Source organism: Parambassis ranga, chromosome 8 (genome assembly GCF_900634625.1).
Source record: "Parambassis ranga chromosome 8, fParRan2.1, whole genome shotgun sequence".
Classification (NCBI taxonomy): Eukaryota; Metazoa; Chordata; class Actinopteri; family Ambassidae; genus Parambassis; species Parambassis ranga.
Window position 1 is genome coordinate 18,530,948 of NC_041029.1, and position 70,623 is coordinate 18,601,570.

The window sequence follows — 70,623 nt, forward strand, 5'->3', positions numbered from 1 at the left end:
ACAAGCTCATTTCTCCACAGTAACAGCGGATGGACTGACTGGGCTGAGTGGTGGGGATGTGACAGTAAAGGCCAGCTAATGATGTTGAGCGGCAAGAGGCAAGGAAGCCAGGTCTCTTAGCAACAGTTTCTCCTCTCTGCCGACGCTCTGATATCGGCTGGAATAAAAAAAGAGTTTGGTGTGCGTCTGTGTGAATATCTGTGTCCTCATAATCGTAGCAGGTGTCATGTTTGACACTACAAACAGCTTAGCATAATGTCATATTATTTTCCTGTTAATCCAATTAGAGATGTTTCTGGCATTATCCCGTGGTAACAGAGCAAACACTGCCTGCCTGTGTGCCTTCATGAAGTGATTATGTGTGTGCATACTTCCCTGCTGTGTCTGTATATATAATGAATTTATTTGGAGCTGAGTGCACAGAAGAGGTTTCTCATTCAAGAGGAGGCACCATGTGAAAACTGTTCGGCTCTTATGAGTGTGTGAGAATTTGAATTCTCTTTATAACAGCCAACATATGTCATCTTTACATGTGATTTCAGAGTTTGTATGTATGTGTTTTTTTGTCTGTTTCTGTGTTTTTGCACACGTTACAAGGCTTTGTCTTTGTCTTTGTTTAACTCTTAGTGCATGTGTGTGCTGCTGAGCTTTATTCACCATTAACATGCAAACTGCAGCTGGAAATGAACCAGTCAGGCTACGTCTGATAAAAAAAATGCAGAATGAATATAATGCAATTATTGTCAGGTCATTTTTTTCCACCACTGTTTGGAACGTGCACGCTCACACCGCCTGTTTAAGCACTGTGCACATGAGTGCATGTGCTGCTCCATGCCTTCTACACAAAGCAAAAGCAGCAGGTGTGAGTGTGCAGCGCCCTCTTGAGGTCAGATACAAGAACATGTCAAAGCGTGTGTAAAACTTCTGTCATTTCTAGATTTTTAGATTTAAAAAAATGTTAGAAGTAGAAACTTTACATGTGCTTCATCAATGCAGCCGGATGTATATTCAATCTGCTGGTTCACTTCAGTTTCCAGGTCATGCTCAAACATTTAATAAATTATAGGTACATTGTTAAAGATTTCTTCTAGGACCTTGAAGAAAACAGAAAGCCCTGTTTTGTATGTGATTTCCTTAAAATAAATGAATAAAATGAATGAATAAAATGAACCGGTGCCACCACAGCTCACCGAAAGAATATATGTAGTGACATCTTCTGGGAATAAAGGGGTAGTGCATGCAGTAGAGGTTTTAGTGCAAAGCTGCAAAAATGGTAGCGGCTATTGTATTGTGTGTGGGGGGGGGGGGGGACATGACACCTATATTCTGGGTCTTACTTAAAGAAGGGACAGGGGGCATGTCAACAATAAGTAAAATAAGAATTATAAGCGACCTTTCTTCAGTCCCTGACAGTTTTAATCCAGTCCAGGTGATTTGAGCTGACATCTTTCAGATTAAGCTCGTTGTCTGCAGGTTGACGGAAAAATGTTCGGACTTCCGGTTTCAAAATAAGATAGGATTTTACAACACCGCCTATAAATCAGCATCAACAATCAACCGCATCAGTGAACACGGTAACAACAGCGTGGACGTGTGGTGCAGCAGCTCGGTTCTTGCAGTGTCTTTCACACTGACGCCGCTTCCTGTGCAGCTCCTCTGCCGCTGGCTTCACACGGCGGCTCCGCACGGAACACCGGAGGAGACGCAGCGCAGAGAGGCGACGTGAAGAGTGGTGATGTGTGAGAAGTCCGTTTCTCCTCGGGGGTCTGGTGGATGAGAAGCCGCCTGCAGCCGCAGCTGTGGTTTGGAAGCGACTTGTTTTGGAGTTTGCGGTGATTTTTGCACCACAGCAGAAGACGTGATGCAGTTGGAGTAGTTTTGGTGATTGTTCCTTTTTTTCTCCAGAGACAAATATTCCCTGGAAGAACATTTTGTATGATAACACCTGCTGTGTGTCGCCCCGAAGTGAGGCAGGATTTTCTGGATCTCGCAGACGACAAATAGTTTTTTTTCGCATCGACCTCCAGGACTGATCCTACATCTTCCTCCGTGTGGGCACCATCACTGTGCAGGGACCATGCTGATGAAGGAGTACCGCATCTGCATGCCCCTCACAGTGGAGGAGGTGGGTGAAGTTTCACACGCTGCTGCTGTAACTGTCCGCACACCCGGGCAGAGTTGTTGAGTTGCATCACGTTGTCTTGATGTATTCTGTGTAGTTTTTATTGCAGACAAAGTGCGACAAAGTTGGCACTGATGCGCTCGTAGTGTCCGTTTTGCACCAAAAGCCGTACAGAGAACCACCGCAGGGTGGCGCTGCTGCTGTCTCTGCTTCCCCCTGCTGAGAGATGGTGTGAAGCAGCAGAGGGAGTCATGTGGTTGTTATGGACCGTGGTGATAGATCTGCTTCACTCTGTGTTTGGACTGTGATTTCCCAGCACCGCCGTGCAGCCTAACTGCTCAGATATGACAGGAACGTGCTGCTTATTGTGATGCAGAGGTTGATGGTTGTACAGCTGTAGTTTATTGCACATGATTGATTGCTAACGCTACCTTATAATGGAGAGACTTGTATAACTGGACTTCCTGTCTGTGCTGTCACACAGTGTCCGGGCTGGATCTACTGGGTGGCATAGAAGGCCGTGCAGTTAAAGACCATCAGCTGAGTTTTAGGGCACCTGCTGCACCAGGTGAACCTCCTGGTGCCCCATGCACATATTTTCTTTACACAGATGATTTCCAAGAGTTTAAATCGAGGAAACTGGACTCAGGGATTGTTTTTTGAAGACGAAGAAGCCACTCCCCCAAGTGGCTTCTTCAGTTCAGCTCTCACCCTTCATCCCTTCCTAGCAGACTTCACTCCCATTCAAACTCTAACGATGGGCCGTCAACTAGTCCTGCACATGGCCCAGACACAGTTTCTGGTCGTTAACTGACCATTAACCAACTAGAAGGATCTTAGTCATGTGAACACATAAAACTCAGATTCCCAATCAGAATAGCAGCAGAACTGAAGAAGCCACTTGGGGGAGGTGAAAAACAATCCTTGAGTCCAGTTGCCTCGATTTGATCTCTTGGAAATGACTGTGAGCTGGATGAATGAGAGATCCACAGATTTATTTACACAGAAGTTCTCTTTAGATATTTGACTGACTGGTTGAAGTCACCTTGTACACAGACAGACAGTTTGTCCAGACGACAAACATAAAAATTGTGCGACTACACGAGACACATGCCTACAGTGTTACGCTCTGGATCTGCCACTGTTTGTGTTGTTAGTAAGCGGTTTGTGTTTGAGGTTTTATAAGTCCCTGCCTACACAGCAGATGTTCTACTAAAGGTTTTTATTGAGTTTAAAGGTTTTATGATGCTTCATACGTGTGTTACCACAGCGCTGAGTTCACTGCAGTCAGGCAAAGCCCTTCGTTTTGTCAAGTGAAGTCAAAACTGTTGTGCTGCTTGTGTGTTGCTTTTACACCCCCCCCCCCATCACTGAACTTTCTTGATCTTCAGAAACATAGTTTCATGTTTGTGATTACTGTTATGCTGGATTCTAGGGTTGATTTCGTCTTCTGCTTTGCTTCACTTCAACGTTGATGAAAGATAGAGCTGTCTACTGTGGCCAGGCTAAGGGCTATCACATCTGCTGTTGAAAGGGCAACAATGAGGTGCAGCCTGATCTATTGATCTGTCAGCGACTTGGTAAATGAACATCTGTATCGAATCATTTCTGCAGCTTGCAAAGATCAGTAGATGTCTCCCCTCTGAAATGATTTCTCGTTCAGTGCAAACACAACCAGGGAAATTCAACAGTAGTTGCCATGGTTCAGTTGGCGTCATCTGGAATGGTGCAAATTGCATAATGCAGCGCTATGTGCTCAAGTGAGAATTGAATGCACGATAGAACACATCTTCATCTGACTCGTACTGACTCCTGCAGATGGAAGGTTTCCCTTAGATTTGTGATGAGTAACAATTTCAAATTCATTGTATGCAACACAAGAGTGAAAATACAAATGTCCTCACATGGCTTCGCAGCATCAGGAGATTCTCTTCAGAGAAAGAAATGACTGGACGGTTGAAGAATTTCATCTGAGACAGACGTCAAGAAGCTTCTCTGAGACACAGAGAATTAAACTGCGAGTTTGATGGATTTTATTTCGAAAACATACTTTTAGTGTCACTGTTTTTCAGCCAAGCGTGTGTGAAGGTGCACGCCTGTGTGCAGAGTCAGGGCACGTACTTTACATTGTGTTCTGTTGGTCAGAAAACATTTAATCATATCAGTCATTTTGTAGCCATGGAAACTACTCATCCACCCATGTCACAGATTCTAATGTCACTGGAGGTCTTTGTATGTCAAAATGTGAACTGAGCAATTCAAAAAGGATGAAAACATCCTAAATAAATGCAGCTTCAGCGCATGTGTCATTAGAGGTATGAACCCATTACACCTGGTTTGATTGTGGTGACATCATTCAGTCAGTGTGAGGTCACTCTATGGGGAGGGTGTCCATGTGGACCAGAACTGCCCCGCATCACGTCTAGGCCCAGAACCAAGATCTTGTTTACATCCCCAGAGAGGAAGGCTCTGTGCTCTCGCTAACTAAGAGCCTGTCTCATTGCTGCTCCCTGAGGAGCTCCTCGCTCCTGGCTCATACTCGCCAGATGGAGAAAGCACGCTCACTCAGACAATCTGCCAGACGTCAAAGGATGAACCAAGGAGAGAGAGGGAGGATGTGTGTGGAGGAGGTGATGGATGGTGACTGCCTGACTGTAGGTTAATGATCTTGTAAACAGACTTTACAGTTATAAAAAGATTGCAAACAAAGATGACTCCATCCAGGATGGCTACTTCTTAAATATCTACTACAGACTGGCTCCAACAGCTCCAGAGGCAAAGCACTGCCCTGTAATTTTACCACAGAGGTTTCAGTGTTGTTTCTACGCTTCTTGCATCATGCTGTACACTGTTTTCACCACCAATGAAATGCTTTCAAGTTTCATGTCTTTTTTAAAGAGCAACAGTTTGTTCCTGCAATCCGCTCTCCAAGGCTCCTTACTCTGAGGCTGATCGTGAACGTGATTCAGTGGCTGCTCAGGTGCAGCTCACTGGTACAACACTCAAAAGTTAATTCATTACAACAGAGATGGTAATTGATTTGGGCTATAGTTTGAAAGTATGTCATAATTATTCTGATATATAACAGTAATATATCCCTATGAAGAGACGAGGTTAATAAGCCTTTAATCTATCCTGAACAGGATGAACATACTCAAACATAAACTCTAGAAATCCTGGCTGTATAGGTGTATGGACCTGTGTAGACTGCAGTGCTGCAGGCTTATCTGTAATATGGGATTAGTGTGGGCAGGTTGACCTAAATTACATTTTGGGGCAAATGTGCTTCAGTTTTAGAGGTCAAAGGTCAAGTATGGCATCTCCGCTAATACAGTTTTTGCCACAATTCAGATGCTAAATATGATAGAATTTCACATACTATATAATGAAATATAGTACAAAGTATATGTGTTAACATATAATGTGAGCTTCTCTGAGGTATGATGCAAAGCGTTCTCACACTTTAGTCTTTTCTACATGTATCTGTCTACACAGGCATGGGTGTAAACTGCAGATTGATTTGCTAGTGAAGGTCAATCTAATCTGAACTGTGTAGATCTATGAATAAAATTTAAAAAAGACATAACAATAATGTGTGTAGGGTAGGTGCAGTGACATTATATTCTGAATTCTTGGCTATGTGTATACGGCTTTAGGCCCCGTTCACACTGCAGAAAGTCAGTCCAGCTAGAGTAGGGTTGAATCCAGATAGTCTTTAAGCTGGATATGTTCAGACCTGTTTTCAAATCTGGCTATCACACGCACGTGTCCGCACTCAATCTGGCTTGTTTGTTGTCCTCCAAACCACTAGGTGGCGCCTCGTAATATACAGAGTCCGTTCAGGCCGTAGTAGGACCGCGTGTGCGCATGCGTCGTGCATTTTTTATTTTTTTTGTCCTGTGTCGCTCGTTCATTTATTTTTTTCAGTTTAAAAAGCAGTTTATTGCTTTGTACCCTGCGGAAAAAACTCGGGGCAAAGCTGTCGTAGTTCGCCGGTTGTTTACATACGGCTTTTGTACGCAACTTGGACACTGTCCCTGTGAACCGGAAGTATCACGTCGCTAGCCGGATTCAATAGCTGCATTTGCGTTCAGACCTGAGCCAGATGTAAACCAATCCAGCTAGATCCACCTCAAAGAGGTGGATTAAAATCAATCCGGATAAATCCAGATACGGCCCGAATCCTAATGTTCACTTCAGTGTATGTGTAACAGTGTAACACACTCACACTGAGCACAAACACTTTCTGTGAGAGTTGGAAGGTCCCAAAGCCGGCAGAGGAGCTGACTTATTTAGTGACATGTTTTGAATTGGATTGAGCCACACTGCAGCTCCCTGCTTCTTTTTACAGGCCCTCACAGGTCTATGACCCTCTAAAATCAGAGGAATCCATGTCCAAGCACTTCACATTGTAGTGAGTGTAGACATGCTGGAAATATCCATAGAGCAAAGGGCAGGTATGGCCAGCAAGGGTCTTGAAGGTGGGCCAAGGTTACAAACTGGAAAACACCAGCAGGCAGAAACGGTGCACTATGTAGCAACAATTCTCCTGTAGTGTCTATTTATAGTGTAAAAGCTGAGGACTAAATACAGAGCAGTTGAGTAGGAACAGCTGCTCAGGTGACTGGAGGTTGTGGGAACAGGGGTGACGAACAGACAGGTGAGAAATCCAGAAATGAGTGCTGAAGAACGCGGGAGGCGGCGTCTGCGCATGGGTCACCATGGCACAAAACATTCAGACATGTGATCGGTAACCTTTAGTATTGACTGGAACTCCAGACAGAGAGAGCATGTTTATTAATTTAAAGACATACGGTCGATGAAGGACAGACACAGACGGAGAGAGGGAAGAAGGGACGACTGAGAGTAAAACTCACAGAGCTCTCTCACACAGAGTTTAGAGTTAGACAGAGTGAGGCTGCTGCAGACAAACCCACCCTTCACAGGACTAATAAGGGGATGGACCCAGCTAATGATGTTATATTATGCTTGTCTGACATATTATCTCTGCCCTCCCCACAGACACCGCAGCAGCACACGGCGCGTGTCATCCTGAAGCTTGACATCTGTAACAGTTATGCTTTCTCGCTGCTGCCTCTGGTCATGTGTTTGAAACTCACAGCTTCAAACGGCCGTCCTGTGGGGGTTATAGAGAGCGGCGACAGATTTTTAAATGGCTTCCTGCACACACACACACACACACACACACTGTGCCGACACGCCCTAATTCCAAGAAATAGCAGACATACTGATACATACATAGACATACTGATTGTTTCCTGTGAAGAGGTGCACCTGCAGAGTGCTGCTGAACACAGAGGCAAAGTAAGGATGTTTTATTTTAGCTGACGATCATATGTTCCGTGTCGCATGTCTGAAAATACATCCATATGTGTCGTTAGCAGAAAGGAATCGGCCAAATGTGGCACTTTTTTGTGGGGTCGAAGGTGATTTTTGGGACCACAGGGGACGTGAAGCACATCCTCCTGGGTAACAGCGGATCACTTCCCTGGTTACACCATCAGAACCATAACAGGAGGTTTTAACAGCAGCAGCTAACCTACCACCGATCTGAAACAGTTGGCAACCCTCCCACCAGTTCAGCATCCACCTTATTAGAAGAGGAAACGCTTCATCACTCGTCCTGCCATCCCGGCCCTCAGCCCAGCTCTCTGCTGTCCCTGTCCTCTGAACCTCACTCGCTGTCAACATCCTGTCTAAACAAAGAGAAACAATGGCTGCTGAGAATAGAGGCCGAGCTGACACCCTGTGAATGTGTCTGTAGAGTTATGGGACAGGTGGTGGAGGAGAGATGCAGCGTGAGAGGGGAGCAGCTGGGCGTGATCACCATATATCAGATCTGTTATTCTTATGATCACGTCAAGTCATTAAAAGACACACTCGGAGAACATGCGTCCACCGGCCTTTGTGCTAAAAACAGGACCTGAGCCCTCAGCTCTACATTTACACTTTAACCTTTCTATTCTAGTAGAGGGTGTGTGCGTGACATCACGGGATGCAGAAGTCACTGCGGAGACACCCACTGAGTAGTAAACAGCTGCTGTAGGCTGGAGCCTATTCCAGCTGGGGGGAACACAGAGAGCCAGCAACCATGCACCCACTCACACCGAGTCCCTGGAGAACAACAACACAACAAATCTACACACAGAAAGGCCCCGAACTGGAACCTTCTACACAAGATATGTGCTCTTAGTAATGATGGAACAAATATTGAATATTCATTACTAGTCACATCGTGTTTGTTTCAGGAAACTACCCCCTACACCCTGAAACATGTCCTGGTGTCAATATCAGGTACACATAAATGTCAGGAAACACTACTGCTTCCTTTGAGAAGTCCAACTGCTAAAGATCTAAGCAGATAATCAGCTGTTTTCACAGCTCGCTGAGGGTAGCCATACTGCTAGGTGTTTTGCAGTTTAAGTGGGAGAGGGACATCTGCACAAAATCTCTATTTACACTGCAGCACAGCAAATCAATATGATTTCTTTTAAGACCAGCTCAGTAAGAAAATGAGCTGCGTAAGAATGATCGTGTCAAATAATGTTTGTAAAGGCGAAGGAGACACTCTCCATCAGCACGAACCTGACCGCCGCTACCACCATAATAATAAACAGGTTTCTTGAAACACACCTATAGACGTAGAACTACATCCAGCCATGTGGGTGGTTGCACAGATACATGATGTGCATACCAGAATAACAGGTACAAGTGTCCCTGGTTGCTATAGGAACATCAGCGGCTCACAACTGATTAGAAATCTCTTTGATGATGAAGTGTGTGCAGTGAGCGCACAGGAATCAAGGTTAGTGCCAGTACATTTGGAATCTAACAGACAGGAGAGGCGTCCGCAAAATGAAACATATAACTGCCACTTCACATTCACATGCGTTAATTAAAAATATTTCCACTTCCAGTGGGTTTTACTGTGTTGGAAAGACCCTGGAAATCTGGCGAACAGCTGTTTAAAGCGAGGCAGTGACTGTGTGGCTGTAAGTTCAGCAGTGACAGCGGAAACCTCGTCCAACACACCAGATGGTCCAACTGTGTACTAATGTGCGTGTGTTCCATGACTTTGTGAGTCCTGGTGAGTGTCTGTGTGAGTGTGTGTCGTATGACTTTATGTATATAAATATATATATACACCCACATCAGAGATGAGCCTTACTGCTGATTTCTGATGTGGGTGGAGAGACAGGTTTTTGCAATTCTAGAATGTTATTTACAACTAGACCACAAACACAACATGTGTTTTTTAAGGTGCACCTTTTCCTGGTCGGTCTGATTTAGTGGTTCTAGTCTGCTATAGCTTGGTGAACAGGTGCAGGGGGCCCCCAGCATGGATCCTCACCTCTCTCCATCTCACGTCTGTTGCTTTTGTCCAGTGATGCAAAGATACTCTGCCATCTACAAATCTGCAGTAACAAAACTATCCTGAGAGCTGAACATGTCTGCTCTTTGTCTGCCAGAGTTTTAAATCTGGTGTCTGTGGCGACACTCCAGTGCTGGCGAATCGGTAGTAAAGCTGATGAGGAGAGAAGGCGAAGCCAAGGACACAAGAAACTTGGAATAAGCCTGAGCCTCGGCCGAAAAACCAAGTGTCCAAGAAAAGTTTCTAATCCTCTGAGGACGCATGTGACATAACACTACTACAGTGTTATGTCAGCATCACATTACAGCTGGACAGGTGGATGGAATTCATTCATCCTTCACTGAGAACACAAACAGAGCACATTCACAGGAATCAATAAATCACATGTATTAGGAATTCCCAGGAATGTTCAGCATGCATTGGGATTTTCCAGAATTCTCCAACACATACCAACAGTCCAACAACAATAACCCACTTCTGCTTTGGACAGAGGAGAGATAACTTCCAGTGAAGCTCTGCCTCGCTCACGCTGACTTCGAACTTCCGTCTCATTTCAGCCGCTGCCCTCTGGTCCGTTTGACAGCTCAAACGCTGAAGTCACGACACTGTGCTGCCACAGTAGCTGTGAGCTGTCTGTCAAGGCTGTTTCAGACATGCATTCATTCTCTCGGGGGCTGACGTGGAGAGGAAAAAACCTTTCAATATCTAGTTTGATCTTCATGACACTGCTCTGATCTGCTCATCTGTGACTCAAAGGAACAACCTTATCTAAACCCAAACTCTCAACATCATATTTGTCTGTGGCTGTGACCAGCATCACTAAATACATGTGTATACAAGACATTCTGTAATCTTTTTTTGTCAGCATCAACTGGGCCCAGACAGTAAATAGACACTGACTGAGTGATAATGTCTGTTCTGGAGACAGCAGCCTGAACATTCCTTCATATCATAAAACCATTTAACCAACAACCAATAAGCATGAATCCAGGGAAAAGCATGAAACAACCAACTTTTCTTTGTTCACAAAATTCTTCCTTACATGCCAACTGTGTGTTGGTGGTTCCCCAAAGCCCAGAAGCACCAAGTAAAGCGTTCCAGCTGGCAAACTGTTACCACCGGATAATATACTACAAGTTTCAAAGCCCAGAAAATGATCAAGCTGAGGGTTAATGCAAACTCCGACCTCTTCCTGAATAAAGTCTCACCTACAACATCCGAAAATCAAATGAATCATCAGGTAAGTGACTAAACATCAGCTACAGGTCCAAAAACTCCCATTCAACAGTGATACAGTGAGAGATTTTAGTTATTGTTGGAGAATGTTGAGAAAGTCACGGCTGCAGTCTGAAGCCTGATGTCGTACACTCACAGTCTCTGTCTGCGTTTTTCCTTCCTCGCTTCTTCTATCTCAGCAGCGCCATGAGAAGTATACAGCACTGTGCTTCCTCTATGCATAATAAATGATCTGGTTTTCCCCAAGCAATCTGAAATTCAAGTTGTACCAAAACACTCCAGACTAGAACAGGGTGGGGACAAAGGGTTATGTAACAAGCGGGGAAACGTGTTTATCAAACTAAGTGAATGGAAGTAAATCACCGGGTTCTTGCTCAAAGCGCGGGACTCGGATCGACGTCTGCGGCACATCAGTGCATCTCCAAAACCAAATCAATCAGAAATCAGTGTCAGTGCTGATGCAAGGCACACTTCAACATGCACCTGTGGGCGCCGCTTCATCTGCTTTGTTCTCCGCAGGGGGGTGATTGATCCCTCTTGGCTTCTGCTTTATACTGACTGAATCTAATGAGTCATATTAAACAGCCTGTCTGGATGCTGGAGTGAAACATATTTATTTATATGATCGCTTCTATCCAAGCTGATTAACAACATGCGCTCAGTGCTTCCAACCCATGAATGCTGTGACTGCTCTGGTGCTGTCTGTGCTGTCATTTCAAGTTCCAGTGTTTAAAGGTCGGAGATTTCACTCTGATGCACTTTTTGTTAAATCAGTGTAACTTCTGTTTACAATCCGATAGCAACCGATTAGTTCGGCAGTTTCTCATTAAAACGAAGAATATGAATCATCTGAAGCTATAAAACATAAAAACATCATCAGTCCTCCGGGTGGACCCTGTAGGAGTATTGGCTGGTTGTCACTCTCTTCCTGCTCTGTGCACCAGAGAGGTACGTGCATGATGGCCGAAGTCACAGACCGCAGCTCGTCTTCAGGTGATGCGTCCATGTGATTGGAGGCGTGGCTTCAGGGTGAGCTCCGAGAGAAAGGGGCGTGTGTTTTCTAAATCTCCTACCCTGCCTTTAACCCTTCACGCTAACATCATTTAGCTCAAAGTTCATTTCACACAGATTAAAATGAACTATTTCACATGTTCCTAAAATTCAATTCTAAGCTTGCTTGGAACCAAATAATTGCATCTTGTTCACATTTTGTGTGTAATCATAACAAACTGCTAAATTAACACAATAAACATTTCAATAGCTTCTAAAAACAGTTCTGTGAACATTAATATTTACATGTGCTAAGTTTACAATTCCAGCTTCAAAGGCTGCTGCTGCATTGGTCCCATTCCAACATGTAGTGGGGGTGCACAGCATGCTGCTATATTTACCTAAATTAAAAGCACTTATGCACATTAAAAATAGGAAGATGTGGAGACGTTTGGTTGGAAATGGCAGCTCTCTGCAACAATTAGCTCTGAGCGCTTATTTGCTAATTAAACACAATAAAAAAAGAATAATTCTGGGTGTTTGGTCACAAAGTGAAACGTCAGTGAGGTAGATTCATCCTCTGGGCACCATTAAAGTCGACGCTAGAACACTGATGATATTCTTTTGACAGTAATCTCTTCACACATGAATGCACATAAACACAGGTCTGACCTGTGAGGAGCGAATCATTGTGCTCAACTTCAACTGCATTTAATTACACCACAGTCCAATAAAAAAAAATTGTCGTACATCAGCCACTTCTTAAAGCATCATTAAGGCCAAGTGTGGGTCAAAAAGTTGGAAAACAGTCGGGCTGTTTTTTCACTGACAGCAACACGGCCGACATAATGATCCTGTCAAAGCCAGCACACGAAGACAAGGACAGAGCGGAGGAAATGAGAAAAACCCCGAACAGGGAGAAGAGCCAGTAATGCGGAGAAAATGAATGTCGACAGAGAAAGGTTGAAGGAGAAGGAGATAAGCATCAAGGAGAGTACAAATGAGGAGCAGGGAGGGCAGGAGACAGCCGTCCTCAATCAAGGGTTCCCATACAGAGTCTCAACATATCTTCCTCCAGCAGCACCGTCTTCTTTCTCATCATCCCCTCGCTCCACCCGCGTTCCCTCTTCTGCATGCATACAAACACATCACTCCGCTCGTCCACTGGCACCAGCGGGGGGTAAAGATGCACAGTGGAGTGATCCGGAGTGAGTGATCTTGACATTATGTAATCTTTGGTTCGGTGACCTCAGACACTGCAGAGATGCAGGATGAGAAGACGAGTGTGGAGGAAAGGCAGGGAGGAAACGGGCGGAGAGGGAGGCACGACAGGAGAGTGCTCTCAACCACCTGCAGCCATCAGTTTTAATAAGTCACACCCCACCACACGCCGACATCCTTTACATAACCTGCTCCTTTGCTTTTAGCAGACCTCTGCTCACTGCTGAGGATTATTCCTAATAGCTGTTGAGTGATATATGTGTTACTACACTATTCAGCCAGTGGAGTCTGCTTTTAAAACCACAAAGCCACATAAATAACCCGTGTTTACAATGTGGGCCATTGGTACAAAACATGGCAGGAAGCAGGAGTCAGAAAACCTGCAAATATCTCAACATCTCATTCCTCGTGTCCCTTTGCTCTTTGAACGGGTTTGTGGTTCAACCCTGGAAATGAGATGTGAAGTCATCTTTTACATCTTATAAAGCCTGCTCTGCTTACAAGGGCTACATGAAGCTACATGAAGCTAACAGCAGCTAACAGTAGCTAACGTTATCACAAAGTTACAAATTGCACATACAATAATTCATATATTTATTCAATAGTTGCATCCTCCTTAATCATTTTTATTGACATCGATTCTAATTGAATATGTTAACATGAGACCGTGGTGGCACTTAGTATAAGGTATATGATGCCTTTTCAGCCAGGCTGACTGATGTTGATGCCAAGCTGATCATAGACCATAGTATGACTGTTTGAAGGACAGTCGGATGTGTGGCTCATCCTGCACTCCACACAGGGAGAGTTGTTCTTCCATTTTAAGCCTCTGGTACAATCATTCAATATTTCCCTTTTAGTAACACTGTGTTGCAGCAGCACAGACCCACAGCTCAGGAACACCCTCCATGAATGAGGCCATGGAACACAGAGAGCGGGCTGCTCGTGTGGCACAGAATACAAACACGTTGCTTCCCACCTGCCATCCTTCTATCGCCTACGTGACCTTTATGTGCAAGTGAATTTATCAAATCTTTACAGGGAGTTAACACTCACCTTCACTTTGTACTGAATCAGCACAAGCACAGTCAGTCAGGCGCTCACTCTCTACAGTAAGGCCAGATTTCTGCTGAAACTGCAGAGCTGTGTGTGGTGTTATAGTACTTTATGTCTTTAAGTCACAGCTTAAGAGCTGCTGTGAGGAAACCATTTATTTGGCCGATTCCTCCTGTTTAAATATCGCCGTAAAAAACCAACAGCAGAACTTCTCCACACCCTCACACAGCGTCACCTTCGACAGATACGCAGATCTGCAGCAGGCCTGCAGGTCTTAGATATGCTCTCTGCTCGGCACAAATATAGTTGGTGGAAGTAGTTTTTCTCCCACACCGCCTAAAGGCACATGGACTCTGTCTCTCTGCTCCATCTGCTTTGTGGTTTTGTGGCATTATTTCTTCCTGGTGGTATTTTTCAGTCATTTGAAGTGAAGCTATAAAACTGTGGAGATGTTTGTTGTGGATGGAAGACGTTGTGCTTGCAACCTGTTCAAAGGTGTCTGGTTAAACCTAATCAAGTCTTAGTGCATAGAAAAGAACAGCCATGAGTTCAGTGTTGCTACAGAGAATAAGATGTATATTTATGGAAATCATTTTCTGTATTTGTGCTCCAACTGTTGGAATGTATTTGTTAGCAGATGGTTCGGTAAATTAGCGTTAGCCTTTGCCAGCATAAATAAACATGTCTCCATCTACGTTTTGGCCACTGTGTGTGTGTGTGTGTATCTGCTGTTAGCGGCTGGGTGTTTGTATCTTTTTCTGCCCTCTGATGGTAAAATAATTCATCCGCCATATGGGCCCATGAGATAAAGACAACAGGGATGGATTCCACCGAGATTTAAACAGACGATGCTGCTTGGTAAGGAGCAACTCTGGCCTGTGTGTTTGATCATACCGTGCAGGGAATTCAAATAATGTGAGCTGTGAGTGGATGTACGGCTGATGATTGGAGCGTCTCACATAAAAAATGATTACATGATGATTGCTGTATGAAGTGGGATGGTGAGTAATAAAATGTGAGACTCCATTGATTTACTTGTGTGATTTAGATAAAGGATGATCTATATGGCATGTGTGAGCATGCTCTGTGTCTCTCATCACACACACACACAGACACACACACACAGAGACACACACACACACAGACACACAGACTAAAATGGACATCTAAACACAGCAGCTATTTATCTCCACAGGAGCCGCTCATTAATGCAAGAATACTGAACGCTCACAGCAGTAATTACTGTCTGTGGTTGAATTTTAATTATATCTTAGCATTGTGCCTGGTGCTCGACTTCTGTGTGTAAGTGTGTGCGTCTCTGTCAGGATTCTTATCTTACACTCACAGTAACGCACTCCGTGGCTGTAACACAATGACCACAGCTCCTCGCCACCTGCTGCTGTGTTAGAAGAGAGAGCCAGAGAAGCAGAGACACAGCGAAGGCTTTCATCCTGAAAGGCTGCTGAGGTTGCATGTAAAGCCTTAATGAGCGTACGAGTAACAAACATGTTTGTGTTCTTGTCGTTGTTTCCAGATGTAGCATTGGTTAAAACACCGCATGCTAATTAACATAAAGATTCTGACGAGTTTAATGAGACCACTCGGCCCAAAGGTGACACCAGAACATTTTGACATTACATCTAATTTGAAATAATGTGGTATAAGAAATAAAATGATCATACTGCCGATATCGTTGAACTATTCCTTTAACATTTATCGTCCATCCAGCTCATCCTTGGGAACAAAATATCTTAAGAACACCTTGAGGGACTTTCTTGAGATATGGCGAAATTCTAAACTGAAGGTCAAAGGTCGCAGTGACCCCAGATGAGCTGGCAATTTCAGGTGCATACATGTCAAGAACCTTGTGATGAAATAGGCTCTGAGTTGGCGCTCACTATAAGTTAGGCTCAGTGGTTTTCAGTTGATAATCTGAGGTCAAAGGTGACTAAATTATAGAGCATGTTTTTGTTTAGAAGTCAACATGGAGGCATAAACAGCAGGGCGGACATTCATGTTTAGAGTATTAAAGCTTTTAATGTGAAATTGTTTCTGCAGAACAGAACAGAATAAAACTTTGTTGAGCAGCAGTTCCCTGCATGATAATCCAGGGTTCTGCTCTTATTCAGTGCAGTAGTGCAGATCAGGACGAAGTAAAGAAAGAAAGGCAGGTACATCTAAATGAGAGAAAGACTGAGCTTAGCAGGCAGCAGAGTTCCTGCTGCAGGCCCTCGATCCTCAGTGCCTCTACTCTTTCTAGTGAGAAAGGGAATATGCAGAGCCACTCTATCCCCGCGCAGGAGCCACTTCTCCCTGCTCGTCATTAGAAGGAGATTTCCAAAGACAACAATGAAAGCAGCTCGTCATTCATCAGCTGCAGCTTGCAGCCAGCAGACAGGAGCTAAACACAATAGCAGGTAGGACGAACCGTGCCACGGCCGGCCTGTTTACACAATATGTCTGAACCCTGCATTAATCAAAGGAAATATTCTGCTTAATGTTAATAGAGTGTTGCTAGCCATCAGAGGCCCTCTCGAGTGGGCACTCATGCATTGATGCTTTTGATCCAGCAGGGACATTTATCTGTGCTCTTCAGCTAGCTCTCATTACGTGTTTCAGGCCAGACACGAATCTCTCAGTCTGTGCAACAACATTCTCTTTCTTTCTCCAGCTTTCTGACAGGTCAGTACCATGGTGGTGTAGTGCTTTATCCTTGGCTGCTGTTCAACATGTATTACACATAAAGAAGGGAACCAAACACTGACTGCAGTTCGCTTCATCAAAAGATGGATAATCCATCTACAAAAATAAATCACCGCAAAGCAGGATGAAAATACTTACAATTTAATTTAGAAATGTCCAAATATGTATAGTGGAGGTCTGATGGTAGCTGGCATTAGCTAACCCACAGTGACAGTTTTGACAAGGACTACCCAGCAGGAAGTGATGCACAGGTGTTTACCTTTGTGTTGGAACTGGACACAGAGAAACATAGTTTGTTGGAGCTTAAATGAGAGAACCCTCCTGTTAGCCGTAATGCTAGCGTTTGTTGTGACCACCTTGTAAAGAGCGGATTTCTCTACTTCTATTTCTCTATTGGGATGATAACATCGACCCCTTTAGCCCAATTTTTTAGTTAAAATTTCGCAGATTCTCACTTTCGATGAGCTTGAACTAGGAAGCGTGAACTGATCGCAGTGGTAACGATGTTCTAAATTCGAGCAGGCATCTGTGTTTGTGTGCATCTAAATGCAGGTTCCTCTTCCATTAGGCCTGGACTGTGACTGTGTCACTGCAGCCGGACACTAACAGCTGCTCAGTCAGAAACACACCGCCATCAACATTCCAGCTGGAATTCTCTGTCACAGTTTATTGCCTTCCTCTCATGTTCAGCAGATGGAAAACATTTACCATTGTACCACTCTGCTTTTGCTGACTGGTATACATGGGCTCTGTTTGTTTCCACTATCACATTTCTCGTCTCTTCATTCCTTCCTTTTTGTGGCTGGATGTAAAGTCACAAGTCAACCTCCCATGCTGCGTGTGTCCTTTTTTCCATTAGCTTAACACAGCTATCCTGGGTTGAAGCATTGTGTGTGTGTGTGTGTGTGTGTGTGTGTGCGCGTATACATGACCCCTTTGGCATTTTAACAGAGAGTAACTATCATTGGTTTCCCTGGCTCAAAAATAGTCCTACAAGCAGTTGGAAACCTCCACGCCTCAGTCCAGCGCTTCAGGTTTTCCAAATGTATGGAAAATAGTTGCGGTGTGACGGCGCTGCCGGCCTGTCAGAGCCGCCAAAAGTGACATTGTCACTGGGCCAAGTGGGTCATTTGGCGATGAGTGAAAGATTGTGGGTGCTGACTGATGTGTCACAAGGGACCATGGGATAGGGTCACCTAACTGTCTGTTTCGGCTGTTACTATTGTTACACTGCGTGGTCCTGACCCGATACAGTCCGTTGTCACCATGCTGCAGACAGCAGCTAATCCAGCAGCTCTCTGTCACTACAGCCACTGTCCCCAGGTGTCAGGACCATATAGCAGTGATAATACCCTTCTACATTTATTTTTATAGTTGCTATAGAATTATACTGTTGAGTCAGTTGCTGGACGTTAACCAAGGTCAATTCAAAGTAGCGCCCTCAGATGGATACTGATATACGACATCTACATTTCGTATCAATGCTGCATCACTAGATGCAATAAAATCATGTCAAACTTTTGTGTTTGTGTTTCAGTACCAGATCGGCCAGCTGTACATGATTAGCAAACACAGTCATGAACAGAGTGAACGTGGAGAAGGTGTAGAGGTGGTGCAGAACGAACCGTATGACGACCCTGAGCACGGATCCGGCCAGTTCACAGAGAAACGAATCTACCTCAACAGGTGAGTGTCCTGCACCACCAGCACTTAACATACAGGGGGCCACAGAGGGGGAAACAGCTCTCACTTCACACAGACAGAAGTTGTCCCTTCAGAAATATAGATCAATAAATCAACGGCAAAGTAATCAGACTCTGTTTGCTTTAGGCTAGACTAAAACTGCAGAAATACACTTTCATGCATTTTGGTGAGGTAAGATGTGTGTGTGTGTGTGGGAAGGAAAGATGAGGTCAGTGATGGATAATGTGAGCAGTCACTGTCGGACGTGGAGCCTGCCTTTCTCCACCCACAAACCACCTGTTACTGTGTTATAGCCGCAGTCTGTGTGTGTGTGTGTGTGTGTGGCTTGTAAATAAGGCGGGTAAGGACATGTGAGCAGTTGGCTGTGTCTGGACACTCCCTGGCTGTTTGACAGGCCTCTGGAGAGGGACTGGAGGGAACCGTCTGTCTCACGTCCCAGTCAAACTTGTACAATTTCCACAGACAAGGAGTGATCATGTGGGACTTAATAAGTGGCCTGTTTAAAAGAGGATGGAAGTGTAACCTGGTCAGACCTAATGATGGCTCTCTGTCTGAATGCCTGATAATCTCTGTGTGATCAGGGCGATCATTGTTTCTGAAGCGGCTCAGCTGACTGTGTGCTGCATTTACTGGCAATCAGGGCTCTCTGTAAAAAGTAAATCTGCTCTATTCACCTGTGATTCCATGCAGCTCTCAAATCTGTGGCGATTTGCCTCTACCTAACACCCAAGCTTCAGACCCCATGTTCCCTCAGTCATGGTTTGCATCGTGATTGGATGCCCAATAAGGCGCTCCACCACTTGGCTGCGACTGTCAGCGCTTGGAATCCATCTGTGCTGAGTAATGGCTGAATGTCCCTTTGTATTTGCCCTCCATGCACCTCTCTGTATATCACTGGGTGTAACGTCCCTGCAGGGCGCTGGGTGTAATCAGTGTAATCAACTTCCCCCGTGGCCATCATGGCAACACTGTACAGCCTCCATTATGGCCACACACAGCTGGATGCTCCTCATCGCCTTCTCTGGCAAGAGGGAATGAGCAGAGCAAACTTCAGCAGAGGACCGCTTAGACTCTACAGCCGCTGGTAATCATCTGGTTCTTCTTCCTGGCTTTTCTAACCTGCCCGCTGTTCTCTGTGTGTTTCAGCAAGCTGCCCAGTTGGGCCAGAGCTGTAGTCCCTAAAATCTTCTACGTCACAGAAAAGGCTTGGAACTATTACCCATACACCATCACAGGTGAGGCTTTCACTGCACATCCTACGGTTCTGCACATTCAAACAGTGGAGTGAAAACACAATAGAACCCATCTCTCATAATAGTAACGACGGCTCCTGCTGACATTCCAACGGCAATAATCTCATTTTACTGCAGCTCTATGAACACATGCTGCTGGCAGCCATCACATGTGAACGTTAGAGCAAAGATATGGAATCAAAAACAAAAGGAGTGAAACAGGCTGGAGAGGGCTGGCTGTGCATTTCAGTGTTTGCTGTTTTTGCTTTGCAAAGCAAATCGCTGTTTTATAAAATTGCACAAATAATAATTGCACCTGTTATCGGGGCGTTTAGCCTCCCAAGAAGCATACGAGTGCTCTACTCCGGCCAGGGACCTGATCCCACGCGGAGAGGTGTGGAGTATGTTGTGTATCTTACATCTGTTTTACTGTACGTGGTATTAGTGAGGCTTAATGCTTCCGTCTCCATTTTGATCTAAATGATTTTTTTCTTCTTCTCTGCTCTGGTCTTTTCTCACTCACCATGTTTCATTTCTATGTTCTCCTTTACCTGTCCGCCCCCCCGCTCCCCTCCACAACACACACGTCCATTTCTGTCCATTAAACTGATGCTGGCTCTGCAACATGATCAGAGTACACGGTGAGTAGTTCAATGTGTCTGCAACTGAACACACACACACACATACAGAGACACACACAGACACACACAGAAAGACAGACAGACACACAGACACACAGACACACAGACACACAGACACACAAACACAAACACACAAACACAGACACACACACATTAAAGAAAAGAAGGACTTTGATCCAGCAGCTGTGTGTAGTTTTACTGTTTAAGGGTGAGAGTAGCCACACAGTAGAGTACGAGTGTGTTTTCCATGTTGTCATGCTGTCTGAATGTGTCCCTGTATATATCCTAAAAATGCTTCATTAAAGTAGTGTACAGGCGGTGGTCCATATATGTCCTCATGCACTGCACAGTATTTATTAGGCTGAGGCCTGTTTTAACTCTGCGACAGCAAGGACGCTAATTAATGCTGATGAGCTCACTATAGAGTCCCCTACCACAAACTCCCCATGTAATGACAGATAGTCACATGTTGATGAAGATTCTCAGTCATCCAGGTCATAATACGTAGAGAAGAGAGATAACACTGGCAGTCCAGATACAAGCTGATGCTGTCGTTACACTGGTGTGCATATGATAATTCATCAGAGCTGTTCCTAAACATTTGTTGGAGTGATGTGAAGATGCTCACTTTAACTCAAGTGTGTCCTTGAAGTCTCACGCTCGCAGTCTTCACAGGCACAGGGACAATATGGAAATACAGTGTGTACAAGTCACATATTATGTGTCTATTGTATGTCCTCAGGCTTTTTCCGTGTAAAGTGCCATGTGTGTCTGTAATAGATCATATATATATATATACACCTTCCTTATCGTGAGTGCCTGTATGAACTTACATATATGTGTGCAGAGAAGATAGAGTTATGAACATGTATGTATGTAAGTTGTACTAACAGCAACTGAAGCCTAATCCTAAGATATATTAACAGACGGACTTTCATTGCAGTGGCATTTACCTTCAACCACTGAAGGTCACTTTTTATCAAATATCCACAGAGGTGCTGAACTTTGATTAAAATCCAAAACTGGTTATTTTCCAGTTTATTACATCACTGTAATAAAGACCTTAGAATTATTTATCAAAATAACTTCAAGGAGAATTTAAATTCTAAAGTAATGTGGTGAAGTTAGATCCTTTTCTCGTTTTATCTCGCAGCACTACCTGATCACTGGAAGTAAACTGCACGTTTATCCAACCACCACCAGGTCCTCCCTCAGTCCTTCAAACCATGGTTAATGTACTTTTTCTCCTCTGGGACTGATCCTAGTTCCTATCCCTGCATTCACATATTGCCTTTTTATGACTTCAATTTGAAGGCCCATGTCTGTGCTTCAGCAACACCTGCATCCCTGCCGCATAAATATTTACTGGTCAGGCTGCCGCCTCCCGCCTCAGCTCTCAGCTGTGTAACGGGTTAATTGACAGTGGCTGACAAAAAGCACTAATGATTTGCTCTGGGACATTAGGGGGACATGCCCCAGGACATGATCTCTCTCTCTCTCTCTCACTCTCTCTCTCTCTCTCTCACTCTCTCACTCTCACACACACACACACACACACACACACACACACACACACACACACACACACACACACACACACACACACACACACACACACACACACACACACTTCTTTGGGAATATGACGACCAGCTCCACTGTGACCGTGAACAGAGCTTCTTATAAAACACAGGTGTTGATTGGGCTTGTGTGGTCACACTGACTCACAGGATAATGATCAGTTGTGGCAATGACAACGACTCTTCTATTAAAAGTAGCTATTACTGTTACAAGCTCACATTGTGATGGCAGGGTAGTCCTATACTTAGCTGTCAGTGGAGGGAGGCATCAGTCATTCAGACTAAAAACACACACACACATCGTGTGCCACCATTTGCTTCAGTCAGCTTTAAGATAACACACACACACACATACGTGTACACACGTTTCTTGTGGTCTCCTTCTTACATCACTCGGGCCAGTGTGCTTGATTTATTGAACTGTGTGATAAATTACAGTGAGAAGACACACTCACTGTCTTTTTCACACACACACACTGAGCTCTGATTCTTGTCTATGCTGCAGGAATTGATCTGTCTTACAGTCTCTGTCCTGCTGTGCCACACACACACACACACACACACTAGCTTGTACATCAACGCCTTATGTAACCAGTATTTTGGTTGTATAATTACTGGGAGTGTTAAGCTTTAATCGAATTAAACTGTCGTGTTTAAGAGCTGATGCAGGCAATGTGGCCGAAGGCAATACAAATGAGTGTGCATGTGTAGTGCAGGGATTACTCATGTTGTGGGGACCTCAGTATTTATACCATCACATCACGGGGGACGTGCGTTCCTTATGGGGACGAAGAGGAAGTCTCCAGGACATATTGTAAGATGAAGATTGTTTTAAGGGTAGGATTAGATTGAGGCAAACAGGTACACATAATTTACTTAATCCTGATGATGTAACGCATGGATTAATGCAGGAAACATGCTGCTTTATATTTGACTACATTAGATGGATTTCATCTTGTACAAATAACACGTAATTTCAGGAGGATCTATGAATTAGTGTCTGGCCTGACCTGACACACTCTGTGGTCAGAGCTAACAGCACACTGGAGCTAGATACCATAGATTTACAATCAACATGCTGATGGTGGAATGAAGTCTGCTGCACAAACCATTGTTCAACTGAAAGACGGGTGGAGAGGAGAGCAGAAACTACACACATTGAACAGCATCACACACGGTGAGAGGACACCAGGCTGAGATTCCACTTACATAAACCTTTGCTCCCCCTCTCCGAACAGCACAGTGTGAACAACAGTGTTTGATGGCATATTAATTTGTGTAAAACATAACATGCATTAACATACAGTGCAGATCACATGAGACTGGTTATTAATAGTAATCAACAAGAGTGCATGCATCCATCAGCTGCATCAGGTGTTACTGGCAACAAGTATGGTTCAGGTTCGAATAAATCAAACATCAACATCATGGACAGCGTGTGTGTGTTAAGACAAGAAGCCAGTGTAACACATAGGGCTCGACTGTTTAGTCTTTCTTTCTGTCGTCTCCAGTGCTCCTTCCTGCCCAAGTTTTCCATCCACATAGAGACCAAATACGAGGACAACAACGGGAGCAACGATAGTGTGAGTACAGAGCTCAGAGGATGGGATGAATGTGTGGGGAGGTCTCTGTGATAGATTCTAGGGTTGGTTGTTTTCTGTCAGTCCCTCATTGTGTTCCTGTCTGTCTGATGTTTTGCTTCATCTTATGTGTCTCATGCTTTGTTGCTGACGTACAGCAACCTGTTACTGTTCTATAAATGAATTAGCCTTATTGAAACCTCGTCATGCAACACAGTTATTGGAAAAAATACCTTTTTTTAAATCATAGCTTTCTGTGACAAAGTGAGATCTTTTTGGAAAGTTATAGCTAAAGATCTAGAATCACACTGCTAACAGCCACAGGGCCACAGCACCAGACGGTCTCCACAGCAACACAACAAGCTCTCGGTGTTGTCGAGTCTTTTATCACAGTTAAAAGCACTGTGCTCTGCTCTCTACTTCTCCTTCACTTTAAACTCTGACTGGCAGTGACAGTTATGCAATATTGGCCGAGAGGTCCTCCAGCTACAAACAAAAGGCTGCGGCGCCCCTCGGTGGTGTGTCCTGGGAGCTGCAGGCACATGTTGGTTTCACAGATGGTCATAATTTCACATTTGAAACTGATTGTAACAAATGGGGTGTGTGGCCAAATTGAATAGAAGGTTTTGCTCCTTCCGCTCTGGAGTTAACACCTGCACTGCCCCGCAGTTTGTCCAGTCACTGCTGTTCTTTCTTATGTCCCTCGTTTCTCTTAATAATCTCTCGCTGACCTTTTCTCGCCCTCACTGCACCTGCGTAAAAGTTTCTGATCAACAGTCTGTGACGCATTAGGGTTAAAAATGTGGAAAACATAGCAGAGATTGCTTTGCTGTGGCTGTGTGAGTCACGCTGGAGGAAATCATAGGCCACAAGGTGTGAGTCAGATTCAGCCTTGCAGTTTGTTCTGTGGATTGTCTGAGAGTAACGGCAGGACAGAAGGTGCTCATCACGTTATCAGTGTTGTAAACCAGCAGCCTATTATCTAACTGTCAGCTCCTACCCTATTAAACCTCTGCAGTGTTGCATGGTATTTTATGTCTACTACCCTGAGCACTTCCTGTCAGACCATGTGACAGGGAAACACACCTAAAGCACAGCATTGACTTGTCCTCACACGCTCTTCCTCAGATCTTTGCCAACGAGCCCAGAGAGGAGGAAACGGAGGTGTGTGTTGTGGACATCGCCTATGATGAGATCGCAGAGCGCCACTACAAGGAGTCAGAGGTGAGAGAGGGTGAAGCCGCTGACCTCGGGAGGTGGTGTTTAAATCTACATACTGGAGTGAGTTAATGCACACACGTGGCAGAAGAACAGGGCAGGACATCAACAAACCAAGACAAGGGACGGCGTATGAGCAGACAAACAGAACAGTGTGTTATCTTTCCTTCGCAGCGCCAGCTCAGATTTTGACCACCAGCTGGCCATCTGCCTCGTCTGAGTGATGGAAGGGAGGCAAATGCATGTTTGTGTGTGGGGGAGGTGATGGGCATTAGCTCGCTGATTTGACATTTGTATGCATGTGTGTGTGTGTGTGCTCATCTATCAGGGAGCGACGGTCATAAAAGGCTGTGCTATTAATAATCAAGAGGGGTCATGACAGCACTGCAGTGGTGTTTTATTATCGACAGTCTCACACACACACACACACACCTCCCACTGGGCTTTATGGTCTTCTGCTTTAATACACTCAGAGCTAAGAATAGCACAGAAATGTCGTCCAGTAGAGTCGATGTCAGATCAGAAAATCATTAGATGTTTAAAGCTCTGTGTACAGGCCATTAGTCCCTATTTTAAATAAAAGATATTAAAAAACTAATCGTTACCTCCGTGAATCGAACAGCCAGGCACTACACAGGGCCATCTAGTGGTTAGAGAGTGATTTCAGACACAGCTAATGTGTTAGCATTATAACGTGCTGCATATGATTCAAAGCGTAAAACTACACCAAGCAACCATCCTTAAAGTAGTTCTAGTCATACAAAGCAGAAACATGAGCCTCAGACATGACCCATCACCCCACCAGTGATTAGAAATAAATACAAACTAGCTCAGAGTGGTAAACACAGCAGGCACTGGTCCTACCGTACAAAACGAGGAACGTGTCCAAAACTCGGTCGCTGAGCCACGTTTCTGTGAAAACAAAGGCAGCTTTTAGGCACCCAGCACATACATCTCTGAATATGGTCTAGTTTATTGTCCAGTTGGCTATAATTTACTTTTAGCCTGGCACAAATACCAGGCTTATTGTTCAGACTTCCTTGAATTAAAGAAGCATCATTAAACCAGAAGTGACAGCACAGCACTTGCTAGTTAGCATGATAACATCTGTTGATATCTCTGAGCACAACACATCTTTCTTTTTGCTCTATGGATAACTCAAATTATAACTTAAACTCGATGACACAGATTGCAACATTAAGTGAGGACTGAACTGAACTGAAGAAGCCACTTGGAGGAGTGGCGAAACATCTTCAAAAAACAATCCCTGAGTCCAGTTGCCTTGATTTAAACTCTTGGAAAAGGGGAGTGCTGGACACTCTGAGGAATCTGATGAGTAAAAGTACACAATGTTTGTATATGTTTATTTCCCGAATGAGAAGTGCAATTTGCTGAACCTAATGTCTCACGCTCTTGCAGGACCTTCGATATTTTAAGTCGAAGAAGACCAACCGAGGGATTCTGCAGGAAGGATGGATTAAGACCCAAGACCCCGTCATGTGCTCCTACAAACTGGTCACTGTCAAATTTGAGGTCTGGGGCCTGCAGACACGTGTGGAACACTTCGTACACAAGGTCAGGGTGAAAAAAAGTCAAACTTTTTGACCCGTGTAAATTGTTGTCAGTGCCAGAGGCGTCCCATTTGCGGCTCTGAGAGCATGTGATACCCAGCCGTGAACCAAATCAGATGTTCCATTATCACCTTCTACGATATCTGCCCTGCTTCTGTGTCACAGTGTACCTTGCACCTCCACACCTGCTCTTGCCTGCAAAGTTCTTCTAATTCCCAAATCCATTCCGTTTGGCCCTCCACAGCATCTGTCCTTGGGTGAACTGTCCCTGTCCTCTCCTTGCCTGAAGCAACTCAGCAGCTCTCTCTCTCTCTCTCTCTCTCTCTCACACACAGCCAGAGCCATTACTCACTCGGTATCACCAGGAGTGACTCATAGTAATGGGGTGAAAAGAAACATTTGGAGCTTTAAAGTGTTTTAAACTCTGTACCCTTCAGAAGTAACTCATTCTGATTCACTTCCTGATGCCTCTTTTCTGTGAATCTACTCAGGTGATTCGGGATGTTCTGCTGCTAGGACACAGGCAGGCGTTCGCCTGGGTGGACGAGTGGATTGGTAAGTTCGATGGAGACATTTATCCAAAAATGTAGACACTGACTTAGCTCAGACTAAGTCAGTGACACCACAAGCAACGTGCTATGATGCTCCAGCATATTGGCAAGAACACATACTTCCACTGCCACTATCTCCAAAACAATCTATGGATGTATAAATGGTATGATATTAATAATTTAATTTAGGGTGAACTCCCCCTTTAAATTTGATTAATACCACAGAAAGATCAACAGCTTCACCATCTTTCTTCTTTCGGTCTTCTTTTAATCTCTGCTGATCCATTATTATTTAATAAGCCCTCCAACCACAGCTGTGTTGCAGCCATCCTATCATAAATGTTTTGACAGTTCACTCACAAAGGTATCGGCTTTTGACAGTCTCCTTCTGATCTCACGGCTGCTTAGTGTTCTGCTGCTGTTTGAAGAAACCCATCGACCTGCGTAGTATTTTTTGAGCCATCACAAAAAAATCAATGCAAACCCAGAGGAGTGGGCAGACTTAGCATCACTGCAATCCTGTTTCAAAGTAGTCCAAATATTTCAAATGAGAATATTTTATAAGCCGCAGACAGTGGAGACACGGGTGGATGTTTCTTTCATGAGAAAATAATACTGTACGTTCACAAGTTACTCATGTGTGTTGAAGACATCTTTAACATCCAGTTTCTAGATGTGTGTCTCCCACTGATTTGTTTTCCAGCAATGACCACATGTCCTTTATAACTTTTTCTTCTGCACAGTAGATGTACACTGGCTTACACCTCGCTAGAAATCCACTAACACAACATTGCTATGCAGAGTTGTGTCTCTGTACCGTGACATTTCCTCTGTGGAAAGACACTAGTAAGAACAGGGACACCAGTCCTCACAAACCAATGTGTTTCTCTTTCTGTAACGCTTCTTCCCGGGCAGACATGACCATGGAGGAAGTAAGAGAGTACGAACGTGCCACACAGGAAGCCACCAACCTAAAGATCGGCACCTTCCCCCCTGTCATCTCCATCTCAGAGACACCGCTGCCTTCCAGCGCCCGCAGTGGACCCAGCAGCGCCCCATCGACTCCGCTCTCCACCGAAGCCCCAGAATTCCTGTCAGTGCCCAAGGAGCGACCCAGGAAGAAGTCGGCCCCGGAGACCTTGACCCTCCCAGACACAAGCCGCAGGGATTCAATCTTTAAGCTCCCCAGCTTTTTCTCCTGGAACTCCAGTCCACAGCCAGAATGAGAGCGGGGCTGCATCACTGCTGAACGCCCAGAACAAACGCCTGTGAATCAGTGGAGGAAGTATGCCAACGCCCCTCTCAACCAGTTACAGTGAAGGGAGACCTTTCACTCTACTGGTGATCCCCACCCCTCAGCAGACAGTGTTCCAGTAAAGCCAACCGCTCTCAGACTGCCTCTACCGCAAGGTGTGAAGGTTCAGTACGTCCCAGTGAGAGTCAAACTAAAGCAGGTTACTCATTCTTCTTCTTTGAACAGAGGCAGTCTGCATCATTATGGAGTCCAATTAGCCAGGCTGAGTGTAGCATACATTCCTGAAGAGATTTCATCCCACATCACCTTGTTTTCATCCAAGCTCAGGGTGTGTTGACAAGATGTAGACGCAGTCACTGCACTTAAACTGTACATATTCAGATTGTCCTGCTTCACCTTTAACCCTCCGATCTAACTGGAGTTTGTGGTTTGATGTATCCGTTATGTGGTTGGGACTTTTGACAAATCCTTGTCGGCTACTTCAACAGTTGATTTTTCTGGTTTTCACAGTCTGTGTAAAAGTGAATGTGTATTCTTGTACATAGTATTTGAATATTATTTATCCGATAAAATGTTAATACTAAAAATAGAGAAGCAGCTGTGAACATGTATTTTAACAGACATGAAGTGTTTGTTTATTGTGTTTTTTCTCTCAGAAATTCACTTTGAAATATTTGTAAACTGAATGTTTTGTTATCTCAGCTTCATATTTGATGTTGTGTTCTGAGTTTCTACAGTCACAGTCATGTGGTGTTGTTTTGCTGATATGTTGTTTGAGCTGTGTTGATTTTCTTCATGATGAGTTTTGTATTGGGGCAAATTAAAGTCCTAGTGCAGCAATTTACGTGTGATGACGTCTTTGTAAGTAGCATTTATCTGAATAAACTTATACACCTAATTGCATCGAGTAAGTCTAAGGCATGAACTATTTCAGCAAATATGATGCAAAGGTTGCACACACATTTATTCAAAACAGGAATTTAAAAATAAAAAAATAATAAAATAAAGCTTGATAGCACACATACTCCAAACACATGCACATATAGAAATGTGCCAGGCAGCGCCCCCAGAGGACACACAGAACAGTGATCAACAGGTTAAGGAATCATGTGATTGAATAATTTCCAACATCGCTTACAAGTTACAGACTTCAAAAGTCACAAGTAACTGACAGCTGAGTCTGTAAGAAGTCTCACTCTCTAGTTCTAGGTCAGTAAGTCCCAAGACATAAACTTAGTCACTCCACATGTACGGAGACATGCACAAAAGCATTCTTTTTAGAAACCATGTGTAGCCTTTGGTCAATGGACAACAAATAACTCAAGTGTTTAGAAAAGTGTACAAATTTTATTAAGAAAATAATGACCTGAATGTTACATGATGGACAGACACATCGGCACGAGTAGGATCACTTGTAAGAGGTCGAACTTACTCCTTATTTCTAGAGTGCTGCGTTCTCCAACATGAACTACATATTAATAAATATTGACTTTCTGCCTTAGAACAGTATCCATGTACAACACCACCACAAAGTTTAAAGCTAATATTTTCTAAATGCTCCAGTCCTATTGTAATGTCATATGTAAGTTAATATTTTTGACACAACTGACAACAGTCAGTTCAAAATGTGCAAAGTTCAAAATATAAAAACCCAATAAAGTTTGAAAACACAAAACAAACGTCATGTAACGAATTTAAATAAATTAAAAGAGATTATGTTTCCCATATTCAACCCACAGACAGACGCTGCCTGACCCAGCTGATAAATTTGTTCATTGCTAGCAAATAAGGCATAATGTGCGTGATTTTTTCCTGGTCTGTCTTTCTACTTTGGTGAGGTATTTGTCGTCTGTCTCTCTTTTATATTGTGCAGAACATTGACAAAAAATTCATACCAGAAAAAGGTGAAGCCTGTTGACAGTGCAGCCTTCAGGAGGCTGGGCGAGAGGCCTTTGAAGAAGCCTTTACCACCCTCTTCTTTGGCTATTTGAACCACACAGTCCATCAAGCCTTGGTAGTTCCGCACCTATACATGAGGAAAGAAAAGAAAACTGTCACAGATCAGGGCTCGATTACGTGGTCCACATGTTGGTGAGTAACTCACCTGGCCAAACTGCATTCGGGCTGCCTCAAAGCCCCCCACCTGCAGTCTCTTCTTGAAGAGGTCAAAGGGGTATGTAAGTGTTTTGCTGATCATACCAGCTCCACTGCCACAAACCAGGCTTCTCAGGTTTCCTTGAAGGACAGACAATATTTTAAACTGAGTAATGCATGTGTATGTGTTTATGGAACGTTGATCCTGTGAGCCTGAGCACCTCTCCTCTGAACTTGATTTCCACTGACCTCCTGATTTTCCTGCTTTGGGTGGTGGTGCCAGCACCTTCTTAAAGACATTGTAGAAGAAGAACTGCAATCCTGCGTAAGGGAATACTGCCATCAGTGTTGGAGACAGGCCGCGGTAAAATGTCAGCGTTCCCTCCGAGCGCCACATGGTGGACACAGCATGACGCAGGTTCCTGTAAACCTAAAAAGACAGGTTAAGCACTCGTTTTAATCATTTCATTATAAGCTACACGGATAAACTGATTAGATGAGCGTGCTGCAGGTCTGACTTTACTGAAGGAAATCTCACAACCCAACAGAGAAGCAGGGGTGTTGCTGGGAGAAAAAAATCTCCTGACTTGAAAGTTGACTTAACAAAACCTTTCTACAACTTAACTGAGTGCAGAGCTGCAGTGCTGTGGCCCAGCCTCACCTTGGGTTCTCCCTGAGCTGCAAAGCGTGTGCGTAGTGTGTCCAGGGGCTGGCAAACCACTGTAGCAGAACAGGCTGCCAAGCCGCCACAGATGAAGTGCACTCCTGCTGTCTGACTGTCATACGGCGTAGACTTATGGACAACCTCGGTCAGACACTCAAAGCTGGCAAACTGCAAATTACACACACAATCTGGTAAATTTTGCAAATAAATGTTGAATGTAAGTCAGTTAAAAGGCTCTACCTGGACTGCTCCATAGCAGATAGAGAGGAGCTGTGCTGGGACGTGGCCCTTCCAGAACGCACATATCCCCTCCTCTGAATGAATGCAGCGAGCTGCCTGAAGGACTCCCCAGTACTTCCCCTCTGGCCTGCGTGACGACAGGCGCTCGATCTGGAGCTGTGAGGAGAGAAACACATGCTAACAATATATCTAACAGAGCATCTCCTGTTTCACTAGCTGCATGTCGTAGCAGTGACACATCACACAGTAGGTTACATCATTACCTGAAATCGGATTTTCAGAACATCAAATGGACTGATGAGAGCTCTGGTGACCATCCCAGCAGCTGAACCAGCCAGAGCTGCCGCCTCTGGGGAGAGAGCTGGACTTTGCGAACTAGGGTCATAACCCACCATGTCTCCACAGCCTCAGGTTCCTATTAACACTAAAGACAGAACAAAATATGAATATTTTTGTCTTGACAGCACCGTGAATGTGACGTCAGATATATTATGTGATGTACAGTGTTGTTAACATCAGCATAAAAGTCAATGAAGAACAGATCAAACAGAAACATGTGGAGGACATGCAGTGGGACCTTGGGACAAGCTAAGCTAAGCTAATAACAGAGCAGGTGTTCACGATGGTTGTAGCGGTGACAAATGTCGAAAAACTTTACCTTGTAAAAAACGTCCTTCATAAATGTAATGTCAGATTCAGCAATGAATTCCAACACGAGAAAGTCTGCATTAAGACGACGTGAACAGCCTGTCACTCACCCGCTCCAAAACACGAACATTACTTCCGGGGTTCTTCTTCTTCTGCTGCTGCTGCTGCTTGATTTCCGGCTGACTAGCTCCGCCCTTCAAAGCGGAAACATCGCGATAAGTCTCGTTACAGGGCTAATACATTATGAGACCGATGCGGAAGTGGTTTAAAAGAGCAGTACCCCCGGTGGTAGGCGGTTATACTATACACCAAAAGTTATTTTTAATACTTTTTATCTTTTGGTGTGGGAAGCAGATTTCCATCTAAACATGTAAGTAAAAGTGCATCATCTGTGTCAAAAAGGGTGATTATTAAGTGATCATCTTAAATTCCCATCCTGATTATTGCTTCTGCAGTAATAGTGACAATGTGGACGGAGATGTTTTTCATGACTGTTCTTGTCTCTGAAGATGTTTAAAGGTCTCTGTGTCGTCCCTAAGGATGTGTATCTTAGGCTGCCACAATGGACCTGGCTTCCACGTGGGTGGGCCCCCTTGGACACCCATGGCCAAAACCCAAACATTACTACAATTTTAACTCAGAGACGCATGAACAGTACTGAACAATATTTTATTCTGTACTTTTTCAGAACTTCTGTACAATAACAACATGTTCAAGACCTGGAAACGATCACATCTGTCAGTAATCCAGGCTTTAAAGAGCCACAGAAGAACCCTGCATCAAGCACAGCACAACAAAACCAAACTGGGATATAATCTCTTCTGTAACACTTCAGTGTTGCAATCAACATTTTCAGCAATCACATATATTTGCTAGAAGCTGCTTCTCATAACCATTCCATAAAGAAATCAAAGAAATTAAGAGGAATGCCCTATATCAGTAATCCCACGTCAACCTTCAGCAACCAAACTGCTGATGAGATGTTGCCAAATGCTGACAGCTTCTCCCCTTCTCTTCATCAACACAGCTGCAGAAGCCTAAAGCCTGACCCCGGGAGACAGTGGAAGGCAGGAAGGAATCAGAAAGGACAACAGCCATTTCATTTGTCTGACACTTTCTCTCCTGCATTCAAAAGCTTTGAGGAAACAGCATGAGAAGGGCAGATGGATTTGATGTCTGCGCTCGGATTTGTTGGGAAACTTCTTACTTTTTTTGTTAGTATGTTAACTATGAAGCTATGGTTAGCAGTTAGCATGGCTTAGCACAAAGGTGGACGGCCAGCCCCTTTCCATCTAAAAGTAAAGACAAAAGAACAAAAAAGCACTTTGTGGCAGCTCACTGATTATTAATATCCACAGAATACAGGAGGTTGACCTGCTTGCATGTTTCTGGGCTGAGAGCAGATACTTTTTGGAGTGTACTCAACAACTCACCAGCAGACACAATAGTCTAGGAAATAGTTTTTATGTCTGTGGATTAAAAATAACAAAATAAAGCAGGTTATTTTTTGAGCTGTTAGCTCTTGGTACAGCTGAACAGTCATGTTTGCTGTCCCCCAGGTTTAATACTCTTACTGTACTTTCACCTGATCTGTACAGTGGTTCCTCCTCTAACTCACAGAATTAATTTAGATCCATGCTCTGAAGGCTTGGTTTAGACTTTTATAGTTCCAATTCATCACTCACATGCTGCATGCACACCGATGGGGGACTGGCCATTATTTTAGCCATGAAGAGATTTGGTTTTTTCCCCAGGGGAAAACCCCTCACTGTGGTCAGACTGCAAGCAAGACAGCCTGCCGACAGCATTACAGCCTGCATCAGTGTACATGAACAAACATCAAGTGTGCACTTCACAGGCCTAGTCCAAGCATTAATCATGTTACGTATTTTTATAGATTTGACATCTTGTGAGTTTTTAAGAGAACTGCCTCTACACTGAGTCCCCCTACTGGTGAAAAGCAGACATCTGAAATACACAAAAAAAAGATTAATTAACTACAACTGAACCAGATGTTTATTTTTAAGCTACCAAATAAAAAAAATGCCATATTTAAGTGTTAAATTATCCAGAAACCATTATCAAAGCAGTAGAATCTGTGACTCCGTTACCTCCGGTATGAACATATTTAGAGTTCCTATTGTTTTCCTGCCATAATTTCCCCCAAACTTAAAGTAGACCCTAAAGCACAGGAGGGTTTGGTTTGATACTTGACATGTTAATCACAAGAGCCAGCAACCTAAAAACAGCAGGGTTTACAAATAAACAATGCACCCTACACACCACAAATTACCATTAGTTTTCAGTACGACAATGAGAAAACAGCATAACAAAAGGGTATACAAAGGTCGATGTCAATGAAACTGACATTTCTCTTACAGCTTCTCATCTGATGAACAGATTTACAGTAAGATCAACAGCACAATTAGAACCAAAAGCTAAGCAGAACGTTTTTTTTGTACTACACTGACATTTGTAGAGATGCTGATGTTTGTATGAGGCCTGGTTTCACAGACAACTGAGGTCCAGTCTGAGGAGGTGTGTCGTGGCATCACACTGGCCAGAGGAGACAAGGCACATGACAGTCACTTTCTCCAACTCATTTCAAAGCGTCTCTCTGTCCACCACTCTTGAATGCAAAGAAAGTGAGGGTCCTCTGTAGAAGAGCAAGTTTTGATGAACACCATCAAATACCACTCCTCCATCAAACTCAGGCCAATCCCCCTCACACAGGGTCCCCCTTCAGTCCTGCCCAAACCTGCCTCATGTGCAGGCGTCCTCCTCACAGAAACCTTACAGATAGGTCCTTCCTTGGAAAAATAATATAAAACATGTTTGGGCTTGCTGACCATAGAAGATCAACGGTGTCAGATTTCTTTTGTCCTACCGTATATTCAAGGGCTCAAGCCATGAAACTAACCTCTCATATCCACAAGCATCAATGGCTGGTTAATCTCAATAATCTATCCGGCCTCCGAGCAGCAACGTTTTAGAGTCAAATAGATCATGAGAAATGATATCTGGTCAGCTACAATAGTAGCACAAATGCACTGCTATGGGTCAAATTTACCAGCATTTGACCAGCAGGTGATGTTTTTCATCATCAGGGGAGTGCAACATCCACTTCTACCACTCTGCAAGACCCACAACAGAAGCTCTATTCCAATCTTCATGTTCTCTTTTGTGTTGTTGTTCCTCCACTTCATAAGAAAACAAAACAAAAATCTCAGTCCCTTTGTCTCTCCTGTCCCGCACTGTCCAGAGAATCAGGGCTGGGAGCTGCCCTGGCTATCAGGGTCCGTCCCTGAGGAACTGGTGTCTGAGTCTGAGTCGTCATCGTTATGGTCATCCTCTGCCAGGGTTTTCTCCCGTATTCTCCTATGGGTGGCGCCTAGCCTTGCCAACAGGCCCTGGTAGTCAAAACGACCCCGCTTCTCACCAAATGGGTCCTGCGCAGACGCAACATTGTTAGAGCGGAGATAAGACAACACATGTACGGTGTCTTTCACTGTTATTACATTCTATCCCAGCAGTTAGCATCCTTGTCTCCTATTTAGTGCTTCAGAATACATGCACACAAAGAATCATAAAGATTTAATATCATAAATAAATACCTGCATGTTCTGTCCTTGCAGGTGCAGTCTCTCTTTGCAAACTCCTTCGTAGAAATCATAGTATTCTAGGAAGGACTTTTCCATCACACTCCTAAAAAACAGACAGAGATGCTCCAATCAGACAGAAGAAGGAGTGAAAAGGTGACAAGGACGAGAACTGAACAAAGCTAAACTCACCACAGAGCTTCAGGACAGGGAACCTTTCCTTCCAGCATGTCACACACAGCCACCCTCATTGTCTCATGGCGGATACACTCATTGTAATTCTTACTGTCCCCTGGGTGACGCTCCTGAAAGAGAAATACAAAACATAGTTACGAAGCGAACAAACAGAGAGGCGGTGGCTACATGTGCATTAATACTCAGCTCCCATAGTGTCATTATGGTGATACAGAGGTTGTTGAGCAGTACCTGTTCAAAGCCAGGTTCATTGTGGTAAGGGTTCTCTGTCATCAGAGACTGGATGGAGATTAGGACAGATGAAATACTCTGAGCTGGACTCCATGCCGGGCCTGTCCATGTTCTGAACACACAGATTATGGCAGACTGTGATAACTTGTTTGATTTAAATGAATACACTAATCCCAGAGTTATTCTTCTTGAAGAGAAATAAAAAAATCCCCTGACTCACCCAAGGATGCTGAGGCACACTTTGCCGTTGCGGTAAAAGTTGGGGTTGAAACGGACAGTGTTGTGTCCGGTGGTGATGAGCTTGACTCTTGGAGGGTGGATGGGGTAGTCAGGGGGGCAGCGGAACAGGAAGAGGAAGAAGCCACCCTCATATGGTGTGTCAAACGGCCCTGTGATCAGGGCATGGATCTGAGGGAGGGGAGAGGGTCAGGAGGGAGAGGAACACAGGGAGGAAGAATGTGAGATGGAGGTCAAGAGAGGTCTACACAGGGGGAGCGTGATGCTGGGGACAAACGGCCCACAGAGCAGAAAATCTGACCTAGAAAACAACTCAACACCCAAATGAGAACTTGCTGTGAGGAAGATAACGTTTCTAGGATCCCGTTTGTGATTGGGGTTTTGATCTCCCAACATGTACACGATAATTGTCAAGTTTGAACTTCAGGAAGAACAGGTCGCTGAACAAGTCAGTGTTGTAACCTGGTTTACAGATTGATCAATGAGGCACCTGAAACATAGAGTGAAATGAGTACGGCCTTTTACCTTGGTCATATCTTGAGGATCAGGGACTACAAACATTCCTGGAGGGGGTTCCTTGTAGATGGACATGATATCCCTAAAGACACACATAGGGGAAAAGATAGGGTTTGAGAAATTAAGAAAGACATAATCTTGCTGTGCCTAATCCCAAACGGGACTATTTTTGGTAGAAAGTTTAGAAATAAAACTCTATCTGCCTAACTTGAAGAGTTCGGCAGCTACAATAAAATCAGTCATCAGGAAGCAACTGTTAAAACCAATGATGATTTTCACAAATGGAACCAAAGAGGTGATCCAGTCCACTGAGTGTGATGTGTGGCGTACCTGGTGCTTTACAGTGATTGGAAGAACTTGCTGAAAAGCTTTCACTTTCGATTTTCGATTGACTTCATTGAGTTTTAAGCTTCACCTTGTCTAAAAACACAAATCTGTGACACGATCATACAACAGTCAGAAGCATCTGTGGTGTTTCACTCACCTCTTTATCCTCAGGATGCACTGCTGGGAAGCCTTCTCGTTGTCCCAATCCGTGCTGAGAGTCGGGTCCCAGGAAGTGGCGTGGATTTGGGACAGGAGGCCCGCTCCTGCAACCCCGGCTACCCCTAGCCCAACACCGGGGAGAGGCGATGATGTGTGTACGGTCGGAGACACGGCCACGACGGGTGGTGAGGAGGAGCCGGGAGTGAAAGTGTTCCCAAAACCGAGCGGTGTAGCAGTGACAGCGGACAGAGGGGCCACCACCGCGGTTAGGCCACTCTGCGCGGCTGCTGCTGGAGGAGGAGAGGCCGGGCTGGAGCTAGAGTGAGCGCCGATGGCTCCCGACTGTGTTCCTGGCAGAGAGTTGGACAAAGTCGGCAGCAGCGGGGCACCGTTGCCCTGTCCCGTAACGCCTAAGCCAAGGGCACCGCCGCTGGACTGCTCTCCAAAGCTGTCCGCCATGGCTCGCAAGCTAGCAAGCTAGAGTAAACCGTCGGCTGCTAATTTATGAAGCTAACTGTTAGCTGCATTGACAGTTCAGCGCGACGTTACCTCTGCTTGTTTGTCGCCCGGAGGGATCAGAGAGCAGGCGAGCGGAGCAGAGGCGAGGCCAGAAAACAAGGCAATTCTTCCCACGACATGGTGGCTAGCTCTCGTTAGCTCAACTGTGTTTTCCTCCAGGCCTCCACAAAAGTATTCAGTCTTCAGCAGAATTGTGACACCCACCTTGCTGCGGCTTCCGAATCAGGTCCCGCCCGGTTGTTACTTGGTTTAAATGAGAATGGTGTCAGAATATTTGGTCTAATTCCGACCACATCCTCACTCGTGCATTAACATATCGCAACTTCAGGATCTGATTTCTGCGCAAACTGGGAGATCACAAAACATCCGGTAAGAACTTTCAAAGTAAAAGCCGCGGACCTCACCGCGCAGGCTGCTGCTAAAAAATCAAAAGGAGAAATGTGCAAATGTGGACTATTCGTTTGAAATGATGACAGATCTAAATGAAAAAATTAAAAATCATTTTATATCACAACCCACACAGATCTGGACAGTATTTCTGCAGTTGTGTTGTGGGCGGAAACATACACCGGAAGTGGGTTCACATACGCAAGTCAAAAAATAAAGCTCAACTTAATCGAAATACAGAAATATTTAGTTTCAGTAATTACTGAACACATGAAGGCCTTTGGAGTAATTGAATAATCTAAATAACATGGGCAAATAGAATCAGAATCACTTTATTTATTCCCGAGGGGAAATTCTGTTTTGTTACAGACAATAGAAATTAAAGATAAATTGAAGTATGAAGTTGAAATCTATAAATATCTAAATACCTAGACAACATTTAAATCCCTTAGTTGTGTCTAAAGAAGAACATATTTACTGCTGTATAAAAACCTTTAGAGCAGGAATGAATGTTCCAGTGTCTGAGTGCAGCATAAAGCTGAAACATAACATACAATAAGTAACCTCTGAATCCCTGGGTTTCACACCTTTACATAGTAAAGAGCATGATATAAAGAACACGCAGGTGTGTATTACCCATGTACAGTGTCTGAGTGACTGTTACAGTTCAGAGTTCAGTAGTTTGATTGAGACAGGAATATTTTATTATTCAGTCACTGTCCATAACAATCACATTAAAGTGATTTCTTCCTGCTAGTCTTTGGGTATGTATATGGACCCTTCAATCATATTTTGTGACAGACGCAGAGTGTTGTGAAGGACGTACACTGGGAAAGAAAAACAAACACTATAGCCTGTTTAGTTATCCCAACCATTTATTTTGGACAGAGTATTTCAACCGAAGTGAGGTCTTACATAAAACTTCAGAAAAACAAAAATAAGTGTAGGAACATAAAAATGAAGGATTGGAGGTTTGTTAACCTCAGATGTAAATATTTTCCTTTAATATATTTTCTGTTGATTGGAATGGCCTATCGGCTTGCTCCGAGTTCCCGTTCTGGAAACCCTCCCACCAAATGGAAGGGAGGGAGGGAGAAGGGAGCAAGAAAGGACAGGTAAGGGAGAAACGGGGGTGTAAGTGTGAGAGGGAGTTGTGGTCGTGTTTCCACGTTTACATGGCGAACAGGATGAGGAACGCCACCATCAGACAGAACAGACCCATAGCCTCAGACAAAGCAAAGCCCAGAATGGCGTAGGAGAAGAGCTGCTGCTTCAGAGAGGGGTTCCTGTGGAGGGAGAAGCACACAGTCAGCTGAACTGAGGACATTCATGCAAAGTAGTGTTGCTGGGTTCATACTAGCTTACTGCCTTAAGATATACAACACAATTTTTGTTTTCAGAATACTTTACTATTTAACTTTTAGTGAAAAGGAAATTCAGACTAATTGTGCATTTATAACAAGCCACAGCCTGGTTTCATTAGATTAACATAAACATTTCTTCCATTAGTGTTCACTGAGGGGCTGTGAGAAGTAATGTCTGCTGAGTAAACGAATGGGACTGCATTACATATTTTTGTCTCACCATACATACAAAGTAGGAGGAAGGAATGGTACAGTCAATTTCAGCATCATTGTAAATATCCCCAGCAGTGTACGACCCTGGAAATGACAGAATCCTTCCTGTTGCTATGAATGACATAATGAGAGTGACTACCTGGCATAGCCAATGATGAGGCTGCCGAACACTGTTCCGATTCCAGCTCCTGAGCCGGCCACACCAACTGTAGCAGCACCAGCACCTATGAACTTAGCGGCAGTGTCAATGTCCCGGGACACAGCACTAGTCTGGAAGGAGCGGGTCAGGACTGCAGACTGGCTGACAGGCAACAGGGCCTAAGTCAAGAGAAGAAGACAAAACAAAAATACTGTAAAGCATCAGCCAATGGTCTACGAGCCCACTGAATATTTACTGTGACTTTATATGCAAACTTGTGTTAGCAAAAAGTGTGTGTTAGATCATTGAAAGCGACGGGACTGACCTGATGCTCCACTGTGGCTTCAGGTCTGTTAAAGAGGGATACTGAGACTGGCCGGGCGAGGACTCTGGACCCACCACGCAGCTACAGACAAGCGAGTCGTTACAAGCAGACACACAAAACAAAAACAAGACTTGAACTACACTTTTAACATGATTGAACTGAGGCAGGGGCCGGGTTTGAACCCTCAGCCTTTGGATTGACAGTTCATTTATGTAGCAGGTCAGTTCTATGTAGCTGCATTAAGATGTCTCACAAGCTGCTAAGAAGTCCAGGTGCTTTCTTCATTAAAGCCAGGTGAAATCATTGCACACACTCAATACATTGTAATGTGCCCATGGTCTTTGAACCCCACAAAAGATCTTGCTGCACCACATTACTGTTTTAGATAGACCACTCTATTCAGAACATAGCCGTAAAGAACATCTGTTTCTTGAAGCTGTTGTCCTGCCATCAAGTGTCAGATGTGGATTCTGAACTTTGTCCTCCACAATGCCTCCATGGCTGAGATGCCCTACATGCTGCAAGGTCACCTGACATAGAAATGTCACTAACTGTGGAACTGACAAAGAGCTCAGACCTGCCATGGCCATCACTGAGACACAAGCTTGGGAAGTTTTCAATCCCTAAAGCAGTCCAAACCCCACACAACCAGCACAGATGTATAACAAAGATTATTTCCACAGTGTGACATCTGACATACCACAGCGGGAGAGGTGACAAACTTGGCGCAGGCATACATGGCTGGAACCTGGAGAGAAGAGAAATACGATGAGTCAAAGTTCTCACACAAAGTCAGCCCTGGTTATTTAAGAAGCAGATTCAAAAAACACATGTTCACAGAAAGTGATAATGATGTGCCCACCAAAACCACAACAAAGGTCTAAACATCAGGCTGGATCAGGACAAAGTCAATGGAGAAAATCTAGTCAGCGTTTCAGTGAGATTCACCTTAACGTACAGTAGGCATACAGTCGTTTGCTCAGACTTCTGCTTATAATTTAATATGCAATCTGAACTTGAACTGATACTACCTGCGGCTAGTACAGTTGAGCTGTAGCTAGAAGTTACATTAGATCCCCAGCTCAGGGTTTGAGTAGAAATACACATTAAACTCATTTTCTGTGCACAAAATAAAATCAGGTTATGGGCAAATGTGGCACAGTTGTAGAATCCTGAGGCATTTAAAGGTCAAGCAGAGCAACAAGTTGATTAGGAGATACTCTGGTCTGTAGCTCTTGGATAAGCCAAGAAGCTAATCCAATCTCAACAACAACTGCAAGGATCAACTCTGGACAATCTACTGAAGACCCACACTGGGTTCAGGTGTGAAGGACATTTACACCTAAAAGTGTCATTTAATGCAAACTATAATAAAACTGTTAAATACTGAACATTGGTGATATTAGGTCTAAAGGCCAAATGGTTAGCTTGCATGGCACCTGCTTAAACACGGGTTAGGCTAACTGTCCTCTTGGAAGCAGGAAAGCACCAGAGCTAAGCTAAATGCTAAGCTAAACAGGCTGGAAACGTGAAGGTCAAAAATGAAGCAGACACAGTCACATGGGGCCTGCAAAGCAAGCACGATACACGCGCTGCTAAAAGCCGAACCCGCCCTGCACGGACAAGAGGGCACATGGCAGCAGCAGTGTCCGACAGCAGTGTCCTTGCTGCGGCGGACCGACTGAGCGCACGGTAGGCCCCGAGTGTCAGACATTTTACATCCAACTGTCTGAGCAGCTCCGCTGCGCTGCGCCCGGAGCTTGACCCGCTACATGCACCGGCTGGACCAGCACCCACAGCGGCGGCACTCCTCATGTCACTGCTGCCCATCATCTGTCATACAGATACACGCAATCTAAAACGCAACTAATCGGCTCAGAAGCCATTCATGAACCGAAATCATTGAATGGCCGACCTAGCATAGTAGCTACTAACTGCTAGCCAGTACAGCTATCTTTAAATTCGTTTCCTAATATCCAACGCGTAAACGACTACACGCCAAAACACACTTGCATTTAAATTAACATCGGACATGACCAGAAAGAAAGAGTGAGGGTTAATATATACAAATATTACCGGTTTGTTACGGATTTGGGAAGGTCCGCAATTAGCTGCTCTCGCACACAGCGGCAGTCAATGAATGTATGGGACAGATTGTCACCTTGTCATTTATAAGCATAGCGGCTACGTCCTCAGCGCCCATTGGACAGAGAGAACGCTTCCTTATTCACAATTGGCTCGTCACCATGTTACTTCCGCCCCTCTAGCCTATGGCACAGAGACGTTTTGAGATAAAGGATTGTGATTGGTCGAAAAGTTTATCAAGGCGGGACCAAAGGAACGTTCATTAATTTTATTGGACAATATCGCCGGGAACGAAGGATTTACGAGTAGAGCCGAAGGACCGTGTTTACACGAGGTGACCTTTTAAAGCACATCCACTGTCCTATGAACCTATTGGTCCATCCAGAGGAAGTCTCACCTACAAGGAATACTACAGTTAAACTCATGGTGGATACAGCTCACGTCTGTACATTAATCCGTTTAATAACTTTTAAAAAAATATTTTTTAATTGCATTTTTATTTTAGACTTGCCTATTTAATACACAAATCACTCAGGGCAGAAGCTTTTTGTTGAGCTGTGATCTTAAGCATAAGAAAGAAAATGAGATAAACAAGGAATGAAAAGCCTGAAGCAATGAGACGTCATTATAATGAGTGGAGACAGACAGATGTGAGCTAGCAGGAAGTATGTGTTTTGTTTTATAAGTGGCAGCTGTATTAATTTATGACACTTTTTTTTACAAGGTTTGGCACAGTAATGCATGTGTGTGTGTGTGTGTGTGTGTGTTGAATCGAAGCTGTACTGTATGTGATTTATGATAATGTGCATGTGTGTGTGGACATGCATATATTAACTCTATTATAGCAACTGTGATGTGTATTAGCCTCCTCATGTCTGTGTGCACCACGCTCAAAGAATCTTTTTATTCTAGAAAAAGTTGCATAAGATACATTTTTCAGAAAAGAACATTTATTTTAAAAATATTTGTATATGTGTATGCACATGATGCATGATGAGAATCAAACCATGCATGATAAAAAACTAAAGACATGACTGCCAGCCATTAAAAGTTCATAATCTTTATCTCTAGTCTTGAGTTTTCTTCTATTATATGAATGTGGCAATGAAATCCATAAATTCATCAACTTTACACTGACAACCATAGACTTACACTCTTCCTCCCTCTATTCAAGCCATTATCAGACACTGTGACCTCTGACCCCTACACCCTGTGCTGCACTATAAAGTTGTCCACTCCACTAATGCACCCATTTCTGCATCCTCCAGATGAAAACGTCAGCTAAATGTAAAAAATGTAAATGTGCATGGTTTGGTAAATAGTTCTGTGCCATTTACTGCCAACACAGACCCGGAGAGGCAAGCTGTCAAAAGATTTATGCTCACCGTGCTGCCAGCTGATTGGCTAATCTCACATGAAGACCCTGCTCATAAATATTCATTATTCCCTATAAAAGAATCACAGATTCATTTTGCAGGCAGGAGGCCAGGAGGCATAGAGTTTGGAGATTTACGCTCCACAACAGCAGAGGGCGCAATAAGACAAGGCCGTTTCTGAAGGTTGAACGTAACACATTCCCAGATGTTTAGGATGATTAGCAAGGGTACAAAATACTGTATTTACACAGTCAGGCCTGAGAACACTACTGTTTACTGCAGCTTTCTCCTAAATTCCTTTCATAGTTATTTATGCATTGCTGCATTCATCTGTTATGATTTTAATGTCTATGTTGTTTCCAGCCAGCATACTGTATTTCATCAGGCCTGTCAGCAAGCAAGAACGTTTTCACACTCCTGTTTTCCCATTGAAGCAAACTCCAAAACATCCAGACATACCCAGGCGACACACACACACACACACACACACACACACATACAATGAGAGACTAGCATCTTCATTAGTGCTGAGTGCCAGTGTGGCCCCTAGATTTATTGGCAGGCAGAGGGGAAGCAACATGCACACATATAAAGACACACACACAGGACACACACCTCCTCAGAATTCCACTCCACAGTAGCCGAGTAATAATGACCAACCTCAGTGTGATCAATAGACTGGAGACAGATGAGTCTGGTCCACACACACACACATTGACTATGCTAGTCTGGTCTGAGCTCGGGGGAAGATGGATAGCTGCATTCACACTGCAATTAATAATGTTTTTACAAGACTGATAACAGGGTGTGTGTATTTGAGAGCGATCTATAGGATGATGGAAACACGGCTTGATGTTACTCACTCCCTCCCTCTGATTCATCCATCCAATTTAGAAACAGCATCTCCTCTTTAAAGTGACAGCGTTCTGAAAATCGTCCCAGCATGCATTTCAGCAAACATCATACCGGTCCGCTTGGCCTGTTCCAAATCCAGATGTGTGAAGTATTTTATGAATGTCCTCTCTGTATTGTGTGTGTGTGTGGGGGGGGACAGTGGGACGTGTCCTAATAAAGTCTTTGTAGGGTAGCTGTCTGACTCTGATGTCACAGGAGGCTAAGACACAGACTATCACGGTCTAATAAAACGTGCTAATAAGACACACCCAAATAGTCTCATTATCAGGCGAGAAACTCTGACTGCGGGTGTAACGTACTTTAACACTATAATAAGAGAGAGGCGGCATGCTCGAGCACTGCAGGAGAATGATTCTGAGTGAACATTAAGACTTCCTTTCCTTCCGACATTTCTTCATTTCTTCGCACATTTGTGTATATGTAGTTATTTAGTTAGCCTGCAGTTCTAACAGGTCACTTAATGAAGGTGCTGTGACTGTGTGTCTTTGTTCTTAAGCCTAGTTTTAAACTAAAAGTCTTTAGTGTGGATGTAGCTTTGCTCACACCCTGAAGGAATCAGTCCATTATGGCTTCAGAACCACTCACAGGACCAGGTGGGGCCCAGCTGAAAACGTGTGTGACATCTTGCCGAGAACACGGACCCAATCACTCACTTCAAACTCAGACATATTTTTTTATTATTAAGTGCCAGCGTCGACCTGGTTAATGGACACCTGCCAAGGAAGAAAGAAAAAACACAAAGCCGTACAAGCATGAGAGGAGAAATGACAGAGGAAACGTCCACGTCTTTGACCATGTGTGTGTTATCACCGTGCTCTGTCCACGTCTTTGACCATGTGTGTGTTATCACCGTGCTCTGTCCACGTCTTTGACCATGTTTGTGTTATCACCGTGCTCTGTTCACGTCTTTGACCATGTGTGTGTTATCACCGTGCTCTGTCCACGTCTTTGACCATGTGTGTGTTATCACCGTGCTCTGTCCACGTCTTTGACCATGTGTGTGTTATCACCGTGCTCTGTCCACGTCTTTGACCATGTTTGTGTTATCACCGTGCTCTGTCCACGTCTTTGACCATGTGTGTGTTATCACCGTGCTCTGTCGGGCTGGAACCCTGACACCACACAGGCTGCATGCTCGGCCTGGCAGATCACACACATACAGTGTCTTCACATTTCTGCATTGATGTGTTAACATTACAAAGGCCTGTGTATGTTTGTGTCTGTGTGTGTGTGTGTGTGTGACTGTGTGCGTTCATGTGGTGCAGTGCCTCTGTGTATGTGTGTGTGGTTGCTGTGAGGTAGTTTTACAAGCAATCTCTTTACTGCTTTGTGTGGTGCACACCTACTTTTACTAGCCTACCACAGTGAAGAAAGAGGAGAACACACACACACACAGACACACACACACGCAGACACACACACAGGCCGTTCCAATAAGCGCCATGTGAATGATATGAGCCGGTTGGTTTGGTATTGAGTTCTCTCCAGCTCAGTTTATGAGGAAGCTGCTGTGGGGGGAGGAGAGGGTGAGGGGGGCAGAGGGGGGAGATGGGGACATTAGTTTAATTGTAGTTGGGGTCCGAGACTAAAGTGAGTCTGTTACACTATTGTCGTACAGTGCGCTCTCTCTCAATGTGTCTTATCAATGTAGAAAAAAACACTTTTGTGAAAGAGCAGCAGTAAAGTTGGTGCAAACTTCAAACTTCATTCATATCAATGAGCAAAGAGTTCCTCACTCGTGTTGCTGAGCAGTGCTGACAGCTTTTAGTTTTGTTTGACCAGTTTTTTTTTTAATTCAGTGTCTCAAAGATTTCTCTGTAAGAGAAAAGAAAGAGGTTTATTTTATTGTAACATCAAAAATGACACTCAGAAAATCTCATGACGACATTCACCCATTTCCAGGAACACGCCTCTGTTAGTCTGCTCTATGAACAGCAGGTTTACGCATGTGATCGTTTCAAAAAACAAATTCAAATCCAGACACAGCTCCAAAACTATAAAGCCTGGGTTTTCCCTTATCTGTGATGTGGACACGGCCACTTTGGATGCTGGTTATATAGTTTTTTAGGATGCTTGGAGGAGACATACAAACGTATTGTTCTTTCTAATACACACTTTTTCCAACCAAAGACAATTTTTAAATTCTTCACACTGCTTTAACACCAACATATAGTGGGTGTCCGAGATGTCAGAGCCTCATGTACACCCTGATGACCAGAACCCCAGATAACAAAGGGATAATAATCCAAATCAGTATCTCTGATTTTTTTGTGAAGAAAAAAAAACACCCACAGAAGAGAGAATTTTTTTTTTTACTTTTGCATTATTCAAACTGTTAATTACTGGCTTAGAATGATGAGATGCTGACACTCATGATATTGGTTAACATATGTTAAAATATAAAAGGTTTTTCATCTACAAAATAGGAAGTAAATATGAAACTGACCTTTAGTGAAAAGTCTAAAAAATAATAGTTCAGTACATTTCTTCATTCATTTCTTCAACTAACCTGCAGCATCCTGTTGTACTAGCACCATAAAGAAACTGTGTTTCCGTTCTCTAGGGCACTGTAGTGACTATTGTTTGAGGATTAGGAGCACTCATTCCAGCTTTTTAAGCAATTTAAAGTTCAGCAAATTGTCTTTATATTAGAAAATTCTGTTACATGTGAGGAATTAATTACAAACGTAAATGATTGTAGTCAATTAAACATCTTTTAAGCTGTTTAAACAGGCAAATATTCAAACCTTCTACACTGATTCTGTTGAAATGTCAGGTTTTTTCTGGGGCAAAAATAATTACATGAATTAAGTTAATTTCTTTTTTAGTAGTAAATAAAAAATAAGAGATTTTGTAGTGTGAATCACATTTGTAATAAATACTGCTCCGAACCGTGCTGTGATGCACTGTAAAAACTCCCATTGAGCACCGTTCCTGCTCCAATCTTTTCAGTAAACGGTGCACTGACTCTTTACTATTTAAAATAACACGCAGTGTGAGTTGGTTGTGGTTGTGTGTAGGGTTTATGTGAGATTAGTGTGCGTTTACAGCTCTTTCATGTGGCTTCGTGGTTCGCAGGATTCTGCATCACAGACTACTGTTCCCCATAAACACAAACCCTTACTTCATCTGACCTTGATTGCCACGGTAATTAGCACCATAGCACCACTGCTCATGTAAATGATCATAGTGATGATGATGTGTGTCCTTTGAGCCTGTGGCTAGTTGGACTAAAATGGAAAAATGATATTGTTTTTATGTTGAGAAAGAAGTTAAGTTCTTCATCAGGAGCCATGTGGATCATACTCCATCATCTGATCACAGACTACTGGAGAAGGACCTCATCGGTCGCCATTTTGAAGTGTTGATGACATCATCTGTGGACTACTTTCGGGAGGTTTCAAGATGCCGACCCATAAAAAGAAAGGATCTGTATGCCCCAGGACCACAGTGGAAATGCAGGTGGATACTTTTACTACTAAAAAATTAAAAGTGGTACATTTTCTAAAATCCACTCCTTCTTCCTTAAGTCACAAATTTATCAGTTACCCTTCATCTAAGCAGTGATCACTTAAAGGCATCACTCCAAAGGGAATAAAATGTTTACTTGATTTGCCAGCATGTATCATGTTGTATCTCTGACAGTGGACACTGCAGGCTGTACAGTACAGCTTTAGCATAAACACTGATGATATAAATATAGCAGTGTGGTGCAGGGATTAGTGACACTCCTGTTGAAAGGTCAGAAGCTTCAGCACCGCAGTAATGACTGCAGTTCAGTAAAAATCTGAGCTGTACTGATGCAACTTTCTGTGGAAAAATAATATTAAGACAATTTAATATAACTGCTAAAAGGCCTTAATGCAACCAAACTGTTGTTTTATTATTTTAATGCCAATTTTTAAGTATGCATGAATAAAACCGACCGCACATGATAAAAATGCTAACTTAAGTTCTGTTGTGTAACTATTCAGGCTGGATTTATATATATATATATATATATATATATATATATATATATATATATATATATATATATATAGTCTCATTTCAGCTGTGATTTCAGCAGTTCATCTATCACAGTGTGCATTGGTTCCTGGGTACAGGAGTAGCTCAGCTGAGTAAACAGCAGGGGGCAGCACAGACATAGTCCAGTTACTTGGCACTCCCAGTGCTGTGCTCCATGGGGGCAGAACACAGTTCACTCACACTACAGGGGCACACAGTGGCACAGATCATTGCTTTGCATTTACAGTATAGGAACAGTGCTGGCAGATAGTATTTGGGTTGCTCGATGCCTGTGGATGTCAGTGTGTCGTGTGCCTCATGTCATGACCACGTCTGTGTCAAGTCTCCCTTTAATCTGATCCCAAGCTTTTGTTTGCTTGTTGATAAGTATTTTACATATTGTTGAAGCACATTTTTATTTCTTCTAATCAGCCTTGGCATCCTCTCTGAACTAACTGCTGCCTGTAAGTAAAGAGTTCCACATCAGCAGAGACTGACCTGGTGTCTGTAGCCATGGAGAACACTTCAATGGTAGAAGGTAGAATGGATTCCAATCGACACTGATGGCATGCCAGACTACTAAAGAGCGGACTTGTCACATTGGACTTTGTATAAAGAATACAAATGTGATCTAGCTTGAAATAAAAATCAGGGTTAACTCAATTACTTTTTCACAGCAGGGAAACCTTAGTGTTTAAGACATGTATCACAGTTGTACCCTGCTGAACCACGAGCTGACCCTGAACGACTGGCAAAGATTCACTTTGGACTTGCTGACACCTGCACAGCCTCACAAGCCTGTGAGTGCTTCAGATCTGATGCTGGCCCGCAGAACTTAAATTAGCCAGATGTAACACATTCAACAATTCTCACACAGCTGGCCGATGTTTACAATGATACAACTGCTTCTTCTACTCCAAGACTAACAGTGAAGCCATTACTGTTCGAGCGACACGACCAGTGAATGCACATGTGTCCGGTTGGACTTCCTGAATTCCTTATTTTTGGGCACCGGATGAAAAGTTTGGGAGACACAACCACACAACAATGACACACACACACACAGAGTTACCCACCCTCTTCCACACTTTCTGTCCCTGAAGGAGTCAACCACTCGCTTCCTCTTTACCACTGGCAACAATTAAGCTGTTAGATGTGGTGCGTAGCTGTTGCCCACACACATCACTGGCTTCGTAAATCATGCAAAATACAACCTGGCTATCCTTCAACCCTTAAATATACTTTTCAAATGGTTTTTAAAACCAAGTTCTTTTAATTTTTTGATCTCTCTTCAAACAGCATCAGCTGCATGTTGAACTCGGCTGTTTAAAGTAACACTCATGCCTGTTTTGGGATCAAACCTTTGTCATCACTGCAGGGTGTCGAGCATCTGCTGCTGTGTGTTCAGTGATTTTCCTCGTGGCCAGTATGGGTCCTCGGAGATACAGCCGACTTTCTTGGATTCACATCACAACAGGCTCATTAATCTGAAAAGGAAAATGATTTGCTTCAGTGAATGGGCAGACTCAGCCGTGGACGGGCACAAGGTTAAATGCTACATGGCTAATTGGGCCAGTCTGTTGATTAGGCTAAATGAAATGAAATGCATGACATAGCTCGTGTTGTTATATAAAGAACAAGGGCAACACAACACTTTGTATTCTCTGACTGATGCAGCATTTAAATAATACAACTGTTAGCAAATGTGTTCATTTTAAAAATACGCTAGCTCCTTATTTTAACATAAATGCTATGGATTAGCTTACTTTATCAGAACGATGGAGGCCGGCAGTGTTATGTCATCTGACATGTCAGTGCCACTGGTGACTATTGACTATTGCAATAAAGGCAGTCAGTGTATCAGCATCCCAGCCTGCAGCCATCACCCCGTGTTCCAGGAGAGACGTTTAAACACCTTCACTCCCTCACTGGTCATCTGCATTCATGCTTCTGATGGTTTCAGCCTCCTTCCAGTGTCTAATAGGTACAGCTCGTACCTATAACACTGGTTAATGAAAGAACAATCGGTTTTGAAGCCAGGCCCTGGAGACATTAAAACAACTGCTGCAGTTAAACAGTAAAATGAACAAGGTTTGGCACAAGCTAACAACTAGTGCTTAATACAGATGAGGATTTCCAATATGGCCACCAGACAGTAAATGATGTCACATGAAAGGCCTTCATTCACTGCTTACCTCCCTACATCCCACCTGAACCAGTTCAGACAGGCTGCTCTGCCTCCCCCTCTACTTATGGCTTTACATGATTATACCACATGATTATCCTAGCTGTACCCTCTGTGCATCCCGCCACGCTAAGCTCCGTTCAGACGTGCTCACCTGTTATTAACCCTTCTGTTTATCGTCCTATCACACACGTTGCATAAGAATGGCTATGGAGAGGAACACCTGTCCAGGTGAGCTGGAAATCAGTGGAGGCTGTCTGGGGTTTGAAGGCACACACACACACAGTCCTGGACTCCTGTGGCCACATATTCTGAACTCTATTGACAGCAGCATTATGACTACCAAGCCTGGAATTAATTATCTTGAAGAGATCGTATGATCCATTTACAGCTTTGTTTTGTTTCTGTAAACTTTATATTGATTTGTCAATGAAACATAACAGTGGGATAGTAAAAGCCGTTACAATGAACACACACAGTTTTATTATTCATATTTTGATTTCTTCATACCCCGGCTTTTATCACTGTAAAACTTTAGGGTCTGTCTTTGAAATGTGCACCAGCGTGCTCGTGTAGGTTTTGTGAGCTGAGAACTTTAAAATAAATCTGAGACATCCAAGTCCAGTGCTGTTGGTGGGCGGTTAAGGAGCCAGGTCAGCGTGGGATATTTCTCCAGTGTTTTTACATTTATTATGTATTATTACAAATGTTTCCCATCAGTAGCATGAGTAAAACATTTAAAGACATTAAAGACAAGAATTTATTCAAGTCGTTTTCCCACAAATTGATTTAAAAATCCATAATTTTATTTTACTTATATTTCTCCTTTTTAACCTAATTAGACAAATTGTGTCAGATGGGATCATAGCCATTTAGTTGATTGGAGCAAATCAGAGTCTTTCACCTCCTTGAACTCATCTTAAAATCTGCTGTTTTGACCGAATGTAATCCCTCCCTGCCTCCCATCAGTGATGAGATGGACACAATATGGCAGCATAAGTCCACCCAGGAAAAAATGATCCTCACAGATCAAAGGAGCAGATCAGGTTCTGCATCAGGTCTGAGAGAAAACACAGAGAGAGAGAGAGAGAGAGGGAAAACTTGGAATGTTTAAACAGGAGTGTGCACACATCCATCTCTCCCTCTCTCTCTCTCTCTCTCCCTCTCTCTCTCTCTCTCTCTCTCAGGTTTTATAGGAATCACCGGCAAACAGGCTGATTGACTTTTCTGTCCAAAACCTTTTATAGCCTCTGCAGCATTTACAAGACAAGATGCTACACTCTGTGAGATCAAATAACAAGAACCAGGCATGACAAACCAAAAGTAGCTTCATACATGTCTGTATGTATGTCTGTATGTATGTATGTATGTGTGCACATGTACAGTTTAAGAGTACACTACAGCTGTTTTCCTCCCGAGTCATCTCTCTTTTCTTCAGTCCATTCTTTCAAACACACACATATAATTTCAATTGTTTAATTTGTTTATTGCTTCGGCTGCAGTTTGTGTTTTGACTGTAAAAACTCGCTCCGACTACAACGACTGAAACAGCAAATATGAATCAGGTCAGAGAGTATTCTTTATACCACTGAGTAAACATGGCAGATTTATTATAAAAGTGACATTTAAAGGAGGTTTGTTTTGGATCGAAGTGCATGTTTACAGTTTAAACAGCATGCTGTCATGTATTTGAGTGAATGGAAAAAGTGAAAATGTCTTACCAGTAATTAACACAGCACATTATTTGGCAGCTTCAAGTTCAAATGTATCAATAGCAACATAAAACTTATAATACATTGAAAGGTGTTTGCTCAGCCAGACTCTGAGTCGATGCCAGTGTGTGTTTATTTTGGCAGGAAAAGCTTTGTCTGGAATGTCAGACATTTGTTTGGTTGCATTTCAAGTGAATTTAATCTTCTTCTGTTTAATTCGGTGCAGTATACACACATGCTGATTATTTATTTTGATCATAGACAATGTGGTTAACATGACCTGTGTCGGCTCTTTTATTATTAGATCTTATCAGAAATTGACCGTCTATGCACAATGAATTCTTTCACAGCACAGTAAACATCATCTTCCCTCTTCCGGTGGCGTGAGTGCAAAAAAATCACCTAAAGAATAAAACTCTTCAAAATGTGGAATCATCAATAACATTGCATACATAAAGAAATGAAAGCTCATCTAAACCTTTCAGCAGCCATGTATCCTCAGCTCAGAGTGTGGAGCTAGCAGCAAGACAGAGATCTGTTGTGTAGAGTGTAAGTTCTAGATGTGTGAGCACAGGTCAGTAAAGTGAAAACATCATACAAGATCGATATTTTAAATATTCAAGTAAACGTTTGGAATAAATTGTTCAGTCACATTTAAGGTATGATCATGATTAAGATTTAAGGGCCAGCCTGGCTCCACAGGCAACACAGGAAGGATGTAAGTCTTCATCTCAATATGTTCTAACATAATCATACAATGACTGAGACACTGCTGAAACACACTCGGCTGTCCTATACTAACTCATTATGTCCTTGAATCCAATGTAAACAGCTATAACTCCACTCTCCTTACCCTGAAATGACCAAAGATATCAGTGAATACTACACATATAATAAATAACAGCAGTAGTGTTACAGCAGAGAAAGCACTGACGCAGGACCACAACATGCACGATGAAGTCTTCAGTCGTGCTTTTACTCTCTATCCCTTCTCTTTTCTACATTAATCTGAATGACAGCAGTCGCAGCATCTGCAGTGAAAACTGACAAATTGGAGCATTTAGAAGGCGTTCGGTTTACATCAAAGTGCAGAAATGCCAGCCACTCTGAAGAGCTGATCGCCAGATGTTGGTACTGAATCAGAAGTGGTGAGTCAGAACAAACGACGGTTTCCCTTAAAGGCAACGCAGCCAACTTTAAGGCATGTTTCTATGCTGTAAACCTCCTAATGTAACAAACGTATTGATGCAAATAATCCATGCAGATGAGGAAATGTGTGTCCTGTTGTCTCAGTGTTCATGGAAAACAGAGTAATCACTTTTAAAAGACTGTGTGACCAATAGGACTTAGTAAAAATAAAAGAGCCACACAACAACTGCAGAACCAGCAGTGTTATGTGAGTCATATCATTTTAAACCACCTCCTCCCTCCGCTCCAGACCAGCAGGCTGGATGTTGGCCTTAGGACTGCGAGGCTGGCTCAGTCCCAACGCCTCCCCTCTGGCTTTGAGCAGTTGTTCTGGTCCCCAGTGCACACAGAGGGGGCAGGGACATGTAGCTGGATGGGGCATGATGCTGGCGGAGGGGTAGAGAGCTGCAGTTGTTGGAGGCAGTCCCCCAGGCCTGTTGTGGTACTGAGAGAGGCGGATTGCATCCAGGGACCTCATGGGTGCGCTGTAAGGACTGTGTGTCGAGGAGAGAGCTAAGGGGGAATAGTGGTGGAGGGGAAGATGAGGGAGATGGGGTGGGAGGAAGGGATAAGGTAAAGTGGAGGAAGGAGACGCTCGGCCCATCAGAAGCGCCCCCAGGGGGTCGATGAGAGGGTGTGGCCATGGCAGGGAGTGTCTCTGGCGTTTATCCTTCATCCTCCTGTTCTGGAACCAAACCTGGAGGAAAAGGAAACCAGAAGAACAGAGTTAGGAAGCAGCAGACTGACACCTCTGAGTCTGACAAGCAGTCTGTGCGTCTGTCCGGTGCTCCACCATTTTACCAGCTCATAGAATTGCCCGGAAGGCTGTGCTTCTAAAACGTCAGGTGGCAGCGTTTACAAGGGCTCGCCTCACATTCCTGCTCTTTCATAAAAGACCTACCAGTAGTTGGCAGAAAGGTGGGTGCATTTACTGCAGCTGCTGCAGGGGGGGCAGTAGGCCTCTCCGTTAAATGTTAGACAACGCTAAACCTGTCACTACTCAATCCACCATGCTGATTGAAACCACAAGTGCAAGAAGAAGAGATGCAAATGTCAAACGTGTGCTTCTTATTTTTTGTCTGCAAACAGAACAAATGAGGTGACATAGTTTTAACCACATGATGTCTGCAGGCTGGAACATGCAGTCAGTTTGGCTCACACACGTCGTACCTTTATCGTTGTCTCAGGTAGGTTGAGGGCAGCGGCCAGCTCGCAGCGGCGGGGTCGGGAGACATAGCTCTCCTTGCCATACTCCTGCTCCAAACGGGATAGCTGTTCACGCGTGAATGCTGTCCGGTGGCGTCGACTTTGGTCGTAGAGGGCGCTGCGCGGGCATGAGTCCTGCTGCTCTTCACCGCCGGTGCTGTGCACAATGGTAGCAGCTGCCACCGGTGTCTGCCTGCCCTCTGCCACTGAATTCATAACAATAATTGATAAGAAAGAGGTTTGAATGAATTTGTTATTGTGACATGTGTGGCGCCCCCTATGGGAAGGCCTTAAAATGTGTTAGTAGTCGGATTTCCCAACAGCCCTGAAAACGATCATAATGGTCAGACACATGGTAACTTGTGGCCACCTTCTTGATTACTGGCAGCCATGTTTGTATGTTTATAGTTGTGTTGCTCAGTTCTGCAGAGTTGTGGACCAACCTTGGTGTTACCACAGTCAAAAACAACAAGTTATTTTGGCAGATGTTGATCTTCTACAGGAGGTTTTTTTGGAGAACACATTGTGCTCTGCCTGAGTGTCAGATGTTAGGACACTCAGACTGCATCCAAAGCGGCACTGTGGGCTGTGATTACACCACTAGCTGTGCAGGCATCTGCACATCACTCCCTGTTGTGGAGCCATGTTTCATGATTCCAGCTCATTCCAATTAACAGCAACTGTTGCTGTTATGTATGACAACAAATAATCAACTGAATGGAACTGAAACAATTCTTTGATCTAAACCCTATGAAATGTAATGAAATGTATGTTCAAATGCCTGCATATATCAGGCTGGATTTCACAGAATAACGTGACTTTTCCTTCTGTTGTAAATAAATAAATAAATAAATCTGTTTTGGACTTAATATTTTTCTTGGGGTCTAAGAGTCTTACTGTAAAACTTATTCAAATGCAAAGACGTTAATAAGTACATGTTATTGGCCTTGACAGAACATAATCCTCCCAAATTCCAAGAGATTTGTGACAGTCTGCCCCTTTAAGATCTGATGAATGGCCCTAAATGACGTGACAGGGCATGGAGGGTAATAATAAATGATTCGTGGAATAATCAGAATAAAACATGCAGACATGCTCAGGCTAACAAGTAAAAAGAAAACAAAAAGGAGAAAAACAACTGTTTCCACATTCCAACTTCACTTTTGTACAGGTGTGTGTATAAAATCATCACAGCTGCGTTGCAGTTGTCAGAAGAAACAATAAAATGTGTAACTTTTAAAATCAAGAGTTTACTCACGCATCTGGTAGTTTCAGTGTTTGTGGTGTTGGAAGAAAGTTTTAGATGAATATCCAGGCTGCAGGCTGCGCTCCGCTTCAGAGAGGCCCCGGGGAGATGCTGCCTGTGGTCCGACAGAAACTTCTTTCCATGACTTCCTCTCCTCTCGTCCTCTCTCCCCTCACACACAGACACAGGTCTGCTCAGACAGTCCGGGAGATGAGGTGTTTCTATCCTATCTCTCCCTCCTCCCCCTCCTGTCTGCGTTCCCCGGGGCTGCTCTCCTCTCCTCCTCTGTCCCATATCACGGGCGCTCCAGACGGACCGAGAAGTGCGCGTCGGCCCGGCGCGGCGCCGCGGCCCGGAGAGGTGTTAAAGGTGTTTAGGGATAAAGCCTTTGGTCTGCGTCTCGGCCTTTGTACTTTTGTTATGGAGAATTAAACAGAGACAGCAGCCAGACCTTCATTGTTCTGAAGCTTTTGATGTGTGCGGGTTTGGAAGTAAATCATTACAGGCCTAATGGCTGCAAATCTGCAGAGGTGGAGCACGGTGGAGAGGAACTATTAATGTAGGTAATAGTGTAGAACCGTTGGCATTAGAATTTGAATCATAACCACATATTATCCCACAAAATATTATCGTGATGCCAAAACAGAAACTTTCTTCAATAATTTAGCTGAATTCTGGAGTTAAGTAATTAAGTAGCGAACAAAACAGCCTTCAACTCGCAGAATGTGCTGTAACAGCCCAGGGGTTCCATGCAGGTATCTGATCGGGCCGTCACATATTAATCATTTATGACAACAAAAATCTACTTTAAAAGGCGCAATAGTAGCGCATCCTGGATGAAATCCCGTCATATAAGAGCACACAGGCTTGATTTCCAGCGTAGAACTGACCCTTGAACGTGTGTTTGGGAGTTTATTATGGCTATAATCTGCTCTGATTGTTAATCCAGCGGCCACATGATGATAAAGAGGACAGGCGGAGGACAGAGACAGACAGACGCCAGGTAGGGTGGAGTCAGAGAGACACGGTGGAAATTTATTATTATAAAAACATACCCAGGTACTATAGGAAGTCCTGCGTGACTTTTTATCCGTGTTTGATGAGTCTGACTCACAGACATTTATCTCTCCTGCTGTCTTTGACCATTTTATTATATGTGTTATATGTATATATCTTTTAAAAGCAGTGTAAAGACGACATGCTACAAATAAAGATTCTGCATTCAAATGAAGGAGAAAAAAACATTTTCAAAAGTAGAAAATATCAATTAGATCTTTTTGAATTGAACATTTAAAATTGGCAGGTTAAGAAAGTTTTCAAATATAGTACAATATATATATATATATATATATATATATATATATATATATATATATATATATATATATATATATATATATATATATATATAGGTTGGTCTGCAGTCAATCAACCAATCAGGATCCAGTATATATTTTAACATTACTAGCCATTATTACACATCATAGAATCTACAAAAAAAATCACACATTGATGGTTTGGAGGTAAAACCGTTTCACATACTTGCAGGTAGGCAGACTGGATTCAGGGCCACACCGATACCTTTCCATGGTGCATCACAGGGTCCTCACAACTCGGTTGCTCGCTGTGTGTGTCTTTAACAAAACCTAAAATGTTTTCATGTCTCTGTGTAAGGGGGACCTGTACATAGAAAGTTCACCCTGACCCCAGTCTGAGGTCACAGGAATAACCGTTGGGAGGCTTGGAGTGATGAAGTGTCCTGATCTGTGATGTTCTTCACCATATCCATATTGAGGATCAATGCACATGCTGCATTACTTCTCGGTGCTGCATGTGTTCAACATATGTAACTGCACGTGTTGCTAAAGTGTTTTTTAGAACTTACAGAAAATGTGTGTGCTGTCCCCGAGTACACTGGCATACTGGATGTGTTATAAATGAAACAACCTTGCAGGGCTTGTGAAACATATGCTAATGTCTTCATCTGCGATTCTGAAGTGTTCAAGTGTTTTTATTGTGGTCGTGGCCCCTACCAATACCATTAATGCCTCAGTGCAGTGACAGCAATAATTTGAGGCCTCATTTGGCCCTTTTATTTCTTAAAGATGATTCCACAAGCTCCTCTAAGGTTATTCGGTGTTTTAGCTTCAGAAACCTTCATCTTGACAGGAACACTGATTGAAAACATTTAGAGAATTCTCAAACTAGGATTCAAACCAGTGGACAGTGTGGTTTGGAAAAATCCAGAGAAATCTGTTGTTTTGGGAGCATGTCTATTGTCTGCTTCCCACGCATATTGTTGATTTTCTCCCCTCGTTGTCTCAAGAGATCCATGTAGCAGGCATTTACAATAGTGTGATCTGTTTCCAGCTAGTTCTCAAGCAACACTCGCTCCAGTCCAGAACCATCACATTGTTTATAGGAAGTTTGTAAAGAGGAGCTGATACAGCTACGGTATGTCTTAACCTAAGTTACCACAACAGACTATAGGGTGATGACATAAGGTCTTCCAATATTTAGCCTATGGATGCTATCTCACACACACAAACACACACAGAGCTAGCCTATCAAAATGTAGTTACAGGCAAACCACTCATAGCCACTCAAGACACATAGCACCCTCCTCCAGAGGCACAGCAATCCCACAAACCAGCTCTGCATTAACCATTGAGCTGCCCTGCCTCTCCTTCAGTCTGCCCTCTCCACAGACTATTAAAGCATACGACACAAATGTTTATAGGATTTTAGAGGTTTACTTAACTCACTTGGCATTTTCCTGTTCTAAATCTGTTTATGTTGCCACCACTTTATATATTGATGGACAGTTTGCATTTTAATAAAGGTGAGGCCAAAATGTGTCACTTACAGGCGCCATATTGGAACTAAAATCTGCGCACTAGAGGTTGAGAGGAAAGCCTCTGTCGTTGTTTTGTCGCTCATACATGCACTCACTTCTGCCAGTAGCTTGCCGCTCCATCGGTTTGATTAAAATGAGCTAACAAACCACAAATCATCTCTGTGAAAAATTTGATTTGAGGAATACTTTTAGTTTACTTTTGTTTTTAGCTGGGTTCAATCACTTACATGGTGGAGGTGAAGTTTATATAATGTAGCAAGTCACCAGTTGTTTGTCATGTTCTCCATCTTTATATACAGTCTATGGCACCCACACACTCCATGGGGACTGCTTCGGTGGACAGCAACAGCATTACATGCAAAGTAGAAAGCAGGGCAGAGCAGTCATTCATTGCAGTAGCTGCTTTTGGCTAAAACATTGTGCCTGAACCATTGACAGGAAGCAGCTGAACTCCCCTCCTACAGTGAACAACCTCTAAACTAAACTAAACTCTCTTCATCATCAGCAAAGAGAGCTGCACTGTAACGGCTGAATGAACCCTCTTGTCTTCCTCGGTCACAGGTAATCGAACTGCCTGTGTTTACATTGGAGCAGTTCTCGTTGACTTTGATCATCCACAGGTCTTCAGCTCAGATTGCCACCAGCTGTGATTTTTAACACCCATTTCAGCAGCTATACACTAACACCTCGCCCACAATCAAAACAAGTTAGGCTGGTCTGTAATTGACTGACTACAGTGGCTGGTGCTTATTTGCACGACTGATGTGCCTTATTAAAAACACATGTCACACAGAAGAAGCAACAACTTCTGATACAGACACTTCACCGAGCACTGTTTCCCTCGGAAGGATAAATAAGATAATTTGTGACCATGCATGCCAATGAGGTTCTTATTGCCTTTGATTTCAGCACCAGTTCATTTCAAAGATGTGATGTTTTCCATTGTTTGCTGTCTCACTCTGCCTTTACCCCAAAGGGCTGGTAGTTTTGATCAAATGATCAAAGTTTGTATCTGTAACACATATGCCTTTGAATTGTCTTCATCAACACACGCATTTTCCATCCATACTTTTGTATTGCATCTCTCATTGAAACTATTTATGACTTTGCCTTTTGCCTTGTGAATCCAAAATATTCCCATTGATTCTTAATTCTATGGGGACTTTTCTAATGACACATCCCAGGTTGAGTCCCTTTTCACCGAGTGGGATCGCAGGGTGGGGGTGTGGATGAGTCTTTATTGAAATCCTCTAAATGTGATCTTTGCTTTGTGCAGATGATGCGGTCCTATTGGCCCTATCAGATCATCTGGAGCATGTTTGGAATCTCCCGGGCGGAACTGGAAATCAAAATATCCTGCTTAGCCTGCTGTGAGTCGGGTAGATGGATAGACAGGTGATGCATAAGCCCGCACTGATGTGTACCTGAGCAATGGGCACCGACTCCGTGGGTGCTTCAGGGGCGGAGCACCCTCAGAGGTTGCAGAGCACCCACATGTGCCAGTCTACACTTGTCATTGATTTGCTAATGAACACCTCAACCTATCAACACATTGCACTGTGATGTCAGATAAACAGACAAAAAGGCTGGAGGGCAGCTTGCTAATAAAACTAGCATAGTGGTTGATTTAGCCAACAAAATGGACACATTTATGATAAAAATACCAAAAATATCTAACGACCCCACGACAACAGTGTGTAGGCTGTGTGTGTTTGTGAAAGAAAGCGCACATATGTGTGTCAAAATAGCACTGAGGTGAGCACCCACCAGCAGAAACTAAAATCAGCACCCTGACCTGAGCTGCTAACACTTAATGCTAACAACAAGTAAGCTATATGAGCTAAAAACTGCAGTTCCTCAAACGGCCACTTGGGACTTGCTCTAAAAGTGAGTCAGATGGAGCTCCAGCCTGGTACAAAAACTATTTTGGTTTTGTAGATAATTTCCTGATCCCTGGCGGCTCGTTGGGTGATTCAGATTCAGATTCGGATTCAGATTCAGATTCAGAAAACTGGATGGAGCATAACAGAATCTATTTATACTTCATTAAGGAGATGAGCTCACTTTGAACCAACCTTATCCACCATTACTGATCCACTCCACTTACAGAAGAAAAGACATCTGTAAGCCTCAAGTGCCATCACATCACAAGCCAAAGGCTGCTTCAGCACAGCTACTCGTGACCCCTGCTAGTTGCCTTACACACAGCTCCTTCTTACTTAGCACTGTGTGCTTGTCATTGCACGCATCAGTTCACGTGCAGCTGTTCATTTCTCCTCCATTCCAGCTGACTCTGCTGAAGATTACAGCGCTGCCCAGATGTGATGTTCTGTTTGCTCAATAAATCTCTGGGCTTTGTGTTAAGAACCAGAGAAGGCAGCTGCTGCTACACACAACAGCAGGAACAACACAACTCATGAGCTCAAAGAAAATGTGGGACTATCATGTAGCAGGATTTTACAGCATGTTGGAAAGAATTATATTATCCCCACCACTGCTGTAGTTCAGATCTTTTCAGGCCTGTCATGTTTGACCTGATCATAATCCTAATGCTCCGTCACTCTGCTGCGAGCCCACAGTCACTCTGACACCAGCAAAAGAGCCCAAAATATCGCATGTTACCTGAAAGATAACACTTCTGACTGTGGGCACAGATTCTATCCAGCATAGAATACAGATGTTAATAAGGACCGCATAAAAATCTGGATCCATTTGTGGAATAAACAGAACAATTAATTTCTCAAATGGAAGTATTTCTGATGAATGTTCATACAGTGAGATTTCTTTGCCGGAGCTCCTCACATGTTTTATGAGGCAGGAGGATCACCTGTGCTGCAGTCGGAGGTACAAGGCCCCCTCCTGTTGGCAGTTAAAGGAACAGAACATCACACAAGAAGACTTGCCGTGACAAGCTGCACGGAAATCCTCATTTTAACAAAAAACAGGCTCTCACTGCTGTGAGATGTACAATTTGCATTGTACATTTTTGCTTTTTTCTATTTTGCTGTAAATAATGTTTATACTTTTTAATTTTTACCATTAGAGGTATATTTTTAGTTTGCTTGAGTGCCTGTATTTTGCTGCTGCAATAGCAAAATTTCACAGCTTGGGATAAATAAAGTATTTTCTATTCTATTCTATTGTTTCTCTGTGTTTCTCAGGCTAAAAAAAAAAAAACTTACCGCGAACCACACATCAACACTCACTTTCTCTCTCTCTCTCTCTCTCACACACACACACACACACACACAGGCCCTCTCTTCTTGTTAAAAGCCTTAACAAGGTCAAGTTCAAGGACACAAGACACAATGAATGCTGGGTAAACACCCTTTGTTATAATTGCTCAGTGTTGTATGGTTGAAATCTTATTGTAGAAATGTCAGAATGTTTTTGGACTGACATATGACGGAGACATGGGGGGTTTGGGACTTCACCTGATTTGTACTGCAGATGAGGACTGGGCCAAATCTAGATTTTCTAGTTTTGCCTGGTTAGACGGCGCCTCTTCAGAACAGGTCTGCAGCTTTATTAGAAGACGTGTAAGAATAAAAACATGACAAAGACACACTGTTTGGTAAGGCCAAAAAGCACTTTTAGCCAAATTATGACAAAAACATTTAGAGTGCATTATGACCCAAAGAGCTGCAGCTCAGTGCCCAGCTTGCATTAGCAGTAGTTTTTCTTCAGCCAGCACTTGAAGCGAGTTGGTTCGTAATCCTGGAAATCCAGTTAATGCCAGTTGACTGTTTGGGTTTGCTTTCAAAGCCAATTAAATACATGAACGCCACAGGTTTGTACAGTGTGATGCCCCTGCTTGTACTGGCTGACACCATGAAGACCCGTGTGGCACACAAACTGGCAGCTGACTTACACCGAGCTTCAATTTCTACAGTTTCACTGACCTGATTCCATGCAGGTGTCAGGTACGGCTGCAGGGGTGTTAATGAGCCGCAGTAATAATGAAGTATGTGGAGCTGGATGGGAGGCTGGCACGCCGCCGTGTGCTGCATGAAGGCGGAGCGATGACCGCGCTGCACAACTGCGGCAGGCACAACAGCAGGTTAACATGGTGGCCTTCAGCAGCTCAGGGTAAAACACTGTAAAGGAAGTTACATAGGAACATTATAAAATGAAGGAGACTTCTGTGACTAAACACTGTGCTTTCACACAAAGTTCAACACTACAGAGGGCAGTGAAAGTCTACACCACACACGTTTTACTGTTCACAAATTGTGAATGAAATTCATTAGAATATAGTCAAAAGTCTAAATAGTTCATAGCTCAGAGTAAATCAGTATGTAAACATATTAAATGGTCCAGTAAGGCTGATCAGAGCATCTTTAGAGAAATATTAACCTTCTCACTGTCCCTCAGCCTGTTCCTACACTGACCATCTGCAGCATCCTGAGTGAGTCTGTGCAGGGACGGAAAGCACAGAGTCAAGGAACGGAGAAGCTGCATGTTGTCTGGAAATAAAACCTGAAACCTGCAACATGTCATATTATATTTTAATTTACCATCAGAAATGATGCTATCATGTCTTTCTCTCCTGGTGGAATAAATAAAATGTAAATGTGGATGATTACTTTTTATGCATGTGTTTATTTATATATCTGTATATCTTCTAGCCGTGGCTCAATTTGAACAATCTTCAATCAAACAGCAACCCTTACAGTAAATAAAGGGTCACTTTTCCAGGACTCACAGACATGCGGTTAATTTAATATGTGCAGCAAGCAACATAATATGTTTTCAATGAAGGTGACACACTTCTCAGTGACTTGACCTTCTTCCCTCAGAAAAATGCATCCCACTGGAAATCAGCCGTGGGTGTCATGTCCGCAGGCAGCTGCTCCTATTGTCCTCATTTTAGTTTTATCCTTCACACCATCAGGTGCTGGTGTCATTATTATTCATAAAACAAAGTGGACTGCAGATGTCATAAAGCTCAGTTCCAGCAGCAACATGAAGGAAAATCATCCACACGAATCATCAACTGTGACTGAACACCACAAACATGCATGTCAAGCGTTTTTAGTCATATAACTTTTGCACCTGCTCAGCCTCTCTGTACAAATATGAAGATATTTTCAAAGAGTTAAATCCAGAAATGTACGTAATAAACAGAGTTTGTACGCTCCTGGTGTCCAGGTAACCTGATCAGCCATCAGTTAATAAAAGTTTGACTTGAATTGTTTTGAATTATATCATTTGCATCATAATAAAGCTTTACCTTTTATTTTGCCATTTGATATTCAGCTTAGGCCATAATAACCAGAATTATTGGAGATGTTATGTTTTAGTTCTGGTGTTTTTTAGATGAATTGAACACGCTGTGTTTGGACCTGGTTGTTCTGAATGATCCTCTTTTAACTGTAACAGCTGTAACATATAGAACTGATTTTACATGGCAACATTATAATGATCATAATTATGATGAAGGACCCAATAATGACGCACTGCATGTCCTGTGTTACGTCGTGGTTATCAGTGTAATAATGTGCACTTCACCTTATTTTGCGGATTATTTTCTTCCCGCCAGTTAACCCTTTCTGTATGCTTTCTGGATCTTTAAAGTTATAGAATTAAATACATTGATCCAAAATAAATTAAATTAACACACAGGCCGGAGAAAAAGCCCAGTTTCGTCTTAAAGTCCCCTCAGAAATCCCGCAGCTCACGTCACTGATCTGACGAGTTGATATTTACAGATTTTGTTCTTCTCTAATCTCGCTGCATGATATAATTTTCTTACCTCGTGAGTCCGGTTCCTCCTCAAACACCAGTCTCTCAGAGACATTTTGCAGATGAAGTATCGTGTTGAACTTCTCTGGTTTTGTTTCAGGCTGAGGAGGAGACGCTGCAGAGCTGCGGGCAGCGGGCCTGACTCCACCAACACAGAACCAGACCGAACACTGGAAGGAAAGGCAGACAACCCGGAGTCACCAGGGTCAAGGATTTCTTACAGTCTCGTTCAGGATATTCAAATTCAGCATGTTTTTTTCCAAAGCTCTGAGTTAAACTTCATCAACTCTTTTTTATCGTGCGCGTAATTGTAGAGTTTTAATTAAGATTAAGATTAAGATTGAGAAACCTTTATTAGTTCCACAATGGGGAAATTGCATTTTTGAAACGACATACAGACAGCAAGGGATAAGTTAAGAAAAGATAACATTATAAAATAGACTACCAATAAAATATAGAATAGAATCAGTAGAACAGTTTACATATGAACAGTTGTTCACAGGTGAGTGGAGGGAGAAGTGGTTTATAAGAAAACTGTACACAGTGCATCAAAAACTAAATAAATAGTTGATTGTACACTGTGGTGTGTGAATACTGCTCCAATGAGCGAGAATGAAGTGTGCTAATTTTAATATATAGTACATTATTACTTCAGTTTAATTTCAATCGAACTAAAATAAAAAATATACAAATATAAATATCCAAACTATATTACTACATATTACTGCAGCCGTTATTACAAAAAGTAATGGAACGACTGACGCTGTTTATAGCAAACGGGCAAAATGAAAAACATGAAAAACATGATATTAATTGTCATGCGCAGATCAGTCGGCTGCATTTTAATGTGTCAGACCTGAATCCCTCAGTCAGCTGATCAATGGGATTTTTCATGTATTATTAGTAAATATTATGTGAACAGTCTGTGGATACATCATTATAATTCTTACAACCATTGATTCAACTTTGGGGTATATTTTGATTATTGGTTACTGAAGAAATATCTGAAATCTTTCTTGCGCGGGTGTTATTGATAAAAAATATTGTTATATAACCATATTAGTGCTCACAGGACGGATGCTGTATTTGCGCATTTACGCACCAAGTAAGGCTCCTCAGAGACTTCTGTACTTTTCTGTCCTTCATGGATTAAAAGAAGAAATGTGCAGTGGTCAGACATTCGTTCTGGTGTAAATACAGCTGATATGACAGCTCATTTCTTCAAATGTATATTCGAACCTATCTGAAACAGGAAAGCTGAAGTTCTGGATGTTGCTTTGTGAGAGCTGTGTTTGAAGTGAAGTGCACAGCGCGTCTTCAAAGCTTCTGTCTGAGGACAGTATTTGAACAGTTTCCACACAGCCTCCTGTTGAAGAGGATTTCTCCCTGTTAATGATTTATTTCTGGAGCGGGTTGTTTGTCTTGATGCCGGTTGTACTGGTTCCATTGACCTTGTCGGTGCCATCGCTGAGACAGCATGGCGTCTTCTGTCGTTCAGCCCACAGACCCTCACAGCAGCTTCAAGGTGTGCGGCGGCCTTGAACTTGAGCTCATTACATCCGTCTGTCTTTCTGTCTGCCCCCCCCCCCCTCACGCTCTGTTTCCATGTTAAACTTGACCTTGACCCTTGGGGGCCAGTCTGACCCCCCCCAGCCGGACCACATGGAATAGAGACTGGCTGTCTGGGTGGTTTGTATGTGTGCGGATGTTTGTCTGCAGTCACCCACGCTGCAGTGGCCAAACATTTCTCTGACATTTCATTTGAAACGTTTTAAATCGCAGGTGATTCAGGTGAAAGCTCCACAGCTCCACAGCACATGATGAGCTGAGGATTTTTCCTTAGCTCTCCAGCTCTTGAATTAAATAGCTACATGATAATGTTTAATGCAGTTTGGAATCACTCACCCTGGTTGTTTTCTGTTATTATCAGTTGTCTGATTTCCATTAAATAGAATGGAAAAAACTGCGGAAGAAAAAAAGGTAGAAGTTTATTCTCAAATATGTTTAATCTTGATTCAGGTCAGACTAACAACAGACTAAGAACAAATAAATATGTAGCGCATGCACTGCTCTGTTTCTTTCTGTATTTCCGGTTACTTGTGCAGAGAGTTCTGTTTTTTAGTTCATTTAATCGGAGCGTTTCTTACACTCACACATTGACCTTCATAATGAAGTATTTTCTGAATATATAGTCGCGGTCATTGATGCTGTTATTTCTGTCTCCATGCTCCAGACAGATGAAGTCTGCTGTTCACTGGCTCCAGCTCACCTGGGCCATACCTGGGCCTGACGTCACCAGCTGCAAAGATCTCAAAACAAGATCGAATATAAGACACAGTGTGATGATTAAAACTGCTGTAAACATATCGGAATGTGAGGTTTCTCATCCACACAGGGCCAGAACTAACGGATTAGATGACACACGGTCATTTCAAGCACATCACCCCAGATTAAAAGCGGCCTTTCGTTAAAAGATAAAATATTTGCAGGTTATTCCCGTGATATTCCACCACATTTAGCAACGTGGTGTGCACTGTGCACATTTGGTTAAAAATTAGCTTTTAAAATACTCCTTAAAATATAGAAAATATTTTACATCCTACACGTGGAATAATGTGGAATAAGCCAAATGATTCGGTCTGCAGCACGTCACTGCTAAAACACATGATATTCACTGACAGGATCAAACGCTCCTTCTTGTGCATTAATGGAAGTTTACTGAAGACTTAATCCGCCTGCGTGAGAGTGCTGCACACAGACCTCCGTCCTAAAACCTCTGACAGTGCTTTGAGCTACAGACCGGTGTCAGATGAGTCCATGACTCCAGCACCAGGCCCAGTGTGAGACCTCCTGTCCTTTAAAATCCAAACCATAAGCAGGTAGTAAAATCATTACGCAAATATCGCGTCTCAGAATATCCGTGAAAAACTTTCTGAGGCTCTTTGAACCAAAGCCACATTTCTGAAATCTTAAAGCTCCGAGTCCCTCCTATAAACCCGCTGCACGCGTCCTTCAGTCAGACGCTGTGAGCGCGGCACAAAGAAACGCACAATTATTTTAAAATTATCAAACGTTTCTATTGAAACATGGAAACACTCCCGATGTGTCAGGATTATTTGAATTCTTTTACGGCAATGATAAACTCTTTTCATGCATTTGGCAGCACCGGTTATAAGTCTTTAAATATGTCCATAAGCCTGTGTAATACGGAGCATGTTCCAACTTCAAGAATATTTTCAGTTGACTTCATATTTCTGTCTCTGTTTGCAGGAGCATTAACAGTCAATATATGGACTAAAATAATGGGATTACAGGGAAATTATTTACAGAAAGCAGTGGCTCAGGTTTTGGTGAGCTGCTTTACGCACAGGCCTGCTGAGGTGATTTCATTTTTGTTTCTGGAGTCACGGAGATAATGTCTCTTTGTGATGACTGCAGAACATCAGAGACTTGACACGATGCAGCTGCAGGAAACGGAGCCGGACCTGCTCCAGCTCTTCTCGTGCCACAGCTCGAGCCTCGTAAAAATATTTTTTCTTTGACTGACACTCACCAACAAGTCTCCTCTGCTTTCTCCTTTTTTTTCTCCTCTTGTCCCGTCACGTGACCACTCGGTCTCATCCAATGGACACGCGCCCTCCCTCTTCTCTTGGTCCCGGGGGCTTGTTGCGTCAAGGCTGCGGCTGGGATGTAACCGGAGGTCCGGCCGGTTACCGGGAGTCTTTGCCTCTGAGCGAGCGCCGTCACTAAACGGTGCAGCAAAGCAACTCACACGTGTTATGTCAGTGCACATTACGTGCAAGTCAATCACCTGAGCTGTGTGTGTATTAGGGAGTCAGGGGTCACACCAGCACCAGTGCACTTCATTCAGCCAATGTAGCAGCTTTGTGCCTGGACCGGACAGAGTCTGAAAGGAAACGGAGAAAAGGGGAAGGCCAGACCGTGAACGGAGCGCATATGACAGCCTCTTTGGTCCTAAACCCTCGCTGGCCAGCGGAAACGGTAATGTTTGTGTATGACAACAATCTGGACGACCTGAACAAGAACATGGAAGGGCTGGTGGGAAGCGGAAACTTCGCCGCTGCTACCGCGGCGAGTCAGTGCCGCAACATCATGGCGCATTCGGCGGCCGCTGCCGCTCTTGGTGGACACCCGACCGGCCTGGTGCACTCTTCGGCCGGTTATTCCACAGTGGATGTGTCTGCCTCAGGTTCCAGTGAGGGCGCTGCGTCTTCGGGGAAGCAATGCGCGGCAGGACCGTGTCCCGCCGCTGCCGTGCCTCACCAGAGCTCCACGGCTGCAACCGCGTTGCCATATAGCTACTTCAGTAACGGTTACTACCCGTGCAGGATGGGACGGGGTTCTCTAAAGTCCTGCACCCAGGCGGCTGGAGCTGCGCTCAGCTCTCAGTACATGGACACGACAGTGAGCTCTGACGAATATCCGAACCACCGTGCCAAGGAGTTTGCCTACTATGGCTATGCCAGCCCGTACCAGTCCATGGCCAGCTACCTGGATGTCTCGGTAGTCCAAACGCTGGGCACGGGGGAGCCGCGCCATGACACCCTGCTCCCCATGGACAGCTACCAGCCCTGGGCTCTGACCAACGGCTGGGGAGGACAGATGTACTGCTCTAAAGACCAGGGACAGGCCGGACACCTCTGGAAGTCTGCTCTGGCTGGTAATGCTTTTGCTTTTCTACTTTAATATAAAATATGATATTAAAAATAACTAGAAAGTCGCGTGTAATTATTTTTATCACGCACATTAGTAAGAACGTATTGACTCCTTTTAAAGACAGATATCAGGTAATATTATGAGCTTGCTGCTATATTAAATACAGTCTTTACACATTTCTCTGCAGCAGAGGAAGCTATGCGCTTTATGGAGAGACTTGTGGCTGACGTTAATCACAGGTCAATGTAATATAAGCTGTTTGGAGACCTGATATTTTGACACTGATGTCAGTATATGGACAGTGCAGACTCATCTGTCACTGTAGAGGACAACTACGAAGGTTCTGCCCCATCGAACCTGAGGCCAGTTATTAACCAAAAGGTCACGTATTGCTGGTGCCAAGTGACCCACCTGCTAATCCAATTATCATCGAATTATTATTATTATTATTACATTACAAATGTGCATATTGATGCTGCTAGTTTATTATATCGTAAACTGAAAAGTCAGATAATTCATGTTTATATTTTATAATTACATATTTACTGACTGTGCGGTGGAAAATAGCCACTTCATTAAATGGAGGAAGGCGCAGTGTGTGCTCTGTGTGCAGATGCTGCATGTTGATGAATAGATATCTGCACTATATTTGAAGACACAACGTGCAGGTCAGGTTTAGATGGAGCCTCATGGCCGTGCTGCTTTCACCAGGCATCCACCATGTTTCCTGTCTGTGCCGCCAGCTTGTGTCTTTTTGCATGTTTAGAGCACTAAATGCAACACGGAGGAGCCTTGTGTACACTTAACACTATGCTCGACACAGACAGGGGTAGCCTACAGTGTGGGGAAGGGTCCGTGTGTGCACAGCTTCGCCTCTAGACCGCCTATCTGTTCTCTTTTCTTTGTCAGATGTGGTGGCGCACCAGCACGACGGCTCGCCTTTTCGCCGAGGCAGAAAGAAGCGGATACCGTACACCAAGGTTCAGCTCAAAGAACTGGAGAAAGAATACGCAGCAAACAAGTTCATCACCAAGGATAAGAGGAGGAAGATTTCGGCTGTGACCAACCTGTCGGAGCGCCAAATTACCATCTGGTTCCAGAACAGGAGGGTGAAGGAGAAGAAATTCATGGCCAAAGTGAAGACCAGCGCACCGTAGCATGGAGGGAAACTGCTCTTTGGACGTTTCAGTGAAGGAACTTGTGCATTTGAAGTGTTAAAGTGAACTGAGAAAAAAAAAGGAAAAGTGGAAAATAAAGAAACTCCGTGGTACTCGTGGCGGCCTGGGACTGTGCGTCAACCTGTGGGAGAAAAAAGGACAAATAAGACTAAAGAGAACCAAACGCCTTCAGAGGCTTCCTGTAAATACAGCACTTTCCTGCCTGCTTTGATGTAACTGTGTACTGTGTGTCTTTTACTGTTGTCAGTGTCGGTCGTCCCAGTAGCCTATAGCCGAAAATACTCTATATGATGTCCATATTGTTTATATCGCCTGTAAACCAGTAATCAAAATAT

The 70,623-nt window shown here is 43.6% G+C and overlaps 6 protein-coding genes across 8 annotated transcripts; 2 read left to right on the forward strand and 4 right to left on the reverse strand.

Annotated features, from left to right (window-relative positions):
- The first annotated feature begins 2,077 nt into the window (after positions 1-2,077).
- pitpnc1a (phosphatidylinositol transfer protein cytoplasmic 1a) lies at positions 2,078-28,343 on the forward strand. Its single transcript, XM_028412226.1, has 9 exons — positions 2,078-2,125; positions 18,259-18,407; positions 19,572-19,660; positions 20,291-20,298; positions 23,390-23,461; positions 24,587-24,682; positions 26,096-26,251; positions 26,739-26,802; positions 27,714-28,343. The coding sequence occupies exons 1-9, from the start codon at positions 2,078-2,080 to the stop codon at positions 28,022-28,024; spliced, it is 993 nt and encodes a 330-aa protein (XP_028268027.1). The 3' UTR covers positions 28,025-28,343.
- Positions 28,344-29,372: 1,029 nt separating this feature from the next.
- On the reverse strand, positions 29,373-31,858 carry slc25a19 (solute carrier family 25 member 19). Of its 3 annotated transcripts, XM_028411953.1 has the most exons (8): positions 31,810-31,826; positions 31,710-31,724; positions 31,315-31,475; positions 31,052-31,207; positions 30,809-30,979; positions 30,397-30,577; positions 30,158-30,288; positions 29,373-30,079 (listed from the first exon to the last, which is right to left on the reverse strand). In XM_028411953.1, the coding sequence occupies exons 3-8, from the start codon at positions 31,444-31,446 to the stop codon at positions 29,879-29,881; spliced, it is 972 nt and encodes a 323-aa protein (XP_028267754.1). In that variant the 5' UTR covers positions 31,447-31,475; positions 31,710-31,724; positions 31,810-31,826; the 3' UTR covers positions 29,373-29,878. The 3 variants fall into 3 exon arrangements, with proteins under 3 accessions (XP_028267754.1, XP_028267753.1, XP_028267752.1); XM_028411952.1 differs by lacking the exon at positions 31,710-31,724 and having other exon boundaries at positions 31,810-31,858; XM_028411951.1 differs by having other exon boundaries at positions 31,710-31,846.
- A 1,839-nt stretch (positions 31,859-33,697) lies between these two features.
- ube2z (ubiquitin-conjugating enzyme E2Z) lies at positions 33,698-37,834 on the reverse strand. The gene is made up of 7 exons (XM_028412582.1): positions 36,962-37,834; positions 36,487-36,559; positions 35,945-36,132; positions 35,725-35,836; positions 35,491-35,603; positions 35,314-35,404; positions 33,698-35,148 (listed from the first exon to the last, which is right to left on the reverse strand). The coding sequence occupies exons 1-7, from the start codon at positions 37,420-37,422 to the stop codon at positions 34,966-34,968; spliced, it is 1,221 nt and encodes a 406-aa protein (XP_028268383.1). The 5' UTR covers positions 37,423-37,834; the 3' UTR covers positions 33,698-34,965.
- Positions 37,835-38,726: 892 nt separating this feature from the next.
- atp5mc1 (ATP synthase membrane subunit c locus 1) lies at positions 38,727-42,071 on the reverse strand. Its single transcript, XM_028411576.1, has 5 exons — positions 41,987-42,071; positions 40,611-40,658; positions 39,911-39,991; positions 39,586-39,764; positions 38,727-39,155 (listed from the first exon to the last, which is right to left on the reverse strand). Exons 2-5 carry the CDS (start codon positions 40,647-40,649, stop codon positions 39,041-39,043), a joined length of 414 nt encoding a protein of 137 aa, XP_028267377.1. The 5' UTR covers positions 40,650-40,658; positions 41,987-42,071; the 3' UTR covers positions 38,727-39,040.
- An 11,531-nt stretch (positions 42,072-53,602) lies between these two features.
- eve1 (even-skipped-like1) lies at positions 53,603-54,801 on the reverse strand. Its single transcript, XM_028412228.1, has 2 exons — positions 54,550-54,801; positions 53,603-54,076 (listed from the first exon to the last, which is right to left on the reverse strand). The coding sequence occupies exons 1-2, from the start codon at positions 54,799-54,801 to the stop codon at positions 53,603-53,605; spliced, it is 726 nt and encodes a 241-aa protein (XP_028268029.1).
- A 13,589-nt stretch (positions 54,802-68,390) lies between these two features.
- On the forward strand, positions 68,391-70,267 carry hoxb13a (homeobox B13a). Its single transcript, XM_028412223.1, has 2 exons — positions 68,391-69,114; positions 70,020-70,267. The coding sequence occupies exons 1-2, from the start codon at positions 68,391-68,393 to the stop codon at positions 70,265-70,267; spliced, it is 972 nt and encodes a 323-aa protein (XP_028268024.1).
- Positions 70,268-70,623: the final 356 nt, after the last annotated feature.

Bases quoted from the DNA above. Each gene is read 5' to 3' on its own strand.
- pitpnc1a (XM_028412226.1), top strand. From the start codon at position 2,078: ATGCTGATGAAGGAGTACCGCATCTGCATGCCCCTCACAGTGGAGGAG. The intron at 18,408-19,571 runs GTGAGTGTCCTG...TGTGTGTTTCAG, and splicing joins AAACGAATCTACCTCAACAG to CAAGCTGCCCAGTTGGGCCA. The intron at 23,462-24,586 runs GTGAGTACAGAG...GCTCTTCCTCAG, and splicing joins ACAACGGGAGCAACGATAGT to ATCTTTGCCAACGAGCCCAG.
- slc25a19 (XM_028411952.1), bottom strand. From the start codon at position 31,446: ATGGTGGGTTATGACCCTAGTTCGCAAAGTCCAGCTCTCTCCCCAGAG. The intron at 30,980-31,051 runs GTAGAGCCTTTT...TGTAATTTGCAG, and splicing joins TCTGCTATGGAGCAGTCCAG to TTTGCCAGCTTTGAGTGTCT. The intron at 30,578-30,808 runs GTGAGGCTGGGC...CTGTCTTTTTAG, and splicing joins CAGCTCAGGGAGAACCCAAG to GTTTACAGGAACCTGCGTCA.
- ube2z (XM_028412582.1), bottom strand. From the start codon at position 37,422: ATGGCGGACAGCTTTGGAGAGCAGTCCAGCGGCGGTGCCCTTGGCTTA. The intron at 35,837-35,944 runs GTGAGTCAGGGG...CTGTGTGTTCAG, and splicing joins GTGTGCCTCAGCATCCTTGG to AACATGGACAGGCCCGGCAT. The intron at 35,149-35,313 runs GTATTTATTTAT...GCGTCTGCGCAG, and splicing joins TGCAAGGACAGAACATGCAG to GACCCATTTGGTGAGAAGCG.
- atp5mc1 (XM_028411576.1), bottom strand. From the start codon at position 40,649: ATGTATGCCTGCGCCAAGTTTGTCACCTCTCCCGCTGTG. The intron at 39,992-40,610 runs GTATGTCAGATG...GCTTGTCTGTAG, and splicing joins TTGTCACCTCTCCCGCTGTG to CTGCGTGGTGGGTCCAGAGT. The intron at 39,765-39,910 runs GTCAGTCCCGTC...CTCTTGACTTAG, and splicing joins AAGCCACAGTGGAGCATCAG to GCCCTGTTGCCTGTCAGCCA.
- eve1 (XM_028412228.1), bottom strand. From the start codon at position 54,801: ATGAATTCAGTGGCAGAGGGCAGGCAGACACCGGTGGCAGCTGCTACC. The intron at 54,077-54,549 runs GTACGACGTGTG...CTTTTCCTCCAG, and splicing joins TACCTGAGACAACGATAAAG to GTTTGGTTCCAGAACAGGAG.
- hoxb13a (XM_028412223.1), top strand. From the start codon at position 68,391: ATGACAGCCTCTTTGGTCCTAAACCCTCGCTGGCCAGCGGAAACGGTA. The intron at 69,115-70,019 runs GTAATGCTTTTG...TTTCTTTGTCAG, and splicing joins CTGGAAGTCTGCTCTGGCTG to ATGTGGTGGCGCACCAGCAC.